Source organism: Triturus cristatus, chromosome 7, assembly GCF_964204655.1.
Source record: "Triturus cristatus chromosome 7, aTriCri1.1, whole genome shotgun sequence".
NCBI classification, from domain to species: domain Eukaryota; kingdom Metazoa; phylum Chordata; class Amphibia; order Caudata; family Salamandridae; genus Triturus; species Triturus cristatus.
Window position 1 is genome coordinate 389639489 of NC_140590.1, and position 72089 is coordinate 389711577.

Here is a 72089-nt window from a genome sequence, read left to right on the forward strand (position 1 = left end):
ATATTAATTAGGATGTGGATATATTTTTATCTTGTTACGGAACCTTTGATAGTTTGAGTATTTAATGCTGCTGCTTGCAGATTGTAGCCTAATAGTTTTTAAATCACTACTATGTAATAGCAAAGCAGGAAGAGGAGAGGGATTGATGCTACTTTTTAGCACCAACGATGTCATGTTTGTGAAATACAAGTACTATCTTGTTCATGTATGTTACCTCCCAACTACATCGACTGCTTTCTGCGTCTACATGTGTAGATTCCATGGCTAATCTCATAGATGTGTCAATAGTGCACTCCAAACATTTAATTGTCCTGAGAACCTCAACCACTGATGAATCAGTATCATTGCAATCCAGTCTTTGAAATTACTTCAATACATGGAATCAGAGTGTGACCCAATGCATTCAGGGACATATGCTAGACATGAAAGCATTTGGGTGGATTAACCTATAACTTCAAGCTAGTCCAACTATTGCTTTGTTGATTTTGCTGTATTCTACGTGTGTCTGACTGGGTCACCCGTGTGGCCTGTTGTTGCAGTAACATCAAAACCAGATATTGCTGAGAGCTCACTGAACGCCAAAACCTCCCTTTGAGGCTTTGACTTTCCAAGGGTAAAGAATGCTAAAATGTATTCTTCAAGAGTGTGTGGAGAACACTCAGATCCAACTTAAAGTAAAAAGAAAGACTGCCATGACTTGCCTTGTCACAAACTTATACCACATGTCATTTAGTAGCTCATGTTTTAACCTAATATGACATCAAGAATACACTACTACACACTGTAAGAAACTGGATTACCGTTGGTGGTGGCTGACTAAGTAATAGGGTAGAAGTTGCCGAGGCCAACCCTGCACTCCTTGGGCATTTGCAAGATGCCATAAGTCTGGCTGGCGGAAGTAAAAAAGCACATGCAAATTAGCCTTCAGAGGCTTTAGTAAGGGAAAATATAACTTTCTAAAGGTACATTTACCTTAATAGTTATCAAACATTTGACTTCACCATTGAATTGGATTCCTAATATATATTAAATTTAGTTATTTAGTTATTTTTTATAGTTGTTTCCTAATCAAAGTTAGCATTATTAAATATAATAACGTAACCCAGGGTTGTCCTATCAAACAGCCGGTTCACTGACAAAATATCAAACTAAAAACTATTGATGTAAAAATATAAAATGCAAAAATATTGACTCCCTATACTTAAACAGGTAAGTACAAAAATATCGATAAAAAAATTTCGATGTAAAAATTATAGTTTTACAAAATTTTGAATGTTATATATATAATAATAAAATCATAAATATTAAGGTGCCGATTCCGATCCTGTAAAACCCAGGTACGAATGGTCGTACGGAGCGTATTCTCCGTCCGACTCGTACCCGGGAAAACCACCTTACAAACCCGCAAGTACGATTCGTACCGAAATACCATTTCCGTACGAGTCGTACAAAACACCGACCGGCAAAAAAATACCCACAATGCCGATCAGTAACATCGCGTACGTGACGTCCGGACGGAGTCAGGCAGCGTTTTACGGACCAGCAAGTACGATCCGTGCCCACGTCACTCCGCAGCGCTCATTTTTTACGGCAGCCAAAAACTCCCGGGAAATTGAGGACGACGCGAAGAAGGAGCACCGGTACGCGACGGACAGTCATGGACCCCATCCTACGTGTCATCCCTGCCCTCCTAGCCTACGACCTGGTGCACATAAACCGACACAGACGCCGCAGAAGGTCAGAACAACCCCCAGGGGCAAAGGGGGGGGGGCCAGGGCAGCAAACATAACCCCCACCCAAGTAAAAATGTGAATATGTCCTGTACATACCTGACCTCCAGGGTCTGGTCACTTCGGGGGGCGTGTCCACCAACCCCTACGTACCGTCACAACGGAAGTGGACGTAGACGCGCACCCGTCACCACGACAATGGTGGTACGGACCGTACCCACGCCCCCAGAGCGTGGTTATGGCCCGTACCACCATTGGAGTGTTGATGTAGGGGTATGTGCCGTTCCCACGCCCTCAGAGCGTGGGTACGGCCCGTACCACCATTGGAGTGTTGTTGTAGGGGTACGTGTCGTACCCACGCCCCCAGAGTGTGGGTACGGCCCGTACCACCATTGGAATGGTGACATAGGGGTAGGCTCAACGGAAGTGGACGCGTACCCGTCACCATGATAATGGTGGTACGGGCCGTACCCATACTCTGGGGGCGTGGGTACGGGCCATACCCCTACATCCCCACTCCAATGGTGGTATGGGCCGTACCCATACTCTGGGGGCATGGGTATGGGCCGTACCCCTACATCCCCACTCCAATGGTGGTACGGGCTGTACCCATGCTCTGGGGGCATGGGTACGGTCCGTACCACCATTGGAGTGGCGATGTAGGGGTACGCGCCGTACCCACGCACCAGGAGCGTGTGTACGGCCCGTACCACCATTGGAGTGGGGATGTAGGGGTACGCGTGGTACGGACCGTACACACGCCCCCAGAGCGTGGGTACGGCTCGTACACACCATGAATGTGGGGGTATGGTCCGTCCCACCCGTACCCCTACGGCACTAGTACAGAATGGATACAAGGCGTACACACGCCACAAATGTTGGCTTAGGGGCCGGTGCAGCATATACGCAGTATATTGGTGTGTGTGTATGCACAGGACAGCAGTGTACTGCACCAAGGGGGTGGGTGGGTGTTTGGGTGGCTGGGTGGCTGCAGAGGACTCCCAGCAGTGGACAGAGACATGTGAGGGGTGGGTGCCTATCACTCCCAGCAGTGGACAGAGACATGGTGGTGGGTGCCCAGGACATCCAGCAGTGGACAGAGACATGTGAGGGGTGGGTGCCTATCACTCCCAGCAGTGCCCAGACATATGAGGCGTGGGCGCAGAGGAACACCCAGCAGTGGACAGAGACATGGTGGTGGGTGCCCAGGACTCCCAGCAGTGGACAGAGACATGTGAGGGGTGGGTGCCTATCACTCCCAGCAGTGCCCATACATATGAGGGGTGGGTGCCCAGGACTCCCAGCAGTGGACAGAGACATGTGATGGGTGGGTGCCTATCACTCCCAGCAGTGCCCAGACATATGAGTGGTGGGTGCCCAGGACTCCCAGCAGTGGACAGAGACATGTGAGGGGTGGGTGCCTATCACTCCCAGCAGTGCCCATACATATGAGGGGTGGGTGCCCAGGACTCCCAGCAGTGGACAGAGACATGTGAGGGGTGGGTGCCTATCACTCCCAGCAGTGCCCAGACATATGAGTGGTGGGTGCCCAGGACTCCCAGCAGTGGACAGAGACATGTGAGGGGTGGGTGCCTATCACTCCCAGCAGTGCCCAGACATATGAGGGGTGGGTGCAGAGGAACACCAAATAGTGGACAGAGACATGTGAGGGGTGGGTGCCTATCACTTCCAGCAGTGGACAGATACATGGTGGTGGGTGCCCAGGACTCCCAGCAGTGGACAGAGACATGTGAGGGGTGGGTGCCTATCACTCCCAGCAGTGCCCAGACATATGAGGGGTGTGTGCAGAGGAACACCCAGTAGTGGACAGAGACATGTGAGGGGTGGGTGCCTATCACTCCCAGCAGTGGACAGAGACATGGTGGTGGGTGCCCAGGACTCCCAGCTGTGGACAGAGACATGTGAGGGGTGGGTACCTATCACTCCCAGCAGTGCCCACACATATGAGGGGTGGGTGCCCAGGACTCCCAGTAGTGGACAGAGACATGTGAGGGGTGGGTGCCTATCACTCCCAGCAGTGGACAGAGACATGGTGGTGGGTGCCCAGGACTCCCAGCAGTGGACAGAGACATGTGAGGGGTGGGTGCCTATCACTCCCAGCAGTGCCCAGACATATGAGGGGTGGGTGCAGAGGAACACCCAGTAGTGGACAGAGACATGTGAGGGGTGGGTGCCTATCACTCCCAGCAGTGCCCAGACATATGATGGGTGGGTGCCCAGGACTCCCAGCAGTGGACAGAGACATGTGAGGGGTGGGTGCCTATCACTCCCAGCAGTGCCCAGACATATGAGGGGTGGGTGCAGAGGAACACCCAGTAGTGGACAGAGACATGTGAGGGGTGGGTGCCTATCACTCCCAGCAGTGCCCAGACATATGAGGGGTGGGTGCAGAGGAACACCCAGTAGTGGACAGAGACATGTGAAGGGTGGGTGCCTAGCACTCCCAGCAGTGCCCAGACATATGAGGGGTGGGTGCAGAGGAACACCAGTAGTGGACAGAGACATGGGGGTGGGTGCAGAGGATTCCCAGCATAGCCCTGACATATGAGTGGTGGGTGCATCATCCTCAGATGACCACACCTCCATGGGTTCATTAACGCATCCCCAATGTGTGAAAATGTTGAGAGTGCCATATCAACACATCACTGACAGCACTGTCCCACTCCCATGAGGATGGAAGTCTTTCCCACACGGCATGACACACCGCATGTGGGTGTGAGGACAAATGACACATGCATACCCACCCCTGGCGGCTGCAGCACAATACACACACTGAGAACATGTCACAAGACTGCATAGTTATGTGAAAGCCTACTAAACTAAGAGAGCCAAAGGGAATACACACTGTCACGCACATTCCAGGACTGATAGGAATGTACAGGTGCTGGCACAGCCACCAAGTAGTTGTCTCCCATGGAAGGAATAGGGTGGACTTCCCACAGATACAATGACCACATTTGTCAGTCAGGTGACCAAATACCCTGCAGAACAAGTACCAATTGTGGGCTAGGCTGGGAGTACACACATGCATAGTGCGGAAAAGGGACAATTTCCACATGGAGGAATGGCAACATACTCTATACACTAGTACAGTGACTACCAAGGATGGCACAGACGATGCAGCCGGAGACATTGCTGAGCAGGCATGGGCCTAGTTGAAGTGATCCGTCTGTCACCAAGGAAATGTAGACACAGGTCAGCACAACAATTGTGCAACTCCCTGCAGGGAAGATGTCAGGTGCCACAGAGGAAGGAACACTCCTTGGGACAATGTCTCCAATCACAAAGAGCATACACGAGCAAATAATCTTTGCAGAGACCTTGTGATGGCACGCAGATACCAGGGTCCACCCCATGAGCACCATACTACAACATTTGCCAGACACCTAACACATGATCACCACCTCAACTCATGGAGCATCAGCACCAACATCAATACCTGAAAAGCAATCGTGTTCAAAGGGGAAAAAAAATGCTTTATTCAGCAGTAAAATAAAATGTATGAAAGGACACTATGTACAAAGGCCATAGGCCAGTCCAGATGCGATGTCCTGGGGGGGGGGGGAAACATGTCCATGCATCTCCCCTAGCTTGCCTGCACATTCGAAACCTCTGGTTTATCGACTGGGGTGGAGGCATCATGTGGGGAAGGACCAGGCACCGCAGGCACAGGAGGGGGAAGGGTAGGTGTTGTGGGTGCAGGGACAGACGACTCCACCACAGGGGGTGGGGCAGCGGCAAAGGTGGAGGTTAGTATGGCGCTGCAAACGTCCGCAAGCTCTGCCAGCATCTCCCCTGCACCCGAATGAACCACAGCCCCCAAGGAGGGGGGGGGCGGAGGGATGGTTTGCAGCGCTACTGGGGGAGGTGGTGGACAGGGGGGGGGGACTCAACACCCCTACCCGTGGAGTGCCGTGCCCGTTTGCACAATGGTGAAGCTGTGGGGCTGAGGCCCAGCACAGCCAAGTAGGCCTCCTTCTCAGACTGTGGGGCAGGGGAGCCGAGGGGGTGACATTGGAGGGACTGGGGAGTGAGGCATGCGGACTCTGACTGTGGCTGTGTGTCTCCCTGTGTGCCCTAGACCCAGTGGGTGTGCCTTCTACCCCCTGAGTGTGCGTGACTAGAGGTGTGTGCTTGCCCTTCCCTGTTGATGTGCTGGCTGTGTCTGGTGTGGTGCCTGCCTGGGAATGTGTGTGTGTGCTTGGGACAGGTATGGGAGTGGGAAGTGTGGATGGTGCAGGGGTAGGTGGGGCAGACCAAGCGCTGTAGGAGACCCACTGCTGCCGTCAGTGACGAGTCCATGGACCTCAGCAACATCCGTTGGTCAGACATCGCTGATGACATGCCCTCCATGTACGACACCATCTGTGTCAGCAGTGTGGTGTAGCCATGGAGGACAGTCAGGATCGATGTCTGCCCAACCTGCAACTGCCGCTGAATGTCCACAGACTCGGAAGTGAGGGCAGCAGGGGAGACAGGGGCAGGGGGTGCGGTGCCTGGCACGAAGGAGACACGTTGTTGCCGTACATGGACAGAAGGGACCGGAGCAACTGGGAGGGCGGTGATGGGAATGGAGGGTGCGGTGACAGTTGCAGTGCTGCTGCCAGCTGTTGGAGCAGCCTCCGCCCCCTCAGGGAGTTCAGCCTTGGACCCGTCAGCGTCGTAGTCTGTGTTGGTACTACCGAGGTCCTCCGCTGCACTCCCCTCGCCCTCCGTGCCACTTGATGCTGCCGACTCACCAGGAGTGGTGGCACTGGTGCTGGATCCCTCCTCCACGTCCGTGCAGGTGTCTCCCTCGGTGTCCCCCGATGATGCTGTGGGCAAGGTGAAGAGACTGGAAATAATCAGTCACCTGTGTACATCTGACACATGAGTCCAAACATATGTCACAGTGCATATCATGAAATGCATCATGAGTAACATCTAGATGACTCCGCACATATGTAAGCCCTGCACTCCCCAGTTGGTTCACCCACCATGCCACCTTAAATAATGAAAATCAGGACACAACAGCAAATAACTGGAGATCAAATTATACAGAGAAGCTAGTGTCTGTGAACAGTGGAGCACAGCCAGACTATGAAGGCATGCCACCCCTTGCTCACTGTGAACGAAACAGTATTGGTGCACCCAATGCCCAATTACATACGCCAATGCTGAAGGTGTACCCACACTCATAGACCTGTGAGTACTTTAGAAAATCCAAAGACATACATTCTCATTCATTGTGAATCACAAAACTTCACACAATTGACAAGTTTGGAATGTGTGAATGTTCCACTTGTGGAACTGAACACAAATGTGCATGAATATCAGAAGTCACACAAGGAGGTGCACACAAAACTACATTTACATAGTCATTGTATGAGCTGCCAGCCTAATGCCAAGACGCCATTGTTAAGAAGAAATGTGGGAACATGGACATGTATAATTCCAGAACAAAATTTGGACAGAACTGTGCCTTTGTGTGAAATGTGCCAGCGTGTTCCCCCAAAGTGTAAAGGTGGTTTCTTGTGCACTTCCTTGGGAGACATCTGTCATGCAGGCACATTATTGCCCTTCACAATGATCTGACAGTATCTGGAGCAACCGTCCAGACCCTATGCATATCTCCCACTCATGCACATCATGTCTTAGGCCACTACATTGGTCATGCATGCTGCAAGGGTGTGTATTTAAAACCACACACTCCTATGTGGAGCCTCAGGACAGTGCCAACAATTATGGACCCCCAAATGAGTGGACAGGACAGGGCACAGGCAAGGTACCAACACATGTCACAGACCACCCCCACACATGATGCAGAAAGCATTGTGCACCGTGATGAACTTGCAGCCTAGATGACCATGTGCAATAGTGATTACACACAGACCAGGGAACACATGTCAAGGAGGGGAAGGGAGGAAGAACAGCAGTGGTTGACTAGGGGGAATAGGAGATGCACTGCACATATAAACCCTGGCAGTGTATCCATGCAACTGAGCACTTCCAAAAGCTTGTGACACACAACAGACACACATGTACCTACCCCCTTGCTGCTGCTGCTTCTCCTGTAACCGCCTATCCATGTCAGGGAAGACCACCGCCAGGACACGCTTCATTTGGTGGGTCAGGCGCCGGCGCCCGCCGTGTTTTAGTGCTGGTGAGTCCCCCAGCAGGACCCGGGCGATCCTCCTGGTCCAGCACCGGATGTCCTGCCAGTGTTTCCTCACCTGGGCCAGGCGCCGACTGCGACCCTCCACGGAGATCACGGCCCTGACGGCCCGCTTCCATATCTTCCCCTTCTCATAGGCGGTTACCTGTGAGGATGACAAAGTGAGAATAGATCACTACACCTGCTCCATGTCACAGAGGCACACATTAGAACATCTTTGATTTGTTGAACAGGGCATAGCATGCTGCAAACTAATAGCACCTTCGTCATAGGGAATTTCGCCTCTGTGTAAGACCCAATGCACTACATGGCAAGTGAAAGTACGCAGGTGGCATGAGGGGTGCAACACACTCCGTGATCATGGCACACACTGTACATCACAAGCAACACAAGGCTGATGGACAGCACCTCCAAGCAGTCACATGCCCCAGGCTACTGACCCAACCTCAGCTTAGTACACAGACACACACAGGCACAGATAAATCACCTGCCAGTGGCAACAGCGGATACAAACCTCACTCTGCACATGTGCCACTTGCCTGGGGGGTGTCACAGGTGTGGGGCTAGCCCAGCTAGTCAGACACACAGCACGGCTTACTACTTACATCAGATGGGTTGAGCAGTTGCCTCCTCCATGCAGCTGTGGTGCAACACTCCACATAGACACTCACCCACATGACAAGGAACATTCACACACATCAATGTCCAGGGGGCGTACACATCATTTGGTCACTCTCACAACAGCTCCACTAAACTCACACACATCTGTGGGTACAGTCACCTGTCACACCGGGGGGAACACTGAATCACCTCAGGACTATAGAACAAGAATGGCCAAGAGGATCAGCCATGCAGAATGTGCCATGCACCATGCAGTGAATGTCACAGTAAGCACAATGCAAGTGAGGAGTGCACACATGAACCACATCATGCTCTGCATGACACACCTAAGCCATTCCCCCCCCCCGGGACCCACTCTAAACAACATTGCATGTCTGTCAATCCTGGACACAATACCAGAAGTGCCAGTCACAAAAAGAAGGGGCACAGTCAAAGGGAGCGGAGTCAGCACTCACCTGCTGCCCTGGTCTACCATACAGGCTGGGGAACTGTGGGAGGATGACGTCCAGCAACGCCTCATTCTCCTCCTGGGTGGAAGGCTGGTCCCTCTCCACAGTTCTTGACATGGTGCCAGGGGAAGCCAAACAGCAGCAGTGGTGTCGATGAAAGGTTGTGCAGGCAAGTGCCCTCTCATGGGTTCTGGCTGACCTATATCTGCCTTGCTGGGCTATTTCCTTTACAGGAGTACCGAGTGATTGGTCAGACTCATTAGCATCCTACGTTTCCTCCAGTCCCTTTGAATATACACCAGTGACAGCATTAGCATTTTTTCAAATTTGATGCATCATGTCAAGTCAACAACCACTTTGCAACAATGTATAAGCTGCCCAACTGCTTTTTCCAGGCCACATGATGGAAAATGTTGAGCTTGAAACTGGGTATCCATGTTGCCGTAGGTGTACGCCATAGAGATACGGCCCGTACACGCGAGTGTACGGCCCGTATCTCTATGGCGTATGCCTACAGCAATACTACCATAGGGATACGACCGCTACACACGCGTGTACCAGCCGTATCTCTATGGCGTACGCCTACGGCAACACTACCATAGGGATACGACCCCTACACACGCGTGTGCGGTCCGTATCTCTATGGCGTACGCCTACGGCTACACTACCATAGGGATACGACCCCTACACACCAGTGTACGGCCCGTATCTCTATGGCGTACGCCTACGGCAACACTACCATAGGGATACGACTCCTACACACGCGTGTACGGCCCATATCTCTATGGCGTACGCCTACGGCAACACAACCATAGGGATAGGACAAGTGTGTACACGTACGTGTGTACGGTCCGTACACACACGTGTACTCCTGCCCAACCTCTATATAGTGATACGAACGTACACACGCCCTCAGAGCGTGTGTACGGTGCGTTTCACAGCTTACACTGGTGATAGGAGGCGCACAGGAAAGGAATGGAGGTGTCAGACTTGCATAGGAATGGACATCAAGTCATTGTCAGTGCAGTCCTTCATGTGTAGGGCCTAGGTGTGTCAGGCAGTGATGTGGCACATGTCTCCTCATGTTTTAACCCAATAGTTGTGTGATGACCTGTGTACACATGTCATGTGTGATGGGGCACTATGTGGCACACTTCCCCTTCACACCTTTTACATGTGTGCATGTAGTACAAACTTGTCAAGCACTGCATCACTGGCATGGCACAGTCACCAACACCCGCAACTGTCCCCTGATGCCAGGTACATGGATGATGACACCTGACATCTAACTACCAGCGTGCTACGATGTGACTATGTCATGTGTGTGTCATGTGTTCCCATGAGCTTGCTATTGGTGTTCCGTCAACTGCATCTGCTGTAGCTGCATCCAACATGTGTCTGTGTGTAGATGCCCATGTCACACTATTACGCACACCAGGCCACATGTGGAATCACACGTAACATGTGTCTGTATGCATCGAACAGGGACTTGCGAGCTGAGGACATATCTGCGTAGTCTCAATGTCTGTGTGATCAGTTTTGACATGTACCCCTTCATGGCAAGGTGTGTGGTCTGTCCTTTTTCAATGACATGTGACCTGTGCGTTTAGCTTGCTGCCAGCTGTCTGTATGAGATAAGATCCTTCAAATGCACATATGTGGATGTATGTCACTCCTGTAATGTGTCTGGCTGTTCACTCACACTGGCCCACAGCTACTTTCATGGCATGTCATGTAGACCTTGACAATCCACGTTTGTTGCTGGCTCTTGGTAGGAGTATCACCTGGCTGGCATACGTGTGCAGGATGTATTGCACAGACCAGACTCTGTATGTAGCATATGTGTATTAGCTGTTGAACATGTGCTCAGTTCATTGACATTGGTGTAGTAATGTACTCAATCTTCATTATTCCTTCCAAATTTCTGCAGGGCACCGCCTCTCCCCGACCAATGCCAGACTTGGCTGCCATGAGGGAACGTGACTGCATACGCCGCTACAGATTCCCCCAACAGTTAATTGAGGACCTGACAAACAGGCTGGCACCACACCTCCAACCGCGACACAGTTATCCGACTGCGCTGACCCCCAAGATGAAGGTGATGTCAGCCCTACATTTCTTTGCCACCAGTACGTTTCAATTCACCATAGCTGATGTGGGCGGCTTATCCCAGACCATGTTCAGCCATGTCCTGCGTGATGTTTTAGAAGCCATGTTGGAGCACCTGGATGAATTCATCCATTTTCCAACTTGTGAGCAGTTGACAGGTATCAAGGGTGAGTTCTATGCCCTGGGAGGTATGCCCCATGTAATTGGGTCCATTGATGGGACACATGTGGCTTTGGTACCACCACAGGCACAGGAGGTAGCCTATCGAAACCGTAAACATTATCACTCCATTAATGCCCTTGTGGTGTGTCTTGCTAACATGCTGATTTCCCATGTCTGTGCACGTTTTCCAGGGTCAGCACACGATGCCTACATCATGAGGCGTAGCAGGGTGCCAGAAATGATGCTGCAGCTGCACAACGAACGAGCATGTCTTGTTGGTGGGTAGACTCTGTTTGTCCAGTATTTAGCGGTATCTTAGTATGTGACGGCATCTCCTGACCCACTTCTTTACATGATGTTTCCATGTAGGGGACTCTGGCTATCCCAACATGCCATGGCTGGTGACGCCACTCCGCAACCCGAGAACAGCTGCAGATCACCGTTACAACAACGCCCATGGGCAGACCAGGCGAGTGATTGAGAGGACGTTTGGCCTTCTGAAGAGCCGATTCCGTTGCCTCCACAAGACAGGCGGGTCCCTCCCATATGCACCGGTGAAGGTCTGCAAAATCTTCCTCGTGTGCTGCATGCTGCACAACATGGCAGTGGAGAAAGCTGCGCCACTCATCCTGGATCCCGATGAGCAGGAACATCCACCCGTGGAGGATGACGGCCTTGGTCACGAGGCAAGTGAGGAGGAGGAGGAGGAGGAGGAGGAGGAGGAGGAGGACATCCGGAGTCAGCTCATACGCAACTTCTTCTCAGAATGGTGAGTCCCTGGGTCTGAGTGTGCACGCTTGGAGCCTTGTGTGGCATGTGTTGCAATGTGTGTGTCCGGCTGACTGTATGCTAAGTGACTTTGAGGTGTGTTCTGATGTGTCACTCGAGTGCTGATGTCATTCCACACATTTTAGCTGACACACTCAATTGACAACTAGCATGGTGTCAACCTTAGTCATGTAGAGTACATGACCATGCATGCGGATGACTATGTTTTCCCTGACTTCTTGTGTGTCTCTCATCCCCAGGTAGTTGCGCATGCTGTCTGCTCGTGGCATCGTTGTGCTCCTGCTATTCCTCATGAGAAATGCAACATGTGCTGAATCAGCGTTACATGCACGGACATGGTGAAAAGTCTCCTTTGGGTAAGGATTGCAGCAAGGCATTTTGGGTGTGGTAGTTGTTTGTAATGTGTGGGCACTGCTCCTGTGCATGTTTTGTTACTATGCATACATGTCGACTCACCATGGGGCACATGACATGTAGCATGACTCACATGAATTGATAGTCACACTTCGTGACAGTCATCTGTTATGGGATTGTGGATTTTGATGAAGGCATCAATGTGTGTACAACTTCCCTCGGAAACATACAGGAGGCTACGGGTGGACATATTGTGGGACATCCCCATAAGAGTCTCAATGGGGAATTGCAGCCTCTCTGTGTGCAGCAGGGGATGTTTGGCTCACTCCCTTCACTTGTGTGCCACTCCAATGGATTTACAGCATCTGTGGTGCGAAGGGGGTGTCCAGTGTAGGTCCCACATGTTAATCCAAAAGACCTGTGAGTCTGTTAATATGGATGCATTTCCATAGGTGTGAGCCTAAGTAATAAAGGTGTTCCTCAGCCACCAAGGTGCCTCATCTCTGTCAATGCAGGTCTCTTGCCACTGTGCATGCGCCATCTTTGGCATGGTTGTCAAGGATTGTGCATATGAGTCTATATGTAGATTAGCAACCTGCATGCTGTTCTTCATGTATTTGATTCTCTATTGTGCATGAAGTCCATGGCTGTGTATGTGTTTTGGTATGTTGGTCCCCACAACGGGCCGTCAACACCTTCTGCGGTGTGTTTCCTGTGCGCAGCTCGGCCTTCAGTTTCATGATCCGGTGTCAGTCATCTTTGGTGATTGTGCATCCTTTGTCTCTGGGTGTGCCATTGAAAACCGGTCACTCGTTCCTTGACATGCACCTGTTGCAGTAGTCCTTTCTGACATTCTAGTCTTTGTGTGGAAATTGTGGCATAGTTCCCAGGACATGCCGCCTGCTGTTGCAACCACTGCAGCAAGGGCACACAAAGTTTCCTGATTTGGCAACACACACACATCAAAGATGCTCCTCCCTTCCTCCCTCAACCCATTCATTTGGCTGTCATCAGCTTGTCTGTGCCACAGTTGCGGCCACGCGGTGCCAAAGGCTGGACCGTCTGCACATGCAACGTGCACATTGCACGACCCTCAGGTCCTTGCATGACCCTCATCACACTACAGTCTGATGTTGCAGCCACCCTCCAAGCAATGTCCATCCACACATCTCCCGCCTGCTCTCAGGCATACACTAAGCGCACACACAACACCTTTGCATGATGAGTGTGCAACTCCGACTGCCTACACAGCGCTGCCACGCCTTCCAGGCCCTGTCACATCCACCAGGTCATGCCCCTCCTACTCCCCACCGGCTCTGTACCCCGGCAAGGCCATGGGAGTGGGACTCAAGGTTTCTGCATGTAGTATGCTGTCGTCGTGAGGCACATGGCACAGGTATCATCTCTCAGCGTGTCAATCTACAATGTGTCCAGGACTCCCCTCTCCACCATCACATGCGCACACAACCTCATCATCAACTCGTATGCCATTGACAGCCAGGTGCTCCTCACCCTCACCAAGGATGCAGACATTGCCAGTTCCAATATTCAAGATTGCATGAGATCCATTGATGAATGGCAGAAGAGCAGCCACCTGAGGCTGGACTTGTACAGGACCGAGGTCAACATCTGAGGATTGTACCCTTACAGCTGGGTCAACTGCTTGTGTCCCACCCGCAGAAGCCCCGCACAAGCACCCAGTGTCCACACACACAAGATGGTGTGCATCATGGGTTGCTTGCTCACATTTGCCATGGTAATCACCAGCATCTGTACCTCAGACTGCAACACCCTCTGCATTATGCACATGATCTCCAGATAGATCCACTCCAAGGAAAGACGGACCATCCCCCAGGTCCACAACAACATCCGTGTCAAATACTGCCTTGCCATCTATGGGGCAGCCACATCCAAACTCCCGGGACACTTGTCCACATCCAGGCTGCATCTGCACACCTCAGCTGCAACATCCATCCCGTGCCCCAGCCACATCACCGTCCAGCAGAGATAGCTGCAATGGATCACTGTGTGCTGCAGGATGACCTTCAGACTCCCCACCCACACTCAGGAGGCAGGCCACAACCCCGACCCAAAACCAACCTTGTACCACTGTCATCCGAGACCCCATAGTGCCATCTCCGTGCATCCAACCTTGACCTGGCCACCATTCTTCAGATCCACCGTACTCCAGCATGCAGGACATAGTTCTCCCACCTGGGAACACATACCTGGGACTCCCTCCCCGGGAACCTCCAAATGAGGCATGACCTCTACGCCTTAATGATACTCTTCAAAATAGGTCTGTCCGCACAGTATTGCAAGCCCCCCCTCAGCAGCTTGAGGCCATCACAGGTGAGTATTGTGCTCCATGTCTGCATTGACTGTTAAATTGTGACCCATGTGTGTCCTGTACCAGACTCAGATCCCAGGGTATGGATGGCTGGAGTTAGTTCAACACTCAGGCATAGGTTTATATTTATACACACATATGTTGTGGACTAATGCCAAATGACAGCAACATCTCATGACAAAAAAAAGATTTTATTTTTGGTGGGGTAAGTCTTTTGGTAGATGTTCTAAGGTGCTCTACTGGGTGCATAGAATCCAAAGTTCACAGGGGAAGATGACATCCTTGTCAGTTGGAGTCATCAGAGTCCAGACCACAGTGTTGGTCATCATTGGTCAGACTGTGACCAGCAAGTCCATGTGGCAGAGAATGTCATTGGGTGAAGTGCTGCTGTTGCGCCAGTGGGCCAGGTGCCAGGCCAGGTGACCTGGGCGATGTGGATGGTCCGATGACTCTCACGGTCTTTTCCGTGGATGACCCACCTTCCTGGGGGGACCCTCAGATGCAGGCCTGTGATGCTCCGTTGGACGAATCCTCCTCCTCCTCCCGCCCTGTGGCTGGTGGTGGTCTTCGCATGGTGGCACAGGGAGGGTTGCCCATGTTGTCGGCGATCCGACGGAGTGAACGGCTCATGTCCGTTTGCCCCGCCAGGAGCTCAGCCAGTCTTGCCTCCATCCGTCCTTGGTGTTGTTGTTGACTGGTATGTTGCTCGGCCTGCAGGTTCTTCATCTCGTCGAGGGTCCCCTTCATCTCTGTGAGGCTCGACACTACCTGGCTGATGCCCCTGGTGTCACGCCGATATGTGTCCAGGATGTGGCGTATGTGTGACATACCGGTTCACTCAGCTGGCTGGTCAGGTTCGCGCCTCTGCCTGCCTCCACTCCCACCACCCCTGCCCACACGAGCCTGGCCTGCCGTTGTGGGCACATCGGGTCTACGGGACCCCTGAGGGATGGCATTTGCGGGGTTGTCTGCCTCCTCCTAGGTGCCCAGAGAACCTTGTCCCTCCTGGTCAGACTGGCTGTGTTGTTCAGTGCGATTAGCGCTCCTGGATGTCTCCTGGGATGTGGCAGGAATGGGGGTGGGGGTTGGCACAGATGTACTGGACGCAGGTGCTGCAGGGTCTTGGGCACCAGAGGGGCCAGGTTGGTCGGGGTCATCCACGGAGTGGTGAGAGTCGTCGCTGCCGGTGGGATCATCTTCACGCTGAGCCTGGGACTGTGATTGTTCCCCCCCATTGTTGGGGGGAGGTCGATGACGTTGCCCTGTTTGTGAGAGAGAGACAATGTTAATGCTGTTTCATGCCACATCAATGTTTCATACATATTCAAGTTGTCACAGTTCCTCCAGGTAGTTGGATGTGCCTAGCATTCCTCTCAATGTACACTTGGGGATGGGTATGTTGCGGGGGACAGATTGGTATGTTCTCCTGAGTGTATGACCAGTAGAATTTTGGGTCAGATGCTTATTTGGCGATGGATTGGTCTTGCTGTGTCACATGTCCATTGTGAGAGTGGGTAAATCCGTTGCCTGCCCCAGGGGTGTGTGCTTGTCTGAGGGAGGGGTGTGACCGGGCCTGCTGTTGGGTGTAGTGTGATTTGTCATTGGGTCTCCCAGGTGATGTGTCTGTCCCCTCATGGTGCATGCTGGCATGACAGTGAGTTTGAGATCCTGTGCTAGATATCTGAGCTTGTGGAGTTGGTGTTTGAGTGTACAGTGGTCACAGGAGGGCCTTGTGCTGCATACAGCAGGGCCAAGTGTCAGCTACCTTTTCAGTACTTTGCCAGTCCCTGTGCATTGGGCAGGGTGCATGGGTATGTACCTAGGCCATATGGGCTGAGGGCATTGGTGTCTGCTTCTGAGTTGCACAATGTGTTGTGTGAGCCCCACCCTCCCAGCATCCCGGACATCCAGTCTTGAGGTTGTGGTTGGTGTGGCCTGGGACATGGCATTGCCTTTATTTGTGAATGGGGCATGGAGACGTTAGTGGCATGAGCGTGGTTTTTGAAAGTGGTTGTGTGCGGTGAGGGCTTGGGGGAAGTTGTGTGCATTTGGTGTATTTGTGGTGTGGATGCCATTCCCCCCATGTTACGTGAGTTGTTTGTGTACTCACCAGGCTCTGCGACTCCTTCGACTCCGTGTACTCCCACCGGCGGAAGCATGGCCATCACCTTCTCCTCCCAGGGATGGTAATGTACGGGTCTACGGGGCAGCCCACCTCCAGTGATGTTACTCTGGGCGTATTCCTCATTCATTTTCCTCTTGACTGCCCTGCGCAGATTGTACCACCTGTCTTGGCATTCATGCCTGGTCCTTCGGATGGGCACAACAGCATTCACCTTATCGATGATCCTCTGCCACAGGCTTGTTTTTTGGGCTATGCTGGTCTGTCTGACCAATGTTCCAAACAGCTGTGGCTCGACTCTGATGACTTCATTGACAAGGAGGTCCAGCTCCGCCCTTGTGAACTTTGGATTCTTGTCTGTGGGCATGGTGTGGGGTGTGGGTGTGGATGGTTGTGGGTGTGTGGTTGTGAATGTGACGGTGTGTGTGTGAATGTGAAGAGGGGGTGTTTGTGAAGGAGGTTGTGTGAAGGTGTGTAAGTTAAGGTGTAGTTAAGGTGTAAGTAAGGTGCAGTTGTTTGTCTGTGGGGTCTGGCAGCAGTGGGTCTGTTGCAAAGGCTCATGGGTTGTGTGTGTGGGCCCTTTTTATTGGTCCATTTGTGGGTGTGGCTGGGTTTGAATTTGTGGTGGGTGTATTATAAGAGGTGGTTGTGATTTAGGGCCTCTGTTTGCCTGTTTGGATGTGCCAGGTCAGTCATAGAGATGTATTTTGTCATGTAGACGTGTTTTGTGGTGCTGTGCGAGTCAAATTGACCCTCCTTGTGCTGTTTTACAGTGTCCTGGTTCTGTACGAGTATTTTTTGCGTAGGTAAGGTCCGTACATACGCGATGCTGGGTGAGGGTGCTGGGGTACGGTGTTGGGGCATGGTGTATAAAGGTACGGGGCTGGGGTATGAGCCTGGGGTGCGGCGCATACAGGTGGGGGGCTGTGCTACAGTTTTGGGGTACGGTGCATACAGGTGCGGGGCTGTGCTACGGTGTTGGGGTACGGTGCGTACAGGTGCGGGGCTGTGCTACGGTGTTGGGGTATGGTGCATACAGGTATGGGTCTGGGCTACGGTGTTGGGGTACGGTGCGTACAGGTACAGGGCTGTGCTACGGTGTTGGGGTATGGTGCGAACAGGTACGGGTCTGGGCTACGGTGTTGGGGTACGGTGCGTACAGGTACGGGGCTGGGCTACAGTGTTGGGGTACTGTGCGTACAGGTACCGGGCTGGGCTACGGTGTTGGGGTACGGTGCGTACAGGTACGGGGCTGGGCTACGGTGTTGGGGTACGGTGCGTACAGGTACGGGGCTGGGAGACGGGCCTGCGGTGTGGCGCGTACAGGTGGGGGGCTGGGGTACGGTCCTGGGGTACGGTGCATACAGGTGCGGGGCTGGGAGACGGGCCTGGGGTACGGCGCATACAGGTGCGGGGCTGGGGTACGGTCCTGGGGTATGGTGCGGAGGGGGTACGGTGCTGACATACGGGGGTACGGTGCTGACATATGCGGGGTGAGGGGGGCTGTACGACTCGTATCCGGGCACTAGTTTACCCGTGTACATGTGTGCTACAGCGTTCACTCCGTACGGGGCCTTTTAGATGCGGTTGTGTATTCGGACGGGCGGTACGGATCGTACTTGCAAGCTCGGACTTCTGTTTTACGATTTGCACGTAAAAATATCCGGCTCCCTATCGTACACTTTTCCCGACGCTATTCGGACGTAAAAATTTCCGGCTCCCTCTCGGACCATTTTCCCGATGCAATTCGTATGTATTTTTCACGTACGAATCGTACTTCGCAGTTTGTACGGTACTTGTACGATTCGTACGTGAAAATATACGGATACGAGTCGTACGCAAATGTTTTTTCCCGGATCGAAATCGGCACCCTAATATGTTAAATAATAAAATAATATAAAAAATAAAGTAGATTTAATATAAATTGTAAGAAATAAAAAAATAAACTTAATTTAGAAAAGTTAAACACAAATACAGAATAATTCATATATATTTCCTTTAAAACAATTTATAAACTACTAATTTTAATTTAATTTATAATTTTAAAAGTATATAAAAATTTACATATATATATATATATAAATGAATATATATATGTAGATGTACCAATTACATAAAATCTAATTAAAAAAACATTCTATTATAAATTAAAACATCAAACTATTTAAACATTTCGAAACTTACATTTCCCACTCCAGTGAGTGCAACAGTAGGGAAAGTGTTGGATAGCAGAGGGGTAAAAATTACTATTCCCACTCCAGTGAGTGCAACTGTTGGGATCGTGTCGGATAGCGGAGGGGTAGAAATGACTATTCTCACTCCAGTAAGTGCAACAGTAGGGAAAGTGTTGGATAGCGGAGGGGTATAAATTACTATTCCAACTCCAGTGAGTGCAACAGTAGGAGAAGTGTTGGATAGCGGAGGGGTAAAAATTACTATTTCCACTCCAGTGAGTGCAACAGTTGCGAAAGTGTTGGATAGTAGAGGGGTACAAATTACTACTCCCACTCCAGTGAGTGCAACAGTAGAGAAAGTGTTGGATAGCGGAAGGGTTAAATTTACTATTCCCACTCCAGTGAGTGCAACAGTTGGGATTGTGTTGGATAGCCGAGGGGTAAAAATTACTATTCTCACTCCAGTGAGTGCAACAGTAGGGAAAGTGTTGGATAGCGGAAGGGTAAAAATTACTATTCTCACTCCAATAATTTTAAAAGTAGCAAAAGTGTTGGATAGTAGAGGGGTAAAAAATACTATTCCCATTCAGGTGAGTGCAACAGTAGGGAAAGTGTTGGATTTCAGAGGTGCAACAAATAATATTCTACCTCCAATCATTTCAAAATTAAAAACTTTTACATTTTTTTAACAGCAATAAAAATATTTAACAAACAAAATAAATTACAAAATATATAAATATGTTCAAAATTCAAATCCAAATATATTTAATATAACAAAAAGTTGAAAAAGGTTTTATAATGTTAAATAAATATAAAAACTACCTACAAATATTATATTAAATAAAATAAAAAACAATTTCCAAACAAATAAATATTTTAATTAAAAATTCATTAATTATTACATAAATTACTTTTCTTATTTCCTACCCTATAACACCACGCATCTAAATTTAAAAAAAATGTACTTCCTCAACTAACATAATTTATTACCAATTAAAGAAATATTATTAAGTAAAATTTATTTAACTTCCCACACATTATTCCTATAATCACCATAACCCACAGTTAAAATTAAACTATAAAAAATAAAATATATTTTCAATTAAAATCTAATAGTATTTAACAAGTAATTATAAAGTAAGTGAAATGAATTTACCTCCCACACTCTACCCTTATGATAATAAATCCCACACACAAAAAATATAAACAAATACCCCAATTAAGGGGCCGATTCCGATCCTAGAAAAATATTCCCCGTACGAATCGTATCTGGATTTTTTACCGTACGATTCGTACAAGTCCCGTACAAACTGGCAAGTACGATTCGTATATTAAAAAGTCCATACGAATCGCATTGGGTAAATCCCCCGACACGTCCTCGGGTCGGAAAAGGTGTCCGACACGTCCCCGGACATTTTTACGTACAAATCTGAAAACTGAAGTCCGAGCGCGCAAGTACGATTCGTACCATCCGTCCGATTGTACAACCGTATGGTAAAAAGACCGTCCGGAGCAAACTCCTATAGCAACCATGGAGACGTCCAAACAGGTGCCCGGTACGTGCCGTCCCCCCCCAGCCCCCGTATGTACGCGCCGTCCCCCCCAGCCCCCCGTATGTACGCGCCGTACCCCCAGCCCCCCGTATGTACGCGCCATCCCCCCCAGCACCCCATATGTACACGCCGTCCCCCCCAGCCCCCCGTGTGTACGGCGCGGACCCCCACCCGTGTATGTATGGTGCAGACCCCCACCCGTGTATGTACGGCGCGTACTCCCACCCCCGTAGGTACGGTGCAAACCCCCACCCATGTATGTACGGCGCGTACCCCCACCCGTGTATATACGGTGCGGACCCCCACCCGTGTATGTACGGTGCGTACCCCCAATCCCCACTCCCCCAGCGCGTAGAGCTGGGGGTCCACACCGTACCTACGGGGGTGGGGGTACGCGCCGTACATACATGGGTGGGGGTCCGTGCCATACATACACGGGTGGGGGTCCGCGCCGTACACACGGGGGCTGGGGGGGTACGGTGCGTCCATCCGCGGGGGGGCTGGGGGTACAGCGCATCCATCCGCGGGGCTGGGGGGGACGGCGCGTACATACGGAGGGCTGGGGGGGACGGCGCACACCGCATCACGGCGTACTTCGCTTTTCCGGCACTTTTTGGGTGCCGTAAAAATATTGCCATCCGGACTGCTGTCGGTACGAATCGTACTTGCTGGGACGTAAAAACATGCCTAACTCCGTCCGGACGTCACGTCCGCGGTGTCCCGGATCACATTCGTATGTATTTTGCAGTCGGTCGGTGTTTTTTCCGACTCGTACGGAAATGGTGTTTCCGTACGAATCGTACTTGCAAGTTTGTATGGTGTTTTTACCGGGTACGAGTCGGACGGAGAAAACGCTCCGACCGACGGTTCGTACCCGTTTTTTCCAGGATCGGAATCGGCCCCTCATTAAAACTAATGATCAACTAATTTTTCATCAATTATACAAAAACTACTACCCACCCTTTACCCCTATAAACCCCACAAACCCCACCTAAAATTAATTACACAAATTCCATTTTTCATTTTCAATTAAAAATGAATTAAATTAATTAACAACAAATTATTAATTAAACATAAATGAGTTCTCACCCTGTACCCCTATAAACCCCACAACCTGCAACTAAAATTAATAGCACAATTTCCATAATTAATTGTCAATCAATTATTTAATATAAATTAACAGCTAATTATTAATTATTTTTAAAAAAAATACTTCCCACCCTTTACCCCAAAAATCCCACAACCCACACCTAAAAAATCACACAATTGCCATAATTAATTATCAATGAATTAGTTAATATAAATTAACAACTAATGATTAATTAATCAACAATATATTACTTCCCACCGTTTACTCCTATAAACCCCACAACCTGCATCTAAAAATAATTACACAATTACCAAAAATAATTATCAATTAATTAATTAATACTAATTAACAACCAATTAATATTTAATTACAAATAAATTACTTCCCACAATGAATGCTTTAAAATCTAAATTAAATGAATAAAAAATAATCATTAATTAATTATAATTAAATTAATTCCCACCCTATTTCCCTATAAACCCACAACCCGTTACGGAACTATAAAATGCTAAATTTAATTAAAATAAAATTCATAACTACTAAAAATGTAACACATATATTAAAAAACATAAACAATACTTATACAAAAAACATACATCACATACATTCAAAATATAAACTAAAATACATAACTCTAATTAAAATATCAATATTTTAAACATCTATATTTTTGCAAACAATATTACAGAATTCTATAGTTTTAAAAATGATATTTCTTACCCTAAATCTGCTATCCTTGACCACGATATTCTTGCTATCGATATTTCTGAATCACAATATTTACAACTCGATATTTATGTAAGTTGACATTTCCAACTTCATATTCTGTCGCAGCACCTGAACAGCAGGCCTTGCTGCAGTGAAAATAGCTTGTAGGGCTTTTTCACTCTAAATGCATGTATAACCTTAAATTCTTGTTTAGTTTTATGTGCCATGCACCCAGGCTAATGGGCAATAAGGCCTGCATAGGTTTGACTTTAAATATTAAAAAGGAAGGTTTTTACCTGCCAAAAAGGGGATATTTTGGCATGTCAAATTTGCAGTTTAAAACTGCATCAGTCTGGATACAAATAGTAGGACTGCGGTCATGTTTGCACTGTCACAGCGGTGGGTGGCACAATATGGGGCCTATTAGCATAATGGGTGATGGGCGGTGGCTATCCATCCACCAAAACACCCCGCCGGGCGGCCTTTTACCCCTGCCACATTAGCATGGCGGGGGGTACCATGGAAACACCGTCCGCCATTTTTCCGCCAGTAGGCAATCGTCACAATTGCCTACCAGGCGGAAAAGGCCTATAATATGGTGGCGGTGCCTTGCAGGCACCGCCATCCATATTATGATGTGGGCGGTGTCATGCCTTTCCATGGCGGAGACTCCACCATGGAAAGGAATGTGGGAATCGCTTTGGGGGCCCGTTGTGGGCCCCCGGGGGTGTGGGGATTGGGAGGTACCTATGGTACCCCGCTACATTGGCATTCACAAGGTGGCAGGCACCTCGCGGTGCCTGTCACGTTGTGCATGCCAAGCACAACAATCATTTTCTACATTGTGGCGGGTGCTGCTCACAGCACCGCCCGCCACAATGTTGAATATGCAGGATGCGACTGCCACGGTCGCATCCTAATTGGCGGTGCCGCACCACTGGTGCCTGTTCCCAGCACTGCTAGGGTGGCGGGCGGACTGAAGATCGCCTGCCATCCTAATGGACTCCTAAGTGTGGCAGTTCACTAGTGACAAATAACTTACAGGCCCTGGGTACGCTTTGTACTTAGTACTAGGGACTTATAGATAAAGTAAATATGGCAATTAAGAGTATGCCACTTCACCATGTTAAAAAGGGAGCACAGGCATGTTATCATTGGTTAGCAGGGGTAGAGTGCACAGAGTTCTACAGCTAGAAAAATATAGGGACCAGCAAAAAGTGCAAAAAGGGCAAATTACATTTCCTACACACCAAGAGAGCTGTACTGTCCAGTGCAGCCACTAACTTTACATCAAGGGTGGGACCATGTAGAAGACAGATAGCGAAGATGGCCCCCATACCTGTCTAAAGTCTGAATAAGGGCCTTAGGGCCTTATTTAGAGTTTGGCAGTTGGGATGTTCATTAGGAGGAGTAGGGTATCATGCAGACAGTACATCCATCATGTTTGTGACAGAGCATCCCATCCTCCAAACTATAAATTAGGACCATTGAGCTCTTCCAGAGCCCTGTCTGATGCAAGCCAATTGGAAATCCTGTATATGAGCTGTCCTTTCGAAATTTTGTAGGAACTATTGGATTACATAAGATTTCAAAATCTCAGTGCCCATTTTTCAGAGTGTTTTCTATATAAACCATGCGGTAATCACAGTAACTCACTAGGCCATTGAGCTTTTGCATGGGAAAACACTTGTTTCATGGATGCTCATCGGAAATAATCTCAACGGGAATGACAAACAGAAGACTTCAATATGTTAGAATGTCATTACTGCTAGTTTATTTCTCTATTTTCAGTGTTATTTTCAAATTACCAACGTAAAACTGACTAAAAATGTGCTATAAAACTAATTCATTATAATACTGATAAAAGAAAATAAATAAATGCAAGAGCAAAGTTAGCGGTATGCACAGTGTAAACTCAAGTGTTCAATAGCTAACAACATGGGTACTTCTATACATTGGCTGAGAATTTATCAGATGCCAACCAAGGTCTGTGACAACACAGATTGAATCTTTTTTTACTTTTTTTAATAAGCTTTATTGGCCTTTTCAACAAAGAGAACATAGCTATATGCAACAATTTGAGAAGCAGAAGGCTTACAATTTGCAGGTTACAACTTTCCATCTTGACAATACCAATTGTGAAATCCATCTTTATCCATAGGCTTCCAACATGTTGCTTCATGCTGCCAACATAACTCATTATTTCCCCCCCACCCCTAGTCGGCATCCTGTTTGTCCACTAAATTCCTTATCATCCAACTGAGGCGGCAGTGTAATGAGTCACCTGTTCCATTAACCTCCGGTAGTTAGGTCCCCAGAATCTGTGGGCTGTCTGTCTCCATCTGTGAGGTCTCTTCTCTAGGGGTTGTAATTCGGTTATCATCACCGACCATGCCTGGAGGTCGTACTCAAGTATCTCGTCTCTCCTAACTTGTGCCATTCTGACTCTCTCGGTTATTGCCCATTCATTCATGTCTTTCAGCCACCTATCTATCATTGGGGGGTGACGTTTTTGCCATTCGATGGCAATGCACCTCTTTGCGAGTATTAAGCCCAGAATCACAAATATCCTGCTCAATTTTCTGTTTTTCGGCGTCGGTTGAAGATCCAGTATTGCTTCCTTGGGGACCTCCCACCCTGTGGCTATTCTTAGCTTTTGTAGCACTTCCACCCAAAACGCCTCCACTGGCGAGCATGTCCATACCAAATGTATGAAGTCGGCCCCTGAGGCTTGGCATCTGGGACATGCATTGGAGCACTCTGGACAAATCTTACAGAGAGTTTTTGGAGTAAGATAGACCTGATGGATATAATTGTATTGTATTAGTTTAAAGCGGGCGTTGGAGCATCCTTGCATTACCCCTTCATGAATCTTACCCCACTCTTTCTCTGTCACATGTGCACCTGTGAATTCTTCCCATCGCGCCTGGATTGGGAGTGGTTTCCATGGTAGGTCCTCGCAAATCGCTTTGTAGAGATGAGTTATCATATGCCTTCCTTGCGTCATAGACAACATCACCTGTAGGGTTTTTGTTATTGGCGATTCCTCTAGGAATGTTGGCCATATCTCCCTGGCGACTTGCGAGATTTTTGCATATTGTAAGTGCTGACTAGCTCCTAACGCACCGTGTGATAAACCGCCCATTATGATATAAATCACCCATAGACAAACAACCTCCCCCTTTCCATTTGTGGATTGACATTGATTCCACAATTTTAGCAAACCCTGGGACTGCCCATAGGGGGGCTTCTGGTGCAAATGGTGCATGCCTCACCACTTTTCTAACCATGTTTTCCCAGACTTCCGCTACCTGCCGAATAAGGTATGGCGCATCTCCAGGAACTCCTCTACCCTTCATTATCAGTTCCGTAGAGAGCCCCCCTCGTACGACCCCTCCAACAGACTCTTTTCCCAGTTCTCCTGGTCATCCAGCCAGTGGATTAAATGCTGTAGGTGTGCAGCCATATAGTAACATTCCATACATGGGACTTCCACCCCTCCCATCTGCCATGGTTGCTGCAGCGTTGACAAGCTAACACACTTGCGTTTGGTACCCCACAGCAGATCTGTTATCAGTATGTCTAATTCTCTAAAAATACTAGGCGGGATTGCATACAACGAGTTTTGGAGTACATACAGACATCTCAGTACTATAATCATTTTCCTGATTGCAACCTTTCCCATCAACGGGCAAATCCCTCCAGAAACGCACCGATCCAGGAATCCCTTCCACAACTCTGCACATATTAAGTTCAAAAAGCGCTCTGCCAGTTGTGCCAATCTGATCCCTAGATATCTAGGGGGGTCTGTCGTCCAGGGCAGGCCCACCACCGGTATCGTGTCTACCGGCCGGCACGCCAAACTCCCTCTTGGCAGCAGTTTTGATTTCTGTGGATTCACTCAGAGGTGGGATACTTTCCCGAACTCCTCCAATACATTCAACAAGACCGGGATTGAGTCAGTCTATTGACTACAATACACAAGGGTATCGGCAGCATACATGGAGACAACATGTCTAATATTCCCCACCTTAATACCCTATTCAGCTAACCGAATCCTGAGCGTTCCTTCCAGTGGCTCCATAACCATCGCAAATATTAAAGGGGAGAGGGGACAACCCTGCCTCGTGCCCCTCTCTAGTTGGAACGCCTTAGAGATTCTACCTCTGGTCTTAACCCTTGCACTGGGCTGAGTATAAAGCAGCTGTACCCAATTTATGAACCCCGGACCCATTCCCATTTGTTCCAATACTGCCCATATAAAGACCCATGCCACTGAATCGAACGCTTGTTCGATATCCAGAAGAACTAGGGCATGCTACCCCTGTAGTAAAGTGGGGTCATGCCATACATGGACTGGTTGTCTCAGGTTAAGCATAGTGTTTAGTCTTGGGAAGTAAAGTGGGGTCGTGCCATACATGGGCTAGTCTTCTCAGGTTAAGCATAGTGTTTTGTCTTGGGAGACACAGATTCAATCTTGTCAATAATTTAATTAGTCATAGAAGTAAAATACAATAGGTGAAGGTAACAGATCTTGTTTCACAAAAGAGTGAATTACATTAATTGCTTTACACAATCCAATGTATGAAAGACAAGTATAGGACAATTTAAAGAAGAACAATCAGAGAAAGAAAAGCAAGCAAAGAAAGGTTTGCACAGGTATTACTGATAGCCACTCTTGTTTGTTAGGTACAATATTACGCATCAAGTAAGGGCACGGTACCTCAATGCTTTTTTGTTAGACCCGTGAGGCGTGTCAGTTAACTATCAGTTGGTGAGTGAGAAGAATTGAAAATCAAACTTCAGATCCTCTTCTGTCTCTTCTCCCATTCCCCTTCCTCAGGTCAATGTCTGCCCTGCTGTAGAAATGTACTGGTCAGTGGAAACTTGTAGGGGTGATTGTAGGGTAAAGGGGACCTTTGTGGCTCCTCTCAGACCAGATATCAGGTTAGTGTTTGATGCAGACAATAAATATAATGTCTAAGCACTGGTGTAACAATTGTTTGAATTAAAGACACAATAACACAGTAGCATTATTTCACTCAGTCCCACAATACTTAATGATAAACAAACAGAAATGCATGCAGTCTGACTCATTTATGTATTGGGGGATCGTATGTGCATTAAAGTGTCTGCAGATATCACACAGATATTCTAGTTCTAGCAAACGTTACATAGATACACTCTCTGGCAGGCAGGGAATGGATCAAAAGCTGTTGTGCAGGCATGCTTACTGTTCAGCTCAGAAGGACATGCACCTCTGTGTTAGTGCTGGCAGCAGCCTGGGACTCAGACACATGCGGTCAGAGTTGCAGGATCATTGAGCATATGGATGCATAGGGAAGGTCACAGTTAGTAAAGGCAGTCCTGTTACATGGGCTCTTAGGTAGTCTTAGGTCTGGGATGTAGGGACATATGGCAGCTTTTGTAGAATATAGTGGGCAGAGTGTATGTGCTGTATAAAGTGGGCTGTGAGACTTTCTCAACCGGCTGTATCAGCTTATGAAAACTTAAATCCTGTTTGTATCATGCTCATGTACACCTATACATTACAGTATTAATGTTTACGCTATGATCTAGACCATACCGTTGGGTTACAATCAAACATGGATGTCATTTTACAGTGTTTGGGAGCTTACAGTAGCTTTACATATGCCTGCGCACGTTCATGGTTCAGGGTGGCCTGAAAGCCATGTATGTATCTCAGAGTTATACATTTGCACAGCGCAACCCGCTTTCAAACCCGGCCAGAGGCGGGATTTCGGTAGAATCATGAGCCTTGTATTGTATGTATGTGTAATATGTTCTCTTCAAGAACGTTCTGCTCTTTCTCAGGGAGAAGATCCTGCCCCCTACTCATTAGAGATGTTTTTGCTGAAAGTAACTGTCAGGTAGTGAGGCATAATCGACTTTCATTGAGAAGATGCATTGATATACTTGTGTAAAATGTAATGTGTTTTAGCTTAATTCTCCAATTGACCTTTTCTGGCGATCGCCCTAGTGCGTCGAAATAATCATTTTCTTTGATTATTTTGCTGTGCTGCTTGTTATTCTGCATTTAACATTAGTTGGGCTTCAGAATCCCTGAGGTGTTGTACTTTACCATGAGACAATACAATAAGTGTGACTGTGTCCCAATCTCACAATGAGCTTGCAGAGGAAACATCAGACTCATGGCAATGAATAGCTAATCAAGCAAACTGCATGGAGGTGGCTGAGCTCTGCCTTCACCCTCCTTATCCCAGGCACAAAGGTTCTTTTCTTCATTCCCCACCCCTGATGCTGGTAGAGATCTCAACTCTAACAAAAGTTGTGCTTCAGGTTGGGTTGGACAGAAGCACGAGGGTCTTGCCTTTGCAGCATTCCACACTTCAGGCAGCGATCCTCACCACAGCTCTCGAAGAGTTTTGCCTTAGTTTGTGAGCTAATTAGGCAGCTTGCAAGAATGCATGTTCGTCTACCTCCTTCAGTATACAGCACTGCAAACCCCTTTCCCCAGTCATTCCAGTCTGGTCCCAACTCAGGAGAGGACAGCATCCTCCTAGCCATGGAGCAGTGTTCTCTCTTGCTGGGTGCAGAGTCTTTGCAGGAAGTCAAAGCACATTAAGCTGGTTTACAGACTAGGCCCGGGTGGAATTTCAAGTATGCTGGACTAATTGGGGAAATTTGTTAATTCCGCATTACTATTTCAAGAGGCATTACCCGTAATAATGTGATTACAACCGCTTGCGTAATTAGGAGTATTTTGGTGGGGAAATCATCCTGCAAGAGAACATTTAGCACATGCGAGTGGTTGCTTGCACTGCATGCTTATGTTCTGTTGCATTTAGAGCTATTTTCTTAGCTCAAAATGCATCCCAGTGTCCATTTTGGGTGCAAGGGTGCATTTTGTGGTAAGAAGCTAGCGCTAAATGTCAGGAATACACCCGGGAAAAATCCTATCCCGAGTGCATATTTAGCGAATGCAAGAGGCTGCTCATTCTCGCTATTCATGTTCTGTTGCATTTAGCGCTTTTTCTTAGCACAAAATGCATCCACGCATCCCTTTTGTACGCAAAGAGCCATTTTTTAGCTAAGCTACATGCAGAATGAATCTGCTTGCGTATCATGCTCACCTCTACTGCAGACCCCATATATATCCTCATACAGTGACACTTGGTTCCATATGCCTTCACACGGTCACAGTCATTTGTGAAAACAAGCTTATGAAATTCAAAGAACGTGCCTTGCAAACAGCAATGACCCTCCGAGGTGGCAACATAGTATGTAGGTTACCTGAGAGTCTGGCATCTATTTTGCTGCAGCAACATGAGCTGGGGGTCTCTTTCTCTGGCTCGCAGATGGCATTCCAGTCATATCATTTTACAAGGCATGCCTCACATAGTTCACCCACAGCCTGGGTACTCCTAGCTCAGGGGGCAGTGCCATAACTAGACCACAAGGGGAATAAAATACCAGCAAGCTGCACCATCAACTTTTTACACTCAGTGACTGAGGCTGTGTTAACTCCACAGCTGGAGTGGTCAAACAGTGGGAAGAATTGGCTCAATATTGCCCTAAAATATTTGCCATCAGAAAACGTTTATAAAAAAAACCAATCAGTTATAAAATAATACGGGGAAATGGAGCCAGCCCTGATTTGGCCAATGGTAGAGAGTTCATGGGGCTCTCCTGCGAGCTCACCCACTTTACAGGCGCGCCTAAAGCACACGTGCTGCTTCCTCGCATGAAAAATAACCATATATAACCTCCCTCACTCCTGGCAAAGGGTGTGGCTGTAAAGGCAAATGTGCACATTGGTGCAGCCCTGACCCATTCTTCGAATCTGGGACTGTATCACGTCTATCCGGATCTGTTTGCGCTTATGCTTGCACATGCACGTGTTCAGAAATCTGCGATTTGTAGGCTTCGTCACCAGTCAGTGGCCATGTCCTCTGTTGTGATTAGCAGAGATGCAGTTATTTCTCAGCAGCTACCCACATTTTTCAAAGTTATTCCTGAGGATATGACACATTTTAGAGTGATGTGAAGCAGTGATTTTTAATCAAGTAACATTATTTGCGTTTGCATTCAGGATTCAATAATAACAATTAATACCTTACATTCTACTGTACTATAAAATGTTCCTGAGCTCTGGAAAATTGAAAATATTACTTCAAAATTTACTGTGATCATCTGTGTTAATTGCAGACATTTGCGCAAACTGATTCAGACTGATTCTTCGACATATAAATCAAAGGAATGGTGGCGAAAGATGTGCAAATGAATGTGAAAATGTATTTAAAAGTGGATTTTTGCTTTGTTCTTTATCATACTCGCCCCAGGTGAAATGAAGGATTGCAGCCCAAGGTGCTTGAGGGGGAAACATGTCCTTGGTCATTTGGGGAAGATATGACATCAGCACCTGATAGGCCATGAAACCATCCTCCCCTGCAAGAACGTCGGGGTCTAATACAGAGAGACACATGCACTGGAATAGTATTTGGCCTACTGAAACCTGCACTTTTAATGAAAGAGATGAACATTGAAACATGCAAATATCAATCTCTTGTCGGTAGCGGCCAAGTCTGTTTCTCAAATTGAGCAGGCACCTTCAAGGCTCTAAAAGCAGGCTTGTGGGCCCTAAATGTGATCCTTTTTGCCCTCAGAAGCCTGTGTAGCTGTTTTAGGTGGCATGAGATATGTTGGCAAAAAGGGACTTGCAATATTACTCTGGCAGTCACATTAGGAATACTTTGGAGTCTGCGGGTCAGAAAAGCAAGTAGGCTCAAATAGAGGCTATTGGCATAGTCAAGATGTGGAGTCACAGGGGGGCGAGGCTTGATGCCCATGGAAGATGGCGGAAACTTCGTGAGCTCCGAAGGACCGGCACAGTAACATTCTGTTATGTATGAGCTTTGCGATCCTTCACCCGTTTGAAACGCAGTTTCCAAGTCTAGGAACACCTGAGAATCATCTGGCTGTGCAGGAAACATGCCATGCAGAATTTTGCAGGTATTTTCTGCGTTTTTGCTGCCGCCTCAGACGTGGCCACATTTTGCAGTACGCGCACTGCTATCACCCGCCTCATTACAATGCAGCGGTATGCGCAACTCACCTACTAATGTTTTTAGCCTCCTTCATTTTGCCATTTCTGGACTTTCTTTACTTATGGCTGAGGCTTGCTCTAACTGGGCTTGACCTTACTGATGCTACACTGCACATTCATTTTTAAAACGATCACCGTTCTCTTTTCATGAATGTGGTCGCAACGTAAGTGACTCTAAAAGTGTTGAAGATATACACTCTGTTTAATTTGATATTTTTTCTCCCTCAACATAATCCTGTATGTATCCTGTGAGTGGAGATTCACTGCATAGCAGCAACGGTGCGCACTTCTCGCTCGTTAATGTTAAGAGCTTCCTCCAACATGTCAATTTTTTTGTTGTTGTTTTTAACAGTTCATGACTAGGATTTGCTCTAACTACACAAGTTGCTGTTGTTGTTGTGCCGCACATCCACTTTTGAATCAACCGCCTTCTTCTCCATACGTCTGCGGTCGCAACGTTGGTCATTCTTGAGGTGTTGAGTCTGCGCACACTGTTCAACTCAATTTTTGTCTTCCTTCAGCACTAACTCTTATGAGGAATCTCATTAATTTCAATAACAAGTGATATGTCTATCTCTTAAGGATAGTTGATAACCAGATCACATTAACTCACCTATTTTCTATTATGCTGACTGAATTTAATTTCAAGTTTATAGTGCTCAATTAATGGGGAGGTTGCGAAGGCTTTCTTCCTCTATTTCATCTCCATCTAACAAGCTTATCAAAAACTCTACAATTTTTTGCAAAATTCGCCATGATGAAATCTGCCTCTGCCCCTTCACCAAAGCCTGGTGCACGCCAAAATTCGCAGTCATTGGTACCTATATTAACAAATTCAGACAAAGCTACTTCTAAACGTCTCAAAAAAGACCCTCCCTCACCTGCAAAGTCACCACCACCTGCCTCTTTAGACTTGCTCTTGCGAAACTTCAATTCCTGACAGATAGATGGTCCCAACTGGATGAGAGACTTATTGCGGTGGAAAAAAGTGTTTCTTCTTTCAACGCAACTGAAACTAAAGTGTATGCTCTCCAATCACAAGTATCTCTCCTACAGAAGCATGTCGAAGATTTAGAAAATAGAAATCGAAGGAACAACCTACGCATTTATGGCCTGCCAGAAAAAACACGGAGGGTGCAGATCCTCTTTCCTTCTTCAAATCTTCCTGCCTAAAGTGTTGGGTTTGCCGGTAGATACTGTTCTAAATATACAACGTGCACATAGGTTGGGTCGTCAACATACTGATACTTCAACTTCCAACTGTCCGAGAGGCGTCTTTCTGTATTTCTTGGAATATACAGACCTTCTTAAAGTTTTGTCAGCTTCTAAAAAGTCATCACGAGTCTCATGGTTGGGTCATACGTTGTTTTTCTCACAGGACTATGCCAAGAGTACTGCTGACCGACGTAGAGACTTTCTAAAGTTGAGACCGGAGCTCCGTGATCTTGGTGCTAGATATGGCCTTTTTCATACCTGTCTTTTCGAAGTCACTTATAAGAACTAAACAACCACTTATGAGGATCCTGTCAAACTGAAAAGTTTTCTCAATTTCTGTAAAGCTGATACTATGGATACGTCCAATGCTTCTACTTCTCAATGTGGCTGATGATAATAATTTGTTTGATGCTGTTGTTCTCTTTTTATTTTCTACTTTTTTTCCAGCAATATTTTTTGCTTTTGTTGTTCTGATTATATTATGATCATTTTTGTTATCAATTTTAGCGTTCTAACTGTGTATTTTTATGCTATAGGTTTCCCCGTTATGTATCCACCGTGTTGTCACACACCATGTAATATCCAGTCATACTTGTGCCTCCCTCTTGAGATCTGGATGTGCCATTCTTCCATGTGGTTTCACCCCCTCTCTTTTTTGGATATTTGTAGGTATGTGTTTTTCTCTTTATGTTTTTCTACTTCTTTTTTCTCTTGCTATTCCTCCTCCCAGGTTCAATCCCTCTTTTACTTATTTAGTAGTTCACTTTTCTATCTGTTTTCTCATGCTTCTTTCATTACTGTCCTTCTTTTATCCTCTTTTTCCACTATTCCCTAGATTTACGATATACGTCTCTCATTCTTTGTCCCCTTATTTCTCTCACTTATTGTTGCTTTATATTTATTTATATCTTATTCCCCACTTTCTTCTTCTTCTTCTTTCACCTTTATCTTTCTTTTCATTTTTCTTCCTATTCTTTTTCTAACGCCTTATTTCAGATGTTTACCTTCATCAATCGATCATATATTGTGTCTAGCTTAAGTCTAATTACTCGTTCCATAGTTAATTCCTTTCTTATTGGCATAATTCCCTTTTTATATATTATTATATGTTTTTACATTTGCATACTCTTGTGGTTCACCTTTCAATAATGTTTATATCTGGTTTAATTTAACATTTTCTCTTAATGATTATAACACTGTTTTGCCTTTTCTCTCTTTTACTCTCTCTTCTCTAAATACTAAGTTTTTACTTATTTGCATGATGTTGTGGTCTTTGTATCTATTTAATCTTTTATTGGGTCTAATTCAAATGAGTTTTTCAATTAATTACTTATGTCACTGAATATTGTTACTTGGAATGTCCGAGGTCTGCATTCGCCGATTAAAAGGCAACGTGTTTTATCACACCTATCTACATTGAATACTGATATTGCAATGATCCAAGAATCACATCTTACAGAATCTGAGTCCTTGAAATTGAAAAGAGATTGGGTTGGTGATGTCTTCTTCTCCCCGGGTGATGGTAAACGCAATGGTGTTGTTACGTTATGTCATAAATCTCTTTATGTCAAACTTATCTCTCAAGAAAAGGATGAAATAGGACGATGGTTGTTTACAGATTTATGGAGTGGGAGAGTGTCTCTCTCTTTACTTAATATTTATGCACCTACTATAAATGACTCCCTTTTTTGGTCCCATCTTGAACAAAAGTTGTTGCAGTACTCTCTTGAAAATCTTATTTTTCTGAAGATTGTAATCAGATTATAGATCCCTTTATAGATTGAAATTCCATAACCCCCTTCACTCCTTCTAAAGCCCATAAATATTTTTTACAGTCTGTTAGAACCGTGGTCTCTAGTTGGCCGGGGTATGTAACCTATTTCAAGTAGGGACCACCGCTCCGACAGGGTAGCTTGGAGCAGAGCAGGAAGGCGTAATTTAAGAGGCAATGTGTAAAGTATTTGTGCAACACACACCAACAGTAACACAGTAACACACGCACAAAAGGGACACCACACCGGTTTTTATATAAAAATAAAAGAATCTTTATCTAAAATGACGTGAGATCCAACAGCAGATAAACCCAGTTTCCAGGCAAAATCAACAATCAGATAAATCCAGTTTCATATAAGGAAAGTAAAGTTCCCCTTAGTTAGAAATTGTGCAGGGTTAAAAAATAGTAGGACTCCACACATAGAAATTCACAGGTATCAGTCAAATGTCTTAGGGGCGGCTGTTACAGAGATCCCGGTAAGTGGCTGTCTTTCAGTTGTAAAACATTAGGGCAAAAACAAGCCCCCAAGCGCAGCAGTGATTTGCCCAGATCGAAGTGTAAAGCATGCCAGTTCCTTCCGCACTGTTCGTCTCGAGGGAAGGGTGTTTTGAAAGATGTGAGGCAAAAAGACTTGCAGATAATGGGACTTGCAGATAACGCTACATGTGCGTCACCAGGAGCGGGGCTCGCTACCAGATGAATGTCCCACCAGTTCACTTTCAGAAGTGTGCCCAGCAGCTTGTACCGTATTTGCCTTGAGCCCAAAAGGGAGGTTTCCTGTTTCCCCCACCAAAGTGCACAGTCCCCGGTAATCCGCTATTAGCTGAGGCAGTCCCCGCAGCCCTCAACCCGCTCTGGCCCACTTTCCCCCACACAGCAGCTCACCTTGTAGGCTGTCCCCTTCCTGAGGCCGGCGCGCTGTCTCGGGTCTTCCCTGGACGCCGGAGCTCTTGCGATGGTGTACGGAGGGCAGGCCAGCCTTCCCTGGTGTGCGCGCACCTCCTCTCTCCTCGTCGGCGATGATGCGTCAGGAGTCCCGGTTACCAGGCAACGCCCCGCGCTGGGGCCAATCCTAGCGCAGCTCCTTCCCTGACGTCAGCGGTGCAGGCAACGGCTTCCCGAGGCTCCCGTGCTGCCGGCGGTGATTTCAAAGGTGATCTTGGTGCATTCTCACTCAGGCCCACGGCGGTGAAGTTGGGGGCAATTTTAAGGAACTTTCCCCACGGATCAGCGCTGTTGATGGCGGAAGGTGGTTTAACTTGTGGATCACTCGTGCCAGCGGCAGTGGGGGTCCCGAAGCCCAAACAGCGCTTCACCTCACAGCGCTTCAGTCACGGCACAGCGCTTCTCGGCGCAGTCCTGTCCCGGGCGGCTGCGGTGATCTCACGCCCATACAGCGCTCCCTTGCCACAGCACTTCTCATTTCAAATAAAGTCCTCACAGCGCAATCAGGTCCCAGGGCAGCGGCGGTGATTGCAGGAGCACAGCGCCTCAGTTCAATCAGGACAGTGGTTGAAGAACTTTTCCCCACGGGCCAGCGGCAGTGACTTCAGGCCCGCAGTGCTTCTTCCTCGCAGCGCTTTCCAGTTCGGTTAGGGGTGATAAAAATAGCCCCCCACACCCAGGGCTGCTGAGATAGTTTCTTGAGAAGTCACAGGGTAAGCGAGGCACGCAGGCACAGTGTTGCAGAGGCAAGTCCTTGAAAACGTTGTTGTCCCAACGGCAGGTCTTATGAAAATTGCGGAGACACTCTGGTGGTGGTATTCCTGGGTGCCCCAGGCAAGGCAAGACCAGCAGGCAGACAGGAGCAGCTCAGCTAACTTGGGGCAGCAGTTCCTAGGAGCAGTCAGCCTCAGTAGTGTAGTAGTCCTTTCAGCACAGCAGTCTTCACTCCCGCAGAGCGTCTTCCAGGTCCAGTAGTGTAACAAGAATGTGAGGCCAGGGCCCTCCCTTATATATCCTGCCGTCTAGTGACTGGAAGGTGGTAGAAGTCTCTGGAAGGGTCTGGGGCAGGGGGTTTCTGGAAGAGTCCAGGGAGTTCTGGGATATTCCCTGCCTTCCCTGACCTGGCTGTCACGGTGATGAGATACAGGGTCGTTAAGGCTACAGTGGACAGCCATTCACAGCCCCTTCAAGGGGGAGAAGGTGCAAATCACCACTCCCACCTCCCAACCCAGGCAGCTATCAGTGTGTAGATGGGAGGGGGGAGTCTGCAGGGCCCAGACTAAGTGTAGGCAGGAAAATATCTACTTTCTAAAAGTGGGATAGCTAAAGGAGCAAACCCCATATATCATTGGAAAGGGTTCCCCGTCCCGAGTTCAACAAGACCAAACACGACAGACTTATTAGGTCCCTGTCAGAAATTGTCCCATAAGGGGGCTCCCAATGTTAGCCTATGGATGGTTCAGCCTCACTGCAGTAGCAGGGGCTTGTGGCAGGTATGCCAGCATCGCAATGTTTTAGGGGAGAGCACCTGCACCTCAGCACTGTTTAGCAGTGGTGAGGTGCCCAGAGGCCTAAGTCCAACAAAAAGGTACGGTTAAAATGGGAGGCAGAAGGGCAAAAAGGTAGGGGAAGACCACCATAGGCTGACAGGTCCAACACAGTCCTTTCAACATAGACACTTGACAGATGCCTGGCGTTTATGTAACCCTACCCTGAGGGAATACGCCTACTTCTCACTAGTTCATAAGACACAATCGCGTATAGATCACATTTTCACTTCTCATAACATTACACAATCCATGTTATCTGCAGAGATTGGTTCTATACTAATCTCTGATCATTTCATTAGATATACTTCTTCTGCTCCTTGGCGTTGGCGATTCAATAATTCCTTGTTACTTGATCCTGTATTTACCTCTTCTTTTAACTCATTTTTTGAAGAATATTTTAGATTTAATGAGTCAGATAATCTTCCTTTTCACATGATTTGGGATGCCTTTAAGGCTGCAACTTGTGATTTTGTTCTTAACTTTGTATCTAAAAAACATCATGCAGCTCGTAAGAAAGCCACAGTTCTTTTTTCATCAATAAAGAAATTAGAGCACTCTTACTATACCACTAAGTGGGAATAATCTTTAGCCGAACTCATAGCCACTAAACTTAAATTTAATAAAGAATCCACTGATAATGCATTTTTGTACCTTCTGAAATCCACAGCAACATTTTATGGTGGCCAAAATAAATCCAGTAAATTATTGGCAAACTATCTTAAAGTTAAAAAACTGAAATTTAACATTGAATCGATACTCGATGACCAAAACTCCCCCAAATATAAAGATTCTGAAATTCTACAGGAATTCCATAACTTTTGTGAATCTCTAACACTCCTGTTTCCTCCCCTGCTGATAATTCCGTCTCAGACTATCTTTCCTCCATTAATAAATCTTTTGATACCTCCTTGAATTTTGATTTACTACAATCTGATACATCTCCAAAAGAATTACACAGTGCGCTATTCACACTTAAAAAAGACAAAGCCCCAGACCCTGACGGTTTTACAGTTGAGTTTTTTCAACATTTTTCTCACTTACTTCTCCCTAAATTGAATAAGTTATTACTTTCCTTTTCACAAGCAGGAACTTCCTCTCGCTCCTTTTTGGAAGCCCTGATTTGCCTCATTCCCAAAGAAGATAAAGACCCCCGTTTTTGCAAAAACGACAGACCTATTTAATTAGTGAATATTGATTATAACCTTTTTTCAAAATCTCTAGCTGTTCGATTAGAATCACTTCTTCCTAATTTCTTGGGTAGGGAACAATCGGGCTTTGTGAAGGGTCATTACCTAACCGATAATACATGTCTGTTCTTTGACATCCTCTCCAAATCATCTCATATTTCCAAGCCTCTAGCAGCTATTGCTTTAAATGCAGAAAAGGCATTTGATAGAGTTTCTTGGCCTTTTATCTTTTCAACTCTTAAATGGTTTGGCTTTGGACCCAAAGTTATCAACCTAATTTCTCTCTTATACTCCTCTCCTAGAGCAGCAGTCTTTGCAAATGGACTTACTTCTTCCTATTTTACCTTAGGTAGGGGTGTTAGACAGAGATGTCCCTTATCCCCTTTCTATTCAACTTAGCCTTAGAACCTTTTTTATCAAAAATTCGCCAAAATTCGGATTTCTTTGGATTTATTTCTGCTGACACTCATATCAACTTGGCAGCATATGCGGACAACATTCTTTTATTTCTCTCGCAATCCCAAATTTTCTTCAAGAAACAATGACCTACTCTGCTGTTTTTGGGTATAAACTTAATAATGACAAATGTGAGCTTTTACCCTTGACTAAATTTACCTTTAAAGATGATTTTCATTCTGAAAATTTTAAATGGAACTCAAATCACATCAAATACTTAGGTATGTACTTTTCCACTTCAATCAAATCGTCAATCTCCATTAATCTAGATAAATGTTCTTTTATAATTTCCTCCTTGATAGATAGATGGCATCCATTATATATTTCTTGGTGGTGGAGGTTGGCCGCTATAAAAATGATGTTATCTTCAATTGTTCTCTTCACCATTTCTAATATATCATTGTCCATTCCTCAGAACTTTTTCAAAAAAATGAATTCCCTACTTTCATCTTTCCTTTAGAATAAAAAGAAGACTTGTATGTCATTATCAGAACGTATTTGTCCTAAATTAGAAGGTGGTGTCAATTTCCCCGACTTTCCTACTTATCACAAAGCCTTTATTTTATGTCAATCATCTCATTGGTTACTTGACCTCCCAATTGACTCTCCTCTATGGGTTGCGCTTGAACATTCTTATCTTACCCCTTTTTCTTATCAGGAATACTTATTATTTACACGGAAACCTCAAAAACGTTCTAATCCTATTTTTCAGCACACTAACAAGCTATTAGGCCCATTTCTGCCGGGTAATCACATTAATAAAGACTCTTTATTACAATCCACTATTTGGCAAAATAGACATATATTGATTAATGGTAAACCCATATATTGGAAATCTTTAGACAAAGAGGTCTTATTTGGGTTAGTCAACTTATTCTTAATGATACAATTTTGTCTTTTTCCCAGGCCAAAACTATTTTTGATCTTCCTCTCTCATTTAACAATAAATATTATTTGCTGTCCACTGTATTGAGCATTGCTGTCACCCAGTTTGCTCACTCTCCTGCTTTGCTCAACTCTTTTCTCAATATTTCTCATGAATTTCTTAGTACCTATCCTAAGGCATCAACTATCTATGCTCGTTTAAGTATTTCAAATTCCCCCAGGAACAAAACCAAGGTGGAACTGTACTCGGAAAGTGACTTGGATATAACCTATCCTTTCCTATTATAGAATAAAATTTGGCTCAAGAGACGCAAATCCTTAAGGGCGGCTAATGCTACACAAACACTTTTCTTTATTTACAACAGACTACTTCTTCATAAGATAAATGCCTACACTTCTAATACCTGCCGGTCATGTTCCTCCATAAATGCTGATTAAAAGCATATGCTCTTTACTTGTCCTTATGTACATACATTTTGGTCATTTGTCTGGAAGCAAATTACCTCCATTTTTAATTCTCCAACACCCCTCTCAAACGCTAATATTTTTTTGGACTCCCTTTCTGAAGATTGGTCAAACTCTCATATAAACACGCACATTTTGGACTTGCTTTTGGGAGTTGCTTTTCAGCAGACTACCAAACACTGGAAATCCTTATCTGGTTTATTCTTCCAGGCTTGGTGGTACGCGGTTTGTCTCAACCACAGACTAGACACAGCAAATGCATACCCTATTTATCTTGCTGTAAAGTGTTCACAAGTATGGTCCCCAGTTACAGACTTTCTTGACTATCATGCCAACATTTCCCATGCATGTGCCAGCTCTGCACAAGAAGTCTTAAAACCTCCTTGACATTCTACTCTCTCATATCAGTATGATGAATTATAGTCATTAATAATAAGTTGTTGTATTTGTAATAAGTTACTAGACCTGTTTCATAAATCTGTATTGATGATGTAACCATAACTTCGTGTATATGCTTATGATCCTTTTTCATATTGTGTGTTTACTTTAAACTCATGCTTGTTTCTTTCTTTCCTTTTTTTTGTTGATTAGACCTCAATAAACTTTACTTTTTGAAACTTAAAAAAAAGATGTGAAGTCACAGGTGCATGCACCACAGTTCTACAGGTTTCTTCCAGGGCAAGGTGCAGCAGCTTCCTGACAGATATAAGCTTCAGGAAGCAGTTCAAAACTATCTGTTTGATTTGTGTCGCAAAAGAGAGATCGGAATCAAATAGAATGCCCAGGTTCCTCGCAGATGGGCAAGGCGACGGGAGTGGGTCAAGTTCTTCAGGCCACCAGAGGTTTGATGGAGGGGGGCCTTCTGGCTGAAGAAGAGAGCCTCAGTTTTGTCTGCATTTAGTTTTAGAACATTGGACCCCATCCAATTTTCTACGCCTTTAAGGCACTTTTTAAATTTAAGGACAGCCACTTCAGAGTGTTCCCTGAAAGAGATGAACAGTTGCCTATCATCCATTTAGGTAGAGGTTAAAAAACAGCAGGCTCAGGGTGGAGCCCTGTACTGCTCCACTGACTAGGTGTCTACAAAGAACATAGCACTATGTGAAGATAAGCAGGATCTATTAAAGCCAAGGTACACCCCCAAGTGTTCAGCAGTCGCTTCAGGTGCCCTATCTTAGAAAGAGCATAGGCTTTCCTTCAGCCAATGAAGAGTCCAGCCACAGGAGAGAAAGGACGTAGATCAGTGATAGTCACATAGAAGAAGCCACACAAAGGAAGGGCTCACATGTGACCCAGGTGAGGTAGACATAATTCATCACAACATACTGATACCCTGAGAGTCGGAATTTATGGGGGTTGAAGTTTATTGCCTCTTTCGAGTTAAGCTCTGCAAAATGGTGCATAAAACCAAAATCCACATCTTTTTGTATTTATTTTCCAAAACTCTTCCTCACACTGACCTGCCACAATTTTGAAGAAAAATCAGAAGGTGCTACCTTTGCCACCCCCCAGTTATACCACTTGAGATGAACATTGTATAAGTTGTAATTGAGTTCTGTTGGGATAGGATAAGCACTGGGTAGGGGTGGGCGGAATTTGCGAAAGAGACTTTTGCAAATTATCGCGAAAAGGTTAAAAATCTCCGTAAACACGCGGAAATATCGCGAAGATGCAGAAGTTTTTTTCCCGCCCGTTCGCTGTATTTTCTGCATGGTCGCAGCTCGCCAACTTACCCATGCGGTTGCTCGCGGGCGCAGCCATCTTGTTTTCACTCTTCTCGCGGTGCATGATCACGAGAAGAAAGACGTGATCGCACGACTCATGACGTTACTGCGGGCGCGAACTGTCGCGAGATAGCGCAAATGGCTACCAACAATCCAACATCTCGTGGAGAACGCGACCGGATCGGTAAAACTTGTCGGCGAACGCTGGGATTCAGGTAAGGCGATCGTGCGTGCGCGAGAATGTATTATTTTACAGCGCGAGCAAGAAACAAAGAATCGCTAATCTGCGGAATACGGAAATTTTGACATTTTCGCGCTCTCCGCGGAATGCGAAAATGTCAAATTATCGCAATTTCCGCGAGCGGAATGGAAATTTAGCCCAGGCCTAGCACTGGGCAGATTGTTGGTACAAACTCAAGGGCAAGCTGCACACAAGCGGATGCACATTTAGTCTCGAACTGAGATTGAACATCAACAAATCAACAGTACATCAATAACAGTGAAGCACATTAGGCCTCACAAACTTGACAGAGAGTGGTAGATTTGTGAACCATTTGTTGCAAACTCAAATCATTATCGGTTGTCACAGATAAAATGTCAGTACATAAATGCCTCCATTACATATTCAAATGAATTCGAAATTAGCAAATGCAAAGCAAAATACTAAGAGCTGTCGTAAAGCAAAATTAAGCAAATGTAGTTTCCTATGAAGAGAAGAATCCATAGAATGCTAAGCTGAAAAGGATATTTGGAGCTTTGCGAGAACCCTCAAGCAGGAGGTGTCAGCAAATAACTCCTCTAAAAGGCAGAATCAAACAAATGATTAATCAGGTAAATGAGAGTGGATTTGCCCAGGAGTTTAACTCTTTGAGCAGAAGCGGATAAGTGTCACCTCTAAGGAGAAAGGTGAAAGTGCATGTGAATTTAACTAACACAGTAATACATAAATAAAACACACAATTCTTGACAAGATGCAACACCCCCCATAATTCCAATCGAGAGGAGGCCAATCGGGATTGAATATTCCCTGGAAAGATGGTTTCACCCTTCTTCCCTGCCATCACACAAAGGAGGTTTTCTGCTGCGCAGCCTTCAAGAGATATCTCATATGAGAATGGCACATCATGGTCAGCTTGCCCCCACAGATGTGGAAAATCACTATTCACTTTCTGTGGAACGCAAACAGATAAACAGTTCTCACATAAACCAAACATTGGTAGCATTCTAATTACCGTGAACTACTGCAGCTTGCCTCCTCAAAGAAGAGAAAGTAAAAAATACACAACATCAAACAGACAGCGAAGCAAACAAAGAGCATTTAATTTAAAATGAGTTACTCAAATTGAGGTCTATATTAAGTATGGTCAAATTTAAAATGAAAATCACACTATGGGCCTAATTACGATGTCGGGCAGACTTAGGTCTGCCCGACATGCTTTCGGTCTTTGGATCGCCCGACCTCCTGTCGGCGGTCCCGACTGACCAATTAGGATGCGACCGAACAGTCTTCGGTCGAACTCCTATTCTTTACAATGGAAGCATGCATTCCGACCAGAATGCATGCTCTCATTGTAAAACAAAGAGGTGCAATTCATCCCTGCACCCTGCGGCAGGGACCTCTAGGTGCCTGCCGTGGGGTGCAGAGATTAACAGGGGGGCACTCGGCCACCAAACGGAGGCCTGTGCACCCATGGGAGCCCTGCTGGGGGTCCACACAGTCGACATCCAACAGCCTTTCTGTGTCAGAATGGCCAGCACAGAAAGGCTGTAAGAATCCGACATTGTCATCCCCCGGGCCGCAAGAGCCGCCCTTGGGATTACTGAAGTCATTCCCACTGTTGGGCGGGTCTCAGAGCCCATCGGATGGCAGTCGGGCAACTTTGTGTGTATGTCTATATGGAATGCAGAAAGGTATAGGTTATGCTAAGCATGAAATAGTGATAGAGCGTCAGCAGTTCGATATGCAGATTTGTGGACAAGGATCATCAATAAGTCAAAGGCACTCATAATTGAAATCTTAGAATAACTGCAGCATTGAAAATGGAGCGGTGATTCAACGCTCTGCTTCATATTTAACTGCATATGAGGCTGATCTGACTAAGGAGGTGACCTAGAGAATAGGGGTGAATGGAATTGGTGACATTTGGCAACTCATCTTTACTCTTGTAATGCGGAGTTCCAGTCAAATTCCACCTATTGCTGCATGGTGACATTTTATTTTACAAGGCTCCAAAATGTGAGTGTGTTTGAGATTTGGTGTCCCCTGGCATCATTTTTTAACACAGCCAGTCGCGGGCAGTTACGGCCGGTTGTCATCAGAGGGTTGCTTCTTGAATAGATCTGGTGCTGCACTAGTAGATTTTCTACTCGAGCTGCAGCAAAATCAACTTGAATGGCCTCGCACTCTTGCGCACTGCATGGTGCCATTTGTGCTAATTTTTAATCATTGCTAATGCTACTGGTGCTAAGTTTCAGTGCGAGCAGCAGAACATGCATGCAGAACTGTGGAATCTCTCAGAGTTTTGATGTAACTCTGCGGCACTCCGCCAGTTCTGCATAACCCCACATAGAAACCTATGAGGAGTGTTGTGGGACTTCTGCCCAAGACTTCCATGCCACCCATTGAGTTGAGTAGCAACGTAGAGATGCTTTTCTACCTTTGAAATGTAAAGTCTGGGCAACTTGCACAATGCACTGAACTTTCCAAATCTTATCACTGAGGAGTTTGTCACACAGTCTTATAATTCAATGTCAAGAGTGAAGATCTTCTGGGGCCAGGTCAGAGTCACTGAGCTTTTAGCCTCTGTATGTAGAAGGTTCAATTTCCTAAATGTGAGAATCGACACTTGGGCCCAGATTTACTAAAATGTCATGCAACACATTGCAGCAAAACACCTTGTATCACATGGAGAGAGCAGAAATGTGCCATATCTACTAAGATATGATGCATTCCTGCTTTCTCCCTGCACTGATTAACTATGTACTGCCCTGCACCAATGCAGGCACCCTTGTGCCATGGTGCCTTATAGGCAGGATTGTTTTGCCTTCCTGCACAAAAACAATCCTCAGAGGCATTTTTTTTTCTACCTATGCTGCAAAATGAGAAACAACGAGGAGAAATAAACCCATTTCTCTTTGTTACGACTCCCCTGAGAAGGCATACCTTTTGACCCATTCCCAGGTTTAATAGTCACTTAAGGGCTTGCGTTGCCCTTTCATCACCTTGCTGACGCAAGGGCAATGCAAGCCCTTGATAAATCTGGCCCTTAATATCGCTGATCTCAGATAGGTGTCTATGAGCTAAGGCCAGCAAGGGCCCACATATTGTTGTTAAAGACACTGTCCCCATTCATAAGCTTAATTGAAATTGCTGATTGAGGATTCTCTCCGGCAGTGCATGCTAAAGCTGACCCTCTTAGGATGTCCATTGGCACATGGCTAAGATCAATAGCTGCCTTTTGGTATCAGACCAAAACAATGTCCCACAGAGCACACATATGTTTGGATTTCTTGCTTGCCTAGCTAAGTAACATTACTTAATCAATGATTATTATTTGAGAGAAATATCTAAAAAGGTACATCAGTCCAATAAAGCTTTAGTCAATTAAATTTAATAACTACCAACACTATTAATCCATGATGAAAGAATGCATGCACATTATCCCTCACCTGATATTAGGTGTGTTTTTCTCAACACATGGTTCAATAATAAAAGTTTTAAATGGCCACTTAATATTGTCTCAAATCTCTTCCACTGTCTAGTTGTTTTGTATACTCTTTTTCTATTGATCCAGGACACATGAACCCTTGCCTTTTCACCTAACCATTTATTGATCCATGCTGTTGAATCAGTGTAGTGCTTGCAGTGTTAGCTTGGTTCTTGGGTAATGGAACTATTTCAAGTATGGATTTGGGTGCCGTAGCATCCTGGTAAACATGACAGTGCTGCATTGATTTTGTACTTTAGTTATTAGGTCTTGCCTACTAGCCACCACATAGGCTGTCTGTTGCGAGACATTTTGTTACCTTACAGTGGGCTCAGATCCCGCCCCTTTCTTAACATTAGCTGGCTTCATTGTAACTCAGATTTGCTTGCTTTTTTAGTCATTAGCAGGTGTGGGATTTCTTTCCTCTTCTTGTGTTTGTCCCTCCACTGGAGCATGGACGCATTACTGGTTTCCTTCCACTGCTCACTTTTAATTCACAATTTCTTCTTTTTGTTTAAGCATTCCACAAGAGTGCATGTGTTTCACATTCGTTTCCCCTGTGTTTTACATCTATTTCCTTCATTCCCTCATATATTTGTGTCCCACTGACGCCCTCCAGTGTACGTCTCCCCCACCTATTTCTTTATTTCTAGCCTGTATGCTTCTCGCCACCAGCTCTACGTTGCTCTTCTTTGACCATTTACTCCCCCTCGCTAGCACTTGACATTTCTCTCCAGCACCCCGTGTTGCTTTTGCTCCAAACCATGCTCCCTCCTTATTTCTTTCACTACCCAGTCCCGTTTAACTTCTGCTTACCCGCTCTACTGTGTTATTCCCCCCTTGTTTCTGACCCCCTTTTGTTGCCTCATCCCCACCCCCAAGTCTTTTGTGCATTCATTTCTTTGTAGTTACCTATTCAGCATCAGCTGTCTACTAAATAGGAAAAAACCCAGCTATGCCATTTTGTAGGCATGCACATGCATGGTGCGCATGCCTACAAAATGACAGGGCCTATTTGACAGCTTTTTATTTTTAATTATTTACCGATGCTGCAAGGTATCTCGGATGGCTAAAAACCATTGGCAACGCCAATAGGTCTGACAGGCATGACTTATTGTCTTTGCCGATGCTTGTGTTTAAATAGTAAGCTAATTTTGTTACATACTTTTGGCCGTTAGGCTCTATGTGTTGTTTTTTGTAAATACCTAAAACACCAGTTTTACAAATATGTCATGCAATCTCTGAAATAGGGTATTGTCCCCTACTTATATCAACTTGTAAACCTAGATCCTCAAACATGTTGGACCCTATTGAGGTCTGCAAAAGCCTGGGTGATTTGGAGGTGTCTCATCACCACCATTTTCACTACCATTCCCTTTCCCAGTCTCCAGTGATCATGCACCTTGCCTTTTCGGGCCCCACAACATCAGCAAAATAATGCCACGCGGATGCAGCGATGCATCAGTTCTTGTCCATACAAAGTCAGGCAAGTACATTTTACCATAAAAAAATAAGTAGACTCATAAACATTCCTAACAAAAAGACGCTGGTGTTGGCGCTTTGATAATGATTATAAAATAAATCACTAATCATAGAAAACAAAAAGAAACATCCTTTATTTGATTGAGTTAGTTTAAATGATATATCTTTACTTTGTATAACAAGCATTGGTAATACATCGGCTTCGCCTATGTGATGAATAAAGAGCTGGTTTTATCAATCATCGTCTGAGACGAAGGAAAGAGCTCCCTGACACATAAGATGGGAGTGGATAAGATGTGGCGCAGTGGTTGGAGCTACTGACCTGAGAGCCAGGGATCCCAGTTGGGGTTTTAGCATGCAACATCCTGTGATTCTATGCGAATCACTTAATCACTTCGGGTGATAAATTGCTATATAAATATGCTGCAAGAGTTAAAAGCAAAAATTTGTTCCACCAAAGGGGATGCTAACAGTATTTTGGCAATGGGAAACTGATAAGAGAAGCAGACGAGGAACAAGCATTGGTAAATGCAGGAAAATTTGCTACCTCCAATAGGAATGGAAGAAAAGTAAGTGGTACACACATGAACCAATTAGAAGCCAGAAAAGAGATGACAGTCCCTTTTAAGTTTATATTTAAAACAGTGGATTGTTTGTAGTGCTGTGCAGGTGAAACCTAAAAATAGTAAACTATGTATTGGTGGGCTCTAAATGTGCAGCAAAAAAAGTAGCAGAATAATCACAATATTTTGGTACAATTATAACATTTCCTTTTACAAAATGATGTTTTCTTATATTGGCAATTTTTTAAACATCTAGCCTCAAACTGAAACACGTAGCAACCTTTTTGCAACAATTATTGCATTCCCCATTGAAACATAGTGAAACTGCCCCAGAGACTGCTTTGTCTCCCATATTTATATATTTCTATTGGATATTGTCCCCTTAATTGAGTAAGACATCAACATAAAGTAAATATGTGTGTGATAGTTATTTCCCTCGAAGAGTCATAGTCAGTATAGATGCTAATGGGTCATTACAGCCTTCAAGATCAAATCAAGCTTAATATTGGAAATTGCTGCAGTTTAAGAGTCTGCAGCCTGCCAGCCTGGCCGTCATCCCTGTACATTATAAGGAACCACTATCAATGTGTTTCCTTTCAATGCAGAACTTTTTTTGTGAATGGCCGGGATCGGTTTTGAGGGGTGTTCACCAAACGTATCCAAAAAATTTATTTTTCAGAAACAAAATGTAGAAGTGGGAGTTGGTTTCGAAAAAACAAAAAACTAACATTGCCCTCTAGGGGATTGAGGTTGGTGAGGGGAGGTGTGATTATTTTTTATCTGCCCATCATGACTGGGGGCAGCTGACAGGGAAGACAATACATTACACTGACTACCCTAAGTAGGTCGGACAGCATAATGTCCTTCCTTCGACTGCCCCTAGTATGTCTGGCAGATGGAGGAAGTTTTCTGCTGATAAAGTCAGCGGGAGTTCTCTCAATGGAAAACGTAAGGCCCACTCATCTAAAAAGCATTTGCAATGCATTCGGTCTCGCCTTTGGGACCTTATTTGTATTTAGCCATGCAGCACATTAGCCTGGGTGCTGAAACACCTACTGTTCTTCAACATGGAGGGAAAGTAAGCACCAAAATGCGTGACACACCATTTGGGAACACATGGAGAGAAATATTGCCTATCAGTGGGAAATGGTATAGTCCGAGGCTTTACAAATTGCCTCTTAAGTTAAGCTAACTCAGTGTTGGAATCATAATACAAACCAAGGAGGGAATGTAACTTTGTCCACACTTCAAACAAAATTGCAAGGATGAGCAAATGAAGTATAAAGGACACTGCAAAAGTCAGCACCAAGCCGCAACAAACACTTGTTCTATGATGCTACAATCAGTCTTGTTTGGTCTCTACCCCTGGTAGCTTGGCACAGATCAGTTAGCTTAACTTAAGAGGCAATTTGTAAAGTATTTGTGCAAAACATTAAACAGTAAAACAGTTGAAACTCCACTCAAAACATACCACTCCTGGTTAGAAAAAATAGAGTTAAATTTAATAAATAAAACAAGACCAAAACAACTAAAATTCAATAAGTGGAACCAGAGATATTGATTTTTTTTAAAGAATAATTGAAAATAGCACCAAAAAGTGCCAACAAGGGACATCTGCTGGCACTAGACCGGGGCAAAGTTCAGGCTGACTGCTTGGTATGCGGGCTGACTACAGGGAGCAGATTGGGCCCGCTGAGCAAAAGTACTTTGGTCCAGGCTGCTTCAATGCTGAAGATCCTGTCAACGGCGGAGCTGCAGCGTGCAGAGGGCAATGCGCCAAGGCTGATCCATGTGATCGATGGTGGTGCGCTGGTCCTAGTGGTGCAACAGTGACAATGAGTCAACTCCAATGCCATGCCGTGTTTTGGATTTGACGTTGATGCTGTAGTTGAAAAAGATGCCAGGACTGGTGCGCAGTGGTGGCTCCAAAGGTGGAGTAGTTGCTCTGAGCCACGCAGAGGAAGCAATCTATTGGTTCTTGTCCATTTAAAGAGGGTCGATGCACTGGATCCGATCTGTGCAGTGGTAAGGATGAATCAGTGCTGACCACGCAAAAGTGACAATGCGCCGCATCCGTCTCCGCAGTGGTGGTGTGATGAATGAGCATCCTAGGCTCCCTTCCAAGGGTTCAGGATCAGGATGGCACGCTTGGGAGGGCAGGTGCAGAAGCAGGATAGTTGGAAGTCTATTATGTCCTTGAAACTTCAGATCAGGGGGCAAACCAGCCATCTCTTGGAGTCACTCTGGGTTCAGGTGATGTAGGTCCAGTCATTCTCAAGCAGACCACAAGATCAGCAGATCAGCACAGCAAGAAAGCAGTTCTGCCAGAGCAGCAGTCCTTCAGCAGCTCAGCAGCCCTTCTACCAAGCAGAGCCTTCACAGGTCCAGAAATGTACTGAAGTGGTACAATCTGAGGTCTAATTCTTATACCCAGTGGTGCCTTTGAAGTGGGGAAGACTTCAAAGAATGGTCTTTGAAGTGCACAGATGTCCTTCCTTCCTGCCCTTCCTCCAGACTCAATACATGGGGGAATGCAGACCTTCGTGTAGGGGCAAGCCACAGCCTATTCAAGTTAAGTATGAAGCATTTCACAGATCCTCCCTCCTATCCTCCCTGGATGGCCCATCAAGTCACACCTATGCTCCCCTTGTGTGTGGCTGTTGAGCGGGAATACACAAAACCCAGCTGTCAGGAGTGTATTGGAGACAGGATACAGGCACACAGGGCTAAGAGCAGAAAAATGCCATTTTTTAGAATTGTAATGATAAATTTTGACTTTGACATTAAAAAGATTGATCATTACAATTCCAAAGGTACTAAACATGAAATATCTACTGCCTTCTAATTGTGAATTACAGCTTATTGAATATGACAAGGAACCCCCAATGTTAACCTATGGGAGGGGTGGCCTCACAGTAGGGAAAAACGAATTTGGGTGTGTTTCACTACCAAGACATGTAAAACATAAGCATACATGTCCTACCTCTTAATTAAATAGCACTCTGTTCAAGCAGCTACCTAGGGCCTACACTAGGGGTGACTTATGTGTAATAAAAGGGGAGTTTAAGACTTGCAAGGGGTTTTACATACCAAGTCGACATTAAAGTGTAAACTACACACACAGGCTCTGCAGCGGCAGGCCTGAGACATGTTTAAATGGCTACTTAAGTGGGTGGCACAATCAGTGGTGCAGGTCCACTAATTGCATTTAATTTACAGGTCCTGGGCACATGTAGTGCACTTTAATAGGAACTTATAGATAAATTAAATATTCCCATTGTGAGTTATCAAATCAAACCATGTGAGAACAAGCGCTTTAGCACTGGCTAACAGTGGTAAAGTTCACTGAGTCCTCAGGCCAAGATAAACGAGATTAGCAAAATTGGAGGCAAGCAGGCAAAAGGTTTGGGGGAAGACCACCCTCAGGCTGACAGGTCTAACAGCAAGTGAGACAGTTGATGAAGGATTTGGACTTATGTGATATATGGAGAAAGAGGGCTGGCAGTGACAAAAGCCTCACCTTTCATGGTAAGAAAAATGGTCACTATCCCAAAATAACTTTTTCCTTGTAGATGCCAGAATGACCGATAGAGTGAAAGTGCTGAGACATCTTCATGAAGATCTGTCTGACCACTCTGCTCCTGGGAAAGGGACTCAATCCTTCTAAGTGGACACTAGATAGGACACTACTACTTACCAGACAGTGTTGAGTCAACTAAGGCAAGTTACACTGGGCTTTATTTAAATGAATGATGGATTAGCTGCCCTGCATATAGTCGAAGATGCTTTAAAGCATCACTTAGGGGGAGGATTACAAGTGTGGTGGCAGGCAAGCATAAAGAGTTCAAGTGTAAACTCTTTGAGTTAGAGAAGAAAATTGCAAAAGCACAGAGAAAATTAGTTACTAATCATGGAGGACAGGATTTAACTTCTCGTAACAAGATCAGAGAGGAAAGGGTTGTGCTTGTTGAGTATCTGGAAGATTTAGTGTGCAAACAGTGGGAGGCCAGTAAGCCCCCCCATTATGAGTATGGGAATGGATGTGGGTAGTTATTAGCCTGTAAAATAAAGGTGTAAAAAGCAAAGTGTTATCTGTGGATTAAGGATAGTAAAACTGGAAAATGGTGTACAAATGACAGACATAGAAAAGGCTTTCATTAAAAAAAAAAAAATTTTAAGAACTTTATTTACACATTTTCCACAGAACTTGAGCAGTCATACACAGAATCCTTCGAGACAATATCCAACGGCATATTTTCAGTTCACGCATGAGAGTCCCAAACACCTAGCACTGTAAAATACACTTTATACTTTTGATGGCCCAGCAGCGGATTCAACAGCATATAAAAAATAGGGTTTGGGTTGACACAAGCACCAGTGTTCACATGCTAGTATCCCTATTAGACTCACTAGACTGTTCGCAGGCTACCCCTTTTGGATTCAACACTTCCCTACACAATTCTCTCCAACTTGCTATGTCCAGCTTTTCGTCTCTACGGCAGGCCTTAATATGCAATTCCTCAGCCAATGACCACTCTCCTACATCTCTCAGCCAATTCACAAAAGAGGGGGCTCGCACACCTATCCAGCAGATGGCAACCCTTCATTGAGCCAGCACTAGCTGTAATAACTTATTGGGCATTTTTCTCTTCTTGCGTTGCGGTGCCAGCCCTAGAAGATACTGCTCAGGCGTGGCCTCCAGTGCGATTCCCACCCTTTCAAGGAGTCGCGCTACTACATCAAGCCAGTACTGATGAACTTCTGTGCATGCCCATGCCAGATGCTTGAACCCCGTATGGGCTCTATGACATCTAGGAGATTCATGCAAGCGGGAGGCATCTATATGATGGAGCCTCGCCGGAGTCATGTACACCCGTTGAAAATAATTATAGTGCAGCAACTTCAACCATGGGATTGCAGGACACCTTGAGCGTTAGCGTGCATGCTCTCACCCACTCTTCAGGCTTTCAATTTTTATCAGGTTTTATACACTGATTTTTTGGTGGTGTTGGAGGACCAAATAGAGAGTTGGCTTAGGAAGGTTCCACTCCCCAAGCTTGCCACGGATCCGAGAAGGACTATTAATCAGGAGATATTTTAGGAAGAAGTAAGGGTGGCAATTAGGGAGCTAAAACCTGGAAACTTCAGGTCCTGATAGCTACCTAAATGAGGTGTATGTTACTTTGATGGCTGAGTTAACCCTGGCTTTGTGCAGATTGCTTGTAGATGTCTTTTCAAGAGGACACACCTCACCATCATCATGGGCAGATGCCATAGTTAGTATGATATTAAAGCCAAAAAAGACCCTACATTCTGTGAAATTTATAGACCAATCTTCCTGTTGAACAGTGATTATAAGATTTACACATGTATATTAGCAAGTAGATTGGACAAAGTAACTGGGGTTTGAGTTCACGAGGATGACAAGGGCTTTATTAGGGGATGACAGCGACATGAGCTTACACACGACCTGGTGGGAGCAGTGGACATGTCAGTAGGTGAAAGTGCCATTAACAATTTAAAAATTTGATGCCACCAAGGCTTTCAATAAAGTAAGTTGGCCTTTCCTAAACAGGGTGATTAAATACTATGATTTGGGGGAGGAATTTTCAAGAGCAATCCAGTCAATCTACAGAGAGCCGATGGTGAGAGTAGCTGTTAATGGGAGATTAACCAAGCAGGTTTTAATAAGGAGAGGGACCCGTCAAGGATGTACCCTATTGCCCTCATTGTTGAACCTATACATAGAACCATTAGCAACTAGGATAAGGGAAGATCCCGGTACTGTGCCTTTCAAATGTAATGGGTGGGAGAGAAAGGTGCGTTATACACTGATGACTTGATGGTTTATACATCGAACTTGGTTGGCTCTTATCCCGTTATTCTGCAAACATTGGATGACTTTGAATTTGTTTCAGGTTATCTGGTATGCAGGCAAAAAACTTAAATAATGGCATGGAATACTCCATATGATAGCCCCCTTCTAAAAAAGGAAATTTGGTACCTTGGTGTTCTAGTAGTATAGAATCTAGACAGGATGGCCCAAGTTAACTTCCAACAAAATATTGATGGGCAACAGAAGGATGCTAAAGTTATGGATGTGTCTCCTGATTGCGTTTTTTGGCAGAGATGTCAATACTGCCTACATTTACTGTCATCTTCAATGCAATTCCGCTAACATTCAGAGCAGAATGGTTTAAGAAATTGCAGGGAGAAGTAAGCAGTTTTATTTGGGCCTTTGGGGGGGGGTTAGAATTGCTTGGAAAAAACAGTGTCGGAGCCTGATTGATGGTGGTATAGCTGACCCTAGCTTTTTAGATTTTCAATTTTACTGCTGGACCTTCCAGCTGAAAAACATTAAAATATTGCTAAGGGGTGCAGACTACTCATAGTCAAGCCCTAGATGTCAAGCCCTGCTGAAAAAACAGCCTTATGGGACAGGCAGTTTCTATACAAGTTTGGAAATTTCAAATTCTTCAAACAGATTAGGCTGAAGATATTGAATTCTGCCTAGGCTCTGGGTGCAGGTTAGGGAAGCGGTAGTGTTACCCAAGAAGTTGGTAAGCCCTTTAAGAAAGGTGGAGGCAAAGACAGGAATGGCATCTATAACTGTGAATTTCCCCCTCTCTGGAATTTGCCAGGATTCCCGGAATGCCTACAGGAGGGAAATCGTGTTTACATCGCATGCGATGCATCGCATGCTTTTACGACGCAGCCATTACAACAACCGCGTTGTTACAGCGCCAACCATTGCATCGCAAGTCATTTCAATGACTTTCTGTAGGGGGCACCCTAAACTAAGGAATAGTATAATTTACTATTCTAACATCTTCCCTACTGTTGTACACACTGGTTGGAATAGTAAATTATACTATTCATAAGTCCAGCACGCCCCCTACAGCAAGTCATTGAAATTACTTGCTATGTAATGGTTTGTGTTGTAATAACGCGGTCATTGTAACGACTACTTTGTAAACGCTTGTGATGTATCACATGCGGTGTAACATTGTATATTCCCTACAGGTTAGCTTAGCTTGACCGCTGTGAGAAGCAGGACTAGGTGCGTTGGGAAAGATCATCAAGGAAGGCAGCTTGATTTCAAGGGCAGATACATCTCAGGTCACCGGGGATCGATTATCTAGATTTAAGAACTATCAACAGGCCAGTTGGTCACGATGAGTTGTGTCAAGATGGTTGGGGGGCACGGAATGGTCGGAACAGCTAGAGGAGAACTCCCTGGCTTCCCAGTATTGAGATGGTACTGGATGATAGCGCAAGGTATTGATGGAGTCTTCACCTTGTCAGCGAGATTTGGAGGAGGGACCTGCAGACGTTGGAACTAACATATTTTCGTCAAGTGTGTGTGTCTACTTAACATGAATAAGTGAAATCAGTGAATCAGTGAAATCTGTATCTCTCAAGAAGAATCATCTGTTCACATTGCATAGAGTCTATTGGACTCCAATTCTGTCGAGCTTGGGAAATCGAGTCGTGAAGTCCTGCTCCAAATGTGGTGTCGAGATAGCTGATGATGTCCATATGTTTATACAGTGCCCAGCCACTCTGCTCTTCTGGCAAGAAGTTGGTAAGCCCCTTTTGGAGATGTCGGTATCGTATCGAGGGCAAAGCTTCTGTCATTAAATTGCCTAAAATACAAAAATTACTTATATTTGTGTTAGTCTTGCTGGCAAAGGAGATTTGCGTGAAATGGGTAATTCCCTTATCATCCTAGTGGGTTGGTAAGCTTGACTGCTCTTGTTCTACAAGAAGTGATGTGGAAATGTGGAGGAGGCCACTGGAGATTTGGTTGAATGACCGGAATGGCACCTGTGAATCAATCAATCAGATATTTGTAAAGCGCGCTACTCACCCGTGAGGGTCTCAAGGCGCTGAGGGAGGGGGGAGCCGCTACAGGTCGAACAGCCAGGTCTTGAGACGTCTTCTGAAGGTCAGGAGGTCCTGGGTCTGACGCAGGTGGATGGGGAGGGTGTTCCATGTTTTGGCAGTGAGGTGGGAGAATGATCTTCCGCCGGTGGTTGTTCGGCGGATACGTGGGACGGTGGTGAGTGCGAGGTCAGCAGAGCGGAGCTGGCAGTTCTGGGTGTAGAAGGACAGTCGTTCGTTGAGGTATGCTGGTCTGGTGTTGTGGAGCGCTTTGTGAGCATGGGTGAGGAGCTTAAAGGTGATCCTCTTGTTGACCGAGAGCCAGTGCAGGTCTCTCTGGTGGGTGGTGATGTGGCTGTGGCGAGGGAGTCCAAGGATGAGGCGTGCGGAGGCGTTTTGTATGAGTTGGAGTCTCTTCTGGAGTGGGGTCGTGGTTCCTGCGTAGAGGGCATTGCCGTAGTCCAGCCTGTGAAGGGTTGACAACAAGTTGAAATATATCCTAAATGTTTGCGATGATTAGGAACAAGGTACCAACACATGGGAACGAAGGCCAGCACAACTATTCAACATATGTTGGATTAGGTATTGCTCAGGAGGAAGGATTTAGGCACAGAGTCCGAAATTCTTGGCGACCTCTCTCCTGCAAAAAGTGCTGCCTGCTGCAAAATGAGGACAAAACAAAATAAAAAAATAAAAAAATGGCACGAACTATGATTGTACTTCTTAATGTTAAGTACAGTAATACACATACTTTTCATTATTGTTTACCTAACATTAACAGTATGCAAACATTCATTTATGGATGAATACATTTATATTTGTTGCAGTGTTAAGTGTGGCCTCAACTAGACCAGCTGCTTTCCAGCCTGGTTTTGTCAGTGTATCACATTATCTTCGTTTGAAACTAAAGCTCTAGCAATAAAATTTCCAGCCGAGCACTAACATAACTTTGAGGTAAAGGATATTTGTGCACATATTCCCATAAAAGTAAAACTTTATAACCCACTGGACGGATCTATTTCATGTTGCCGTCTGGCTGCATACGTCTGAAATGTAGATTATTTTTATGACACTTCAAGTCATGCTAAACATGGAATCCCCATATCATGTTTGGTTTAGGGGGCTGTAAATTAGGATACTACTGTACGCAAGCACGTGGCAGGACTATGGCAAGTTAAACGTTTTTCTCAATGAAATACTGATCATTTGTACCAATATAAAAAACAAATCTACACAACATGAACAAGCACTGGAAGTGCCAATAGGTCTGTCTTTAATGTGCTGCACCCTGCAGTCACACAGGAGCACCGCGTACCCTGCATGCACACCTCCCAGTCTGCACTTAAGCAAGCACACCGCTCATACTAGACGCACAGAGGCACGCCGCTCACCCTGTCCTCACAAAGGCTCACCCTGTAGTCACACAGGTGCTCTGCTCACTCTACACTTAAATAAGCATACCTCATTGCGCATTCAGGCAGAAGACTGTCACCGCATGTGCACAGGCACAACACTTACCCAGTGCCACTCTACACTGCCAGGCCCACCTTTCAAGCTGGCGCTCCTTTCACTACGGCACACCAGTCACCCTGCACACACTGAGGCGCACTTCTCACTCCACACACACACAAGTACACCTATAACCCACTATGCACACAAGCACATCCTGCACTAACACAGGCAAACCGTGCACTCACACAGCCCACCCTGCACTCACACAAGAATGTTCCTCTTGTGCTCAGGCACAAGACTCTCCCTGAAATCACACACCCCTCACTATGCACTCACACAGGCACAACTTATTTCACACTAGTAAGCACAAGCCTCCCCCTGCACTGGTCCTGCACTCAGGCAAAAGAGTCACCCCAAACGCACACAGGCACTATACTCACCTCACTCGCACACAGGCACAAGATACACGTGCATGCACATAGGGACAAGATACATCGTGCATGCACATAGGGACAAGACACGTGCATGCACATAGAGACAAGACGCACCGTCAGGGCTTTAAGTGGGATGAAAAAACTGGGGTGTCTCTCAAGGGGGCGTGGCCAGTGTAAATAAGGGCGTGGCTTAAAAACATGTAAGCTAAAAATTTGTGCTTAGCATAGTGTGCCGCCCGACTGGTATTTTGCTGTTTCTGTCATTGCATCCAGATATATGATACAACAAGTAACATCTTACCTACATCAAGTCAGGACTATTGGGTTTGTCAATGGTTGTTAGTTGCATAAGATAAATGAGCGGCAACTATGACTTGTATTAGTATTTAAAAAGCTTCCACTTAAAGCGCTGGTAACACCACGCCAATGTTGCTGCTCCTGAGTTTCAAAAAGAAAAGGGAAATCTAGCGAGAAAATGGATTCTCTTTAAAGGAATTCCCTTCCCCTATAACGCTCGAAAAAAAACGGACCGCGTGTGCCAGGGCACAAAACAGAGCCCGAAAGAGACCCGTTTCGAGGCTTCCTGAAAAAAACTGCCGGTGCTCAGCATCGGGGAGACCCGGCCCACTTAAAGCCCTGCGCACCGTGCATGCACATAGGAACATGACTCCCCCTGCAAGCACATAGGGACAAGACACACTGTGCATGCACATAGGCACAGGACACACAATGCATGCACATAAGGACAAGATACACTGTGCATGCACATAGGCACAAGACACACCATGCATACACATGGGGACAAGACTCACCGTGCATGCATGTAGGCACTAGACTCACCTCACTCGCACATAGGCACATGAGCACATGACTCACCCTGCAAGCACATAGGGACAAGACTCACTGTGCATGCACATAGAGACAAGACTCACCATGTATGCCCATAAGCACAAGACACACAATGCATGCACATAGGCACATGATTAACCATATGTGCACATAGGGACAAGACTTACCATGCATGCACATAGGCACATGACCTACCCTGCATGCACTTTGGGACAAAACTCACAGTGCATGCACATAGGGACACTGCTCACTGTGCATGCACATAGGGACAGGACTCACTGTGCATGCACATAGGCACATCACTTTCCCTGCATGCACATAGGCACACGACTCACCCTGCACTGGTCCTGCGCTCAGGCACAAGACTCACCCCAAATGCACACAGGCACTAAACTCATCTCACTCGAAATTTAGGAACATGACTCACCCTGCACTCACATAGAGACAAGACTCACCATGCATGTACATAGGGACAAGACTCCCCGTGCATGCACATAAGCACATGACTCACCCTGCATGCACATAGGGACAAGACACACTGTGCATGCACATGTGGACACGACTCAACATGCATGCACATAGGCCAATGTCTCACACTACATGCACATAGGGACACGACTCACTGTGCATGCACATAGGGACAAGACTCACTGTGCATGCACATAGGCACATGACTCACCATCCATGCTCATTGGCACATGACTCACCCTGCATGCACATAGGCACAACACGCAATGTGCAAGCACATTGGCACAAGGCACACCATGCATGCACATAGGCACAAGACACACCATGCATGCACATAGGCACAAGACACACAGTGCATGCACATAGGCACAAGACTCACAGTGCATGCACATAGGCACAAGACTCACTGTGCATGCACATAGGGACAAGACTCACCGTGCATGTACATGGTCACATGACTCACCCTGCATGCACATTGGGAGAAGACTCACCGTGTATGCACATAGGCACATGACACACCATGCATGCACGTAGGCACAAGACACACTGTGCATGCACATAGGTCTGCCTTGGTGTATTTCCGCATTCACGCACGACCAGCTACTTTGTTTAACAGCTCGAATTCACGTACATCTTAACACACGAGGCCAGACCAGGTATAGTTACGATCGCTCCCTTTACTCCAGGCATAGAAAGAGCTTTACAGTTTCCAGTTGACTGTCAAGTAATATCAGCCTCGTTCAGATTCCTTTACCTTTGCAGAGCAGTGTGATTGTTTTCGAGCGAGCCTGTTCTAGTTGGAAGTTTTCAATCCACTCTTTTGTTAGGTGTATTTCAGCATCCACGTATGACCGGCCACCTTATTTAACACCTCGAATTCATGGACATCACAACACACTAGCCCAGACCAGGTATAGTCTTGTTTGCTCCTTTTACACCATTCCTAGAAAGAGCTTGTTAGACCCGGCCCTCGTAACATAGTCAGACCTGACCCCTGCACCTCACACCAGCCCCGAGCCCCTGGCCTGGCCGATCCTTCCCACCAGAACACACACACCCGACCCGGACTTCCCCCGTCCGTAGGCCTTCCCCCTTCGGCCACCCCGGGCCCGCGTGCCCACTTCATGCACCAAGATGGCCGCCCGGCCCCAGCGCGACCCTAGCCTACAGGCGCCACTCCGGCTGGAGGACATCGCGCTCCCCTTGGGATGAAAAGGGAGGAGCAGTCTCCATCACACCTCTGCGCTTCCCTGGGAAGGTGGGTTTCGATCGACCCGCCGGCCTCCCCGAGGGCTGGCTCCACGCCTGCTGGGTGTCTGGGGCTCCTCCCGACCCGGCCCTGAAAGGATCAAAGGACAATGGCAGGAAACCCCCAACAAGCGACCCCCAGGTGACAAGACCCCTGCCTGCACAGACTCCGGACATCAAAGAGGAGTCGCCCTATAACAAGGGGTGCCCTGGGACTGTCCGGCAGATTCGCCTTGGAAACACCTGAGCCCTGCTGAGTGACTCGCGGCTCCCTGAAGATCGTAAGACCTCCGAACTTGTGCTTGAGCCCTGCTGAGTGACTCGCGGCTCCCTGAAAATCGTAAGACCTCCGAACTTGTGCTTGAGCCCTGCTGAGTGACTCGCGGCTCCCTGAAAATCGCAAGACCTCCGAACTTGTGCTTGAGCCCTGCTGAGTGACTCGCGGCTCCCTGAAGATCGTAAGACCTCCGAACTTGTACTCGAGCCTGCTGAGTATCTCGCAGTGCCCCCAGACTCCCTTGGTCCCGCCGGACCCCACGACGACAAGCGCATCCCCCAGCTCGAGGATTGTGAGCTGTGCGCCGGATACGCTCCTGCATTTGATCCATTCCCCCAAAGACTGTCCCGCTACCTCCTAACCCCCCTCCAAGACTTTGTGAGCCCGCGCTCTACTTGTATATATATTGCCTTGCTGATCATAAAGATCTTACCACTCCGACCTGATAAAGATTTGATCTTAAGAACTCTCGGTGTGGTGTCTCTTTGTCGTGTGGTGCCGAGTGTACGATCCTAGATACGAGATTCCTCCCCTGATGAGTCTCCCGCCAGTGCCCGGCTACGATACCTCGAGGGTTGGTCTCAGGACAGTCAGGGCCCCCTCCGGGCCCCTCTGAGGTCGCCTTCTAACAGAGCTTTACATTTTGCAGTTGACTGCCAAGGGCAATTATCCTCGTCGATTCTTTTACCTTTGCAGAGCAGCGTGACTGTTTTCTAGTGATCCTGACCCATCTAGAATTTTTAACCTAATTCAGTGTTTACGTTGATGACGGACATCAATACCCGTGCAACACCTTTCTTGATTACCGGTTTCCAAAGTGGCACCTTAGAGCCAGCTAACCAGGTAATTAACTAATTACGTCCTTTTGCACTCATCTTCTTTCTTCACATGCCTCTCTTTACTAGTGAATCGGACCCCAAGGACCTCAAGAACTTCCGGCTCATCTCCCTGCTCCCTTTCCCGGCAAAAGTGACCGAGAAGATTGTCAACAAACAGCTGACCCGCTACCTCGAAGTTAACAGCATCCTGGACCCTTCCCAATCCGGTTTTCGCAGCAACCACAGCACCGAGACCGCCCTCATCGCCGCCACTGATGACATCCGGACCCTGATGGACAAAGGAGAAACAGCCGCCCTCATCCTCCTGGACCTATCAGCAGCCTTTGACACGGTCTGCAACCGCACCCTATCAGCACGCCTCCATGACTCCGGTATCCAAGAGAAGGTCCTGGCCTGGACCACATCCTTCCTCTCCGGCAGAACCCAGAGCGTCCGCCTCCCACCATTCCGCTCCAAAACCACCGAGATCATCTGCGGCGTCCCACAGGGATTCTCCCTCAGCCCGACGCTGTTCAATATCTACATGGCCCCCCTCGCCCACGTCGCACAACAACAGAACCTCAACATAATCTCCTACGCCAACGACACCCAGCTGATCATATCCCTCACCGAAGATCCCCACACCGCCAAAGCTAACTTCCACAGAGGAATGAAGGCCGTAGCCGACTGGATGAAGGACAGCAGACTGAAGCTGAACTCAGACAAGATGGAGGTCCTCATTCTCGGACCCACCCCATCAGCCTAGGACGACTCTTGGTGGCCCACGTCACTAGGCACAGCCCCGGAACCCACGGACCACGCACGCAACCTGGGGGTCATCCGCGACTCCACTCTCTCCATGACCAGGCAAGTCAACGCCGTCTCCGCGTCCTGCTTCAACACCCTCCGTATGCTCTGCAGGATCTTCAAATGGATCCCCCTCGACACGCAAAAAACCGTTACCCAGGCCCTCATCACCAACAGACTCGACTACGGGAACGCCCTCTACTCAGGAACTACAAACAAGCTCCTGAGACGACTCCAACGCATCCAGAACGCCTCGGCCAGACTCATCCTCGACGCCCCCCGCCACTGAAGTACCGGGGATTTTAGGACCCCAGCGGTGCCAGGGATAGCACCCTATGACTTCGGGTTATCCTGTTGCTGTAGTATTATAAAAGACGCTCTCATGGTAATGTAACAAAGAAACTGGCAGAAGAAGCTGAAATATGAAAAAGACATCTTTATTAAACATTAAATGAGTGAGACTACGTCGCACAGAAGCCTTAGCAACTGAATGAGGCAGTCTCCAGAACAGAAACCAGTCTCCTCTTTTATGGAGAATGTTACGCTCTGGGCAACACCGCCCTTCTCTTGCAGTTGGTCATTCACATGTATACATTGCAAACGAAAAGGCAGAGTCATGATGACCATCCCACATTCCAGTTAAGCCAGCCCGTAATTATTTACCCAGCAAGGCTCAGATCCCACATCAGATATCGATAGGCCCCAATAAACATGAGCATCTCCTGTTTTGGGAAACAAGCCATAAAGCAGGAACAGTCAGGTGTGAAAGAGATTAGCCGGAGGCTTGTGTAGGATGAAAAGACTTTATGGTGTATCAAGCCCTGATGCTAATCACAGGTGGCCAGAGGACGGGGAACTCGTGAGACCAGTTTGACCTGGGGTGGCGGAGCCAAGCTGCCCAGGTCACAGAGAAGTCACAGAAGGTGTACGTGTCCTTTAGGCCTAAGCATGGCCTATGTGAGGGCAATCACAAAAATGGCTACTGTTCTAACATGGAACCCGAGGGTTCAATATGTAGTATTATATATATATATATACGGTGAATTCTTTGGTTAAACATGACAAAAACACTTGTACATACCGCATTTGTCATTTGCGGTTTATTAAATACCAAAGTCGGCAGGGTAGGGGCCTGCCTCCAATGTGGTTCCATGTTTTAAAGTACCACAGACCCTCCTTTTGCCCTTACATAGGCAATAACTATTCTCTCATCAATCCGAGTCCAGGTCTACAGACATGAAGTCATGGAGATGTTGCTGTAGCATCATCCTATTACTTAGCGACTCTCACGGGACACGTCTCCTTACACATGTAGTAGCACAAAGGCCACATATGGCAGGACAAAATAAGGAATACCTCTATCTGTAGTAGGCGGCATAAGATCACACACCCAATAATTAGTGATGGTCATTACTAACTAGTGTTGATGCAGAAGCTGTACAAAAGAATTGCTTACGAATTCTGATCTTCTAACCTGCTCATGTTCAGGAAAAGGGTGAAAAGAGTGCAAAGAAACAGTAGTAGGAAAGGACATAGGTTGGGAAGCGGGTGCAGAAGTCAATTGAGTAGAGAAAAACGATCCCACCCATAAATGACAACGTCATGTTTAAAAAGACACTATAAGACTCGTTATTAAAAACTTATAGACAACGGGAGAAAGTAGTGATCACTATTACAAATGAAATAATAACTTTTATGTTCAGGTGAAACAGTGGTGACCCTCATCAATGCTCTGAGGTGAAAATACTCTTTCCACAGACAATTGACTCTATTCTGCTTTTACTAAACAGAATAGTACTTTAAAACAATGCCAGCAAAACAATCTGTCTCCTTAACACCTACTCTATACAATCACACGGAAACCTCTTGTGAAACCACCTATGCCCAGAGTCCGTTCAAAAAGCCTCTCTGGCAGGCTTCTATTGTCCATCAAATCTTCTTCTGTTGTTTTCTTTTGCCTGGGCCTCTTCATTCAAGCCCTTCATGAGAAAAGTACTGCTTAGTTGGAGTGCCCTCCTGGCAAACACCCACAGCTCACTCGAAAAAAAAGTCTCAATGTCTCAAGGCAGTGCGCCAGTATTTTTCCTTTGCGGCGGGCACTACAGGTAGTGTGCTCTCCATTGATCAAGGGCATAGTTGATCTCGTGCAGATTCGGGACCATTCTCATACTCCAACACTCGTCATTCAGTGTCAGAGGACGCTCAGACTGCTCTTCTATGGGCACTGGAATGTAGTGCCTTCTGTCAATCTTGGATCCGCCGGTGCACTGCACTTCCATTGAAGCAAAGGAAAAGAGGGGGGGTGTGTGGCCAAAAACTCAGGCCAAGGGGCTCAAGGGACTGCACACTGTCAGAGGTTACCAGCACATGACAGGCGCTCTTTTGCACTGGAATTCTGGTTCTGTGGCAAAACCAGCTCCTCCTTCTTTTCTGATATTGAACGCCTTCTGATGAAGCAAGTGTGATGCTTTAAACAGTTCGTTGTATAACAAGGGGACTGTAAACAGGTGGCCTGTGATTTTCAAAAGAGTGGCCACACGCCATGGGACAATTTTCGTCTAGAATACACTGTCTTTCTCAGGAAGCAATACAAATAAAAAGGCAGTAGGCAAAACAGTGCCTCTAAGCTTTTCAATTGGGTTTCCGTGTGAGAGCCTCCATCATCTAAGGGTAGATAACTACACGAGAATTCTATCTAAATAGATGTCTTCACATATGGTGGCATTGTCTAATAGGGCAAACACATTTTTTTTTTTTCAATGATTACATATAAGTGTTTCTAAATTCCTTATCTATGACATCTCAATAGAGAAATCACATGGTACAGATTATCATAGGCATGTAGAAACCTTTCACATCAGGTGCACTAGGCAATACACAGGCTAATAGTCAGATATGAAAACAAAAGACAAGAACTAGAGGGTCCTGATATTTGCATGATTAGAAACTTCTGATCCCACCGGAAATTAAAGCAGCAGGAACAAAAAGGGTAAAAACCACATTAAAAATAGACATTGAAAATTTGTCATGTTCAAAAAGTAAACGTAAGATATCTCCTTTTGAGATGGAAAACTTGTCTTACTATAATATTGAGTCAGTTAGCCAGTCTATCGCTATCCTGACAGTCAGGCTGGAAAACATTGAAGCAGGCCTAAGGAAAATTCTTGGAAACCAGTCTGGTCATGCAAAAGGGAATTGTACATCATATGGGGGTTCCTGGTGCATCACTGCAGTCTGGAAGTGTGTACCTGAACAATACACCTACAATAATAAATGGGCTGACTGGTGAAAGGAATACGGAAAAGGGAATTGGAACTAGGACACAACTAAAATCCCCAATCACTAAGCATAATGCGACATTGGGCAGGGAAGAAACAAAAGCAATAAAAAATAAAAATCTATAGGAAGGACAAGAATTTACTTGGGTGGTAGTCAGGCATGTGACAACACCAAGAGTACGGGTGATACACAAAAGGCCAAAGTCACATACGTTTTAACTCTACCACTGGCGACTACACCATATACGGTAATCTTAGGTAATGTTCCAGTTCCTTCTTCAGGGAAAAATGAAAACCTAGTTTTCTTTTAAGGAACAAAAAGCCATAGGCTACTTAGGAAGCAAAACATCATTAACTAATGTAATATAGAGATTAGGCCACCTTGAGTCACAGATCTATAATTTCATCCTTAGGTCCAATCAAGGATACATAAATGTAGGGCTGCCTGTTCCTTTAAGGGAAGGGCAGTAACGTGACTAACTACAGGTGACACACTTCGATCCTGTAGATCTCTTTTAGTTTTCTGTAATACCATTATAGCCAATTTAGACATGCACTGGTGAAGTTTTGTCTCTCATGCTCACAGCATGAATTATCATTAGCTGTGGAATTTAGTAACCAGAACAAGTTCAACCAACTGTTGTGTAGCGATGGGCATCGTCATGACCATCCCCTCACAACACAGGTAAACTTGTAATAGTATCAAAAAGCAGCAACAAAAACAACGAAAACATGCAAAAAATAATAAAAACGCACAAAACGTCAAGCCATCAGATATACTTGCTGTATATCAAGCACAAAAAGCATAGACAAAACAATAGCATATGTAATAAGCGGTGACACACAAACACCATGTCATGTACTTTATGCACTGTAAAACTGCAGCCCAAAACCCAATATTTGGGCCTGTTTAATTTGTCAGGTTTAAAATACTTACCCTCCTTTTTGACAGTAGATCACCAGGCAATGGAAATCTGCTGTCAAATATAACTTTACTGTTTCTCTTCTAACATACAGGACCAGCAAGAACAATTCATGAGAGAACCAAATACACAAAAATAAATTGCCATTATTAACTGTCAGGCAGCATTCTATTTTTTTTTTTAGAGCACCAATGTATCTGCAAAGCATTTAACATGATGTTTGGACTTTCAAAGAAAACCCCTTTGCTATATTTTCCCTTTGGAATTGAGTTCTTTAGTTTTAGTGATGCTATGGAGAAACCAGAAACCCCACCTTTAGAGGCCCGTGTAGCAAGGGCATTCTGCATTCCACAGAGGCAAGGCCCTAATTTAAAAGGTCATAAATGTCAACTCCATTGTTTACGGGAAAGATAGCATCTCAGCAGCGTGACCGAGCCAGCCTCTGCAGCTCTCCCAACCCCCAGCTTCTGACACTCTGAATTCGTCAAAGCCAGAAGGCCTTCCTAATTCCTCCTAACTTGCAATAATTCGCTCTATTTTGAAAAATAATTTCTCCTTTTTAGGCGCTAAAAAATTATCCCTATTCCCAGATTGTTAAACTACATGTACTGTGAATAATTCACAAAACTTAATAACACACATACCAGTTTTTAGAATAAATGCTTGTTGCAATCCTATGCAATGGTACACATTTCATCAACTTTAAATTAATGAACTTCTCAGTAGGTAAACAAGCCGTTGTACTGGCATATTAACTCATTGAATCATAAGAAGGCACAACCTGTAAATATATATCAAACCTAAATGTATGTATTTACTGAAGCCTGAGACACTTTAAAAAGTACTCTGAATGAAAGAAAATGCAGTTTTTACCCAAATTCGACTTTGATACTTTAGGCATTAAAAAATGAGTATCCTACAATTTTCTTGCATAATATGCATTACCAGAATGTTTATTACATAACCCATGAGTCAGGCATTGGAAATAATAACTTATACTTTATAGAAATGAGCTTGTTTGCGCCTGCGCCAAGGGAAAATTGTACACGCGAATGCTTGTCCTTTTAGTGATGCAACACAACTTAAATCAAATTTTAATGCTAGGAGGTCATAGTATGAGTATTAAGCTTTATAAATATCAAAAAACGATTTTGAAAAGCACTTATTTTTTTTAAAATAATTTTTCCCATGATTAATAATTTTCTTTAAAAAAAATCCCAATTATTCGTTTTTGTGATAATTCCATGTATAAAAAACAAGCTGCATCCCTTGCCTATCATTTTGGACACATTTAACTCACAAGCCTAAGCGCATAAGCCCAATTTGAAACGCGTCACATTTTTGCGCCACTTTCATTTAAAAGGACGGTTATGCAAAATTCCACCCGTGTTTAACTGGGAAAGTGCTGGCTGAATGAACATTCCTATCAAATATACTGCAGCTGAAAAGTTTGCCTGTGAACATCTAATACAATGCATCTAAGGAAAATGCTGTACATTTATTTACTTTTGCAAAAATAGATAATTTCGTTTTTGGGGCCTTATATATATCTATTGAATGTGGTTCTAATTTTATCCTTGAAGCATTTAACGGCAGTTTTGTATATGTGCACAACTGCTCATTCTATAAATTAAATAGCAACACATAGCTATTTTAGCACATCACATTGTTCATTTCTGGATTTTTTTTCTAAGTTTCTACTTGATATTAACTAACCAGCAATTTACTTAACAGACTGAAAACATCAGAAGACCCACAAACACACATTGAGCTCATTTCAGACATAAACGGAAAGGGGGTCAAACAGACAATACAGCGCGCTTTAGCCATTTTTCATAAATAGCGCCGTCGCAATTTACCTACGGAAGTTGCACTAATGAGAAAACCACATAGACATTTAAACACACAGTTGACTTACAAATCAATACGGATGACAGAAAGAAAGAACAGCTCACAGACTATACTTGAACCAAACCATTTGCAAATACTAGTTGTAAGTCATATTTACAAGAAACGCTTCTCAATAGTGTTCCAAAAGGCTGCATAAACAGCCCAACAGACAGATGTATGTCCAAGAAGTAGTGAGTGTGCTCAATTCACTAGCTTTGCCTAGCAGAACACCACACTAAATCGTTCTGCATATCTTCATTCATGAAACTGCGCAGAACGAAGGATCCTTGTTTTGTATTATGTCATATTTTAATTCCCTGGGGATACAAAATCACCAAGGAAGAAATATGTTTTTAAATTTAACCTATTTAGATATTTCCTACACTATGGTACCTTTCAAAACAAAAAGCAACGGGGGCGTGGCTTGGACGCCGAGGGAAGATGGCGGATCTCCGTTAGCTCCGCTCGGACGCGGTGCTATGTAGCTGTGTGGAAGGCTTCCCAGCGAGCTACGGGTACTGTCTCCAGAAGATCTTACCAGTGGAACATGGCGTGATTCTGAATTGCTCCTCGTTGGCTATTTTTACCACTCCTATCCCTCGGAGACGTGGCGGTTTGATTTCCTGAGGTAATGCCCGACGGCGGCCATTTTGTATCGAGGCGCCAGTATTCTATTCCTGAAGCACCGCGCACACATTTCCTGGATCCAGTCATGCTTTGATGCTTTACTGCTTCATTTCTCTTCGAGAGGGAGTCTGTTCCAAGTTCAACAGTCGCCAGTAGCCCCTGGCCATGCTTGTTCTATACCGTTTCTTTCTCCGGAGAAGGTTTCATAATTTTGTCTTTCCTTCAGAGGAGCCGTGATTAACCCCTATGTTCCGGTATCTTCAGAGCCACAGGCTGGATGCATTGCAGCTTTGTGTATCTTTTTCTTTTTGTTCTAAGGTGATGCTGTAGTGGCTTTATGAGTATCTTCGTCAAACCTTACTGCGTATGAGAGAATTCCGTGTACTTTTTCCCGCCAAAAAAGCATCTCGTCAAATTGCCAAGATGTCTAATGATTCCCATCCTCCAAGTAAACCGTCTTTTTCTGGCGCAAAGCCTAAAAGGCTGAAGAATGACCCGCCTTCGCCTATTCTTTCATCGCAAAGCCCAGTTTTGGATAACATACTAGAGGAAGTGCGTGGTCTCCAGCCCTTCATGGCCGCCACAAACGAAAAATTGCAACAAATAGAGGACCGATGGATTGTCATGGAAGGTAGGGTGACTGAGTTAGAACAACGCGTCAGTGACGTTCAAGATGTTACCACAAAAATTCCGTTATTGGAACAAGAGATTCACAAATTGAAGCTCCATACTGAGGACTTGGAGAATCGTAATCGAAGGAATAACCTCCGTCTTTTTGGCTTGCCAGAGAATATTGAGGGTCCTGATATGTTGCTTTTCCTTCGAAAATTCCTTCATGACCTCTTGGGCCTTCAGTCATCTACACCTTTGAATATACAGAGAGCTCACCGCTTAGGTCGCCTTCAACCGAATTCCACCAAACCTCGTGGTATTATCATGCTGTTTCTGGAGTTCACAGAACTCATGACTGTTCTTAAAGCAGCTAAACTCAAACGTCACCTATCGTGGTCTGGACACAATATCTTTATCTCTCAAGATGTCTCCAATGCGACCAATGCTCGTCGCAAAGAATTTCTTGCATTGCGTCCACAAATGAAACACTTGAACGTCCAGTATGGCATACTTCATCCCTCCATCTGCAAGATCACCCACGATGGCCAGACAAGATCCTTTGATGACCCGGGGAAACTGAAACTGTTTCTCAATAACATCTCCTCTCGGAATATGGACACAAATCATTGAGCGCTTCTTTTTTTGCTGCTTCAGTGTAGTGCTCTTAACAGCTATTAACAGCTTTTCTCTGGTTACCTTAGATTCCTCTTATACATAGCTTTCCATATGCTTTAATGCTTATTGCTTATTGTACGCTTGTTAATCACGTTTCTTCCTCTTTGTTACTGTTTATTCCTGTTCAAATTCTTTCTTCTCCTTCTCATATCTTGCTCCCTTTTTATGAATACCTATGTTATGTCCTGCTTCCAATTGTATCCATGTGATTTACACCGCTGTTTTCTCTCCGGTCTCATCACGCTCCAATTTTACTTTTCTATTGATGTCTTTCAGGTCTGGACTCTTTTCCTTGACCTGTTTTCCTTCTCTGCTTTCCTATGTTTTTTACGTCTGCTCACCTTCTTTCCCTCCCCTGCTCTTTCGCGCTCTTTCTTATTTCAGTCTTCCTCTGGTCGGTGCGTCACTCTCTTCCTCTTTCGAGATTTTCCATGTTTCCTCTTTGCTCTTTTCCCTTCATTTCTTCATGATTATGGTGCTTTTGGACTTCTTTTTATTTATTACATTGTCAAAGGCTTGTTGACTCTTCTTAGTAAGGTGGTTTTATGTTTTGTTGTTCCCTTGTGTAACCCTTATGCCCATTTTGTCTTCCAGTGTCGTTGTGTCTCCGAAGTATTTCCACACCATGTGTATCACATTCCCCTGACCCTCGCGTATGTGTAATTTTGTTACGTGGAACGTTCGTGGTCTTGGAAATCCTGTTAAAAGACAAAAGGTAATTTCTCATTTATCTAAACTTAATTCCCAAATTTCCTTTCTTCAAGAAACTCACTGCAATGACGTCGAGTCACTGAAATTAAAAAGGCAATGGGTAGGCCAAGTTGTTTTTTCCCCTGCTGTTGACAAGAAGGGGGGGGTTGCCATATTGTTTCACAAAACTTTATCTGTGCAAATTATTTCCTCTCAAAATGATGACGCAGGTCGATGGGTAATGGCCAAGGTTGTTGTACACAATAAAACGTTAATCTTGTTAAACATTTATGGCCCTGTGAAACCAGATCCAAAATTTTGGAATGACATCAAAATTCTCCTCTCCACAGCTGATTGTCCCAATATTATTGTAGCAGGCGACTTTAATCAATGGTTGGATCCTTTCTCGGATCGCTTATCTAAGTACAAATTTCAACCGGATAAGACCTATAAATCCTTTCAAGCGGCCATTGCCTCTCGCCCATTGTATGATGTTTGGAGAACCTGTAACCCTGATTTGTTGGAATATACGTTCTTTTCTAATGTACACCAAACCCGTTCCAGAATTGATTATATCTTGGTTAGCAAATCCCTTCTTCCATGTATCCAAAAATCTGAAATTGGCTCTATCTTTATCTCAGATCATGCCCCTGTCTATGCTGTGTTCGACCTTTCACTCACCTCCACCAAATATAATCGCTGGAAGTTTAACACTCACCTACTTTCTGATACAGCTTATATTAAAGAAGTCACCTCCTTTATTAATGAATTTTTCACCTTTAACAACCCATCAGACACTTCCACTTCTAACAACTGGGATGCTTTTAAGGCGGCGCTCCGTGCTTTTACTATTTCCTTTGTGTCCCGGAAGAAAAAGGCCAATGTGAAAAAGTATAAGGACCAATTACAACAGTTGAAAAAATTAGAGCATGACTATTTTTCCTCCAAAAATGCTGATTCACTTAGGAGTTTAATTACAGCCAAAACCAACCTTAACAAAATTGCCACTGTTGATGCCTGCAATGTTTTACTTAGAATTAAGTCTAAATTTCACGGAGGGCAAAATAAAGCAGGTAAAATGCTAGCGAATTATTTAAAAATTCGCTCTGAACGTAAGACCATTGGTCCTATCTTGGATGAATCCACCAATAATCTGGTGTCCTCTGATGAAGAAATTGCAGCGGTCTTTCATGACTACTACCGATCTCTTTACTCAGATGATACATTCCCCTCCTCTCATAATCTTGATAAGTTTTTTTCTGGACTTCCTGCTCCCCCATCTCTGAATGCTGAGTTTTCTGTCTTAGAGGCGGATATTACCCTTCAAGAGATTATTACTGCCCTACAAGCTTTAAAGAAATCAAAAGCCCCCGGCCCGGACGGATTACCGGTGGAGTTTTATTGTACTTTCAAATCTTTGTTTGCCCCTAAATTATTGCAGCTGTTTAACTCCTTCATTGCTGATGCGAAAGCATCAGGCTCCTTTATGGATGCCCTGATCGTCATTATCCCTAAGCCTGACAAGGACCATTCTTTATGTAAAAATTTCCGCCCAATCTCCCTTATCAACTACGACTGCAAGATCTTCGCTAAGATTATTGCATCCCGACTTGATTCTATCATACCCCTTCTGATCAAGACGGACCAGGTGGGTTTTGTCAAAGGTAGATTGGCTTCCGATAATGCTAGAATGTTCATGAATATCTTATCCCATGGTAAAAATTATAAAG